The following is a 71,879-nucleotide window of genomic DNA, read 5'->3' on the forward strand; positions in this document are numbered from 1 at the left end:
ATACCATCGTCATCCTTGAACCATATAACAAACATGTTTAAAACGACCATGCCTCCATTAACTATCTTTATAAGATATCCATTGAGTTGGGTGTTCCTCTCTGTAAACCATGATTTGTAGATATTTAAGATTTTCAAGTTACATATGTGCTTTGGTATGAATCAAATTTGTCCTTTCACTATATCACACTTAAAAATCTAATTCACCAATTAAGGTGTACTCCATCTAGCATGGTTCTTTCCTCTTTTTGTGTGAAATAGGTAGATATATTGTCGTTAGATATGAACTTCTTCTTCTTCTTCTTCTTATTATTATTATTATATTTTGCAGTTTATGTTCTTTTATCTAACACCACTTTTAACTATAAACCGTTCAGTAATTAAGCTAATGCACAAAAACGATCATCTGCAGGTTTTGGTATCCGGTACAAAAACGTCTGCAACATGCCAAGAATGAAAGCGTTTTGAAGGCACGGGACAGGTTCAATTCCAATACTATTATTTTCTTCTTCCGTCTTTTTATGAATTTGGTTTTTATTTGGTACATCAGGATTATGTTACTATTATTTATGTTTATCTTGATTAAGTGTATTATTTATACTTATCTTGATTAAATGTGTTGAATCCTGGCTTCAGGAATAGACCAATTGTTATAGTTGTATTGAACCACATGTTCTTGGAACTTAAAAGATGCTCTTTTTTGAAGTCCCTTTTTAGTATATGAATTATCAGGTTGTAAACCAATATAGAAAAACATTATGATTAATTCTAATGCCAGTTTAGCGAATACATTGTTTCGTTTGTGACTTTGACCAACAAAAATCTACACGTTCATACTAAGAAGTTGACTCTCATTTGAACATGTCATAACATTTTTAAAACATCTTTACGTACTTATTATATTTATTTTTACTTATTGTTTATCATTATTCTTCTTTGTGTTTGCATATTTAAATTACTTTTTTTTTAACGGTAAATTTCTATTAAAAAAACTAAACCACCCCTTCTACCGAGAAGCTAGCAGGGATGCATGAACAAACAAACACAAAGCCGTTAGCCCAATCTATTCTTACACTTCTAGCCCTATTTTTGATCCATACAAAACTGAACACTTTTTATGCATATTTAAACTTGATGGGGAAAGTTAACATACAAATAAAATTAGCGTGCTAATTGTAATAATCAAATAGCTCATATTATATATTCAAGTAGAGTGATTATATAATTACATCATAAAGTAATTATGTAATTACTCTATGATGTAATTATACAATTACTCTACTTGTATATATAATTACTCTACTTAATTCTTACAATTCGTATGTTAATTTCATTTGTATTTGATCCAAATCCAAACTTGATTATATATATAACTATAAACCTTATAAACAAACCGACCATCTGCCAACAACTACCTCCACAACCCGGACGCAGCACCATAATAAAAAACATTAAATGAACTTAAAATTACACCAATTCAACCATTATAAGACATAACAATTTATTTCATAAATATTTTTATTAATTTAAATGTAATTTTTTCAACCTGTGTGTCACACAGGTATATAAACTAGTATTCTTATATATCTTATAAATAAAATGTTTTACATATTTAGCGCATAAATTTATTGAAAAAAAATTTCAACATTTTATTTTGAGAAATAATAACTTATATAATGTCTAACGTATTCAACTTATAAAAAGTTTATATTGTTAACTAGTCTCTAAATTATAAAACTGAATTGAAGGGTCAAAGAAAATATTTGTTAAGATCGCATATTGAAAGGTAAAAAAAAAACATATTTGTTAAGATTGCATATTGAAATTGAAGGGTGAAAATGAGCAAAAGTCAAAATAAAGTGTCAAATAAGGCAACCAAAAATAGTTGACTCCAAATTCGGTAATGATGATCTTAATTCTTATGTGTGGGGTATAAAAGTAACGCTTATCTGTGTATGTTGTTGTTGACACGTAGTTGTGACTTCACACGTGTCAGCTTATTATGTATGAAAGGTAGTTTAACCACCACCAGTAGTGTTGCCGATCAATTAAATAATAGAGTATATTCATTTCTATAAAAGTAGATGTTAGTTATATATTTATTCATGTGTTTATTGTGGGGAAGAATATTTCAAAGGCAAATATTGGTGGTCTTGATGTGAGCAACTTCGAGGCTGCAATAGTCACAACTTTTGGGCCAAAGTTATAATACGCATATTTAGTGGGTGTTTGGTAGCCTCTTAATAGCCATTAAAATGTTACCATTTAATGGTTTATATAACCCTCTTAATGGTTAACAAGTTACCTTAAGTATGAATGATTTAAAGGTTGCAGTAAACACTACTTTTGAAGGAATATTTCTTATACTTTTGTTTTGTCAAGGTGAAACTTCGTGTCAGGTCGAATCCCTCTTAAGGATCACTTCTTGTCTCTTTTTGTGCTCGAATCAAATAAAACGTGTTTGATTAATCATCAATACCATAAACAAGAAAAACAAACAAATTGGAACTGGAACCAGCATAGGATTACACTAAGAAGATATTAAGGTATGTGAATTACGTCAATATTTATCTTTCCTTAATCGAATGGTACTCTCATATCGAAGTAGCATTTGGGTATGGATGGGATGGATGTGACTCGGGCATCTTCTTGACGTAACTAGCGAGGCTCGCGATTGATAGTATACTTGACCTTCAAGTGGGATATCCGTATCGTCGGTCTAAATGGGTTCCTTCGAAAGTTAGCTTCTTCGGATGAAGGATGACTTTGAGCAGATTACCAAGTTTGATGGAGCTCCAAAAAAGGAGGTGAATGCTAATGCAAATAAATAATAACTAATATTGAATAATTCTATATATTACAGTTAAGAAGAAAAAAATTAAATAATTAAATATATAAATTGCTATTTATTAAAGCAGAAATTGAATTAACAATTCATTAAAAAAGCACACACAAATTTGTCCAGAATTCAAAAAAGAAAAAAAAAAATCTTTCCAACTTCTACCAACTCTAAACCAAGAAACTACCCAAATCTCATTCTGAATCACTTTCAATGCTTCCCATTGCCTTCAATCCTCTAGGTCTCTGAAACAAAAAACAATGTACAACTTTTAATGCATATAGTACAAGTAATAAAGCACCATCGTATCAAATTTGACCAAAATCGCAAAAAATCTAAAAGCACATGCACACTACTTTTTAACACATATGCTCTGCAAGTTAGTCTACTTAATTTGACAAAAATATTCCACTTTGAGCTAGGTATAACTTTTAATATACAGAGTACAAGTCATTACAGCAAGAGTTGACTAAATGGGTTGACCTACCTTCTTAGAAGTCTTCTTCTCTCTAACTTCATATCTTTCTTGGCATAGATCAGATAACCATGCACCTGGACTTACCAACTGCATTCAAAAACATCAATTATGAATGAATGAATGAATGGATAAAAAATATTGAAGAAGATCAAGAAAAGTGAAAAGGGTAGTATGGTGATTTTACAAGCAAGGTTCTTTGAATCATCTTGGCTCTTTTTTTAGGCCTTTGAGGCAGTTTACACCCTTTCATGGCCATAAAGTCTTCTTCTTTCTCTTTGCTTGATAGTGTAGTGTACAGTCTGGGCCAAACAGTCTTATTACTCTCTTTCTTTGACTCCATTGTTAACACTTTCTTGCTGCTGCTACTCTCGTCGAACCCGACACCGGTTGACCCGCGTGTCGTGTAATATCGGTCTTCCTTTTGGGGTGATGATAATGCTGATATTGTCTTCCTGTTGGTAGCCATAAAACTATTCAGAAAGCAAGAACACAACCCACAAAACCAATATATCTCTAACTTTCTTGTTTTTTTTTAATGAAATTTGACAAAAAATTACTCAAAAACATCAAAGCCATCAAATTGCTGATTAAATTCGCATACAAAAGATTGATTCTTTTATCAAATCCCATGTTCTTTTTTTGCTTTATAATCATTATCATAACCAAAAAGAATGAAAAATCAAAAAATTATATATATGCTAAGCATCTCTCCAAATTTTTCAAAATTTACTCAAAACAAAAAAGCCATTAGATTCTTGATTAAATTTGCATACAAAGATTGGTTCTTTTTATCAAAACCAATGTTCTTTTTTGCTTTTTAATCATTAAAATATCCAAAAAAAAAATGAAAAGAAAAACAAATAAAATGACAGATTGACATCTCTGCTAAATGTTTAATCTAAAAAGAGGCAAAGGGCTATAGATCTAGGATTTTCATCAAGAAAATACAAGATTAACAGAAAATTGAACTAAATATGTGAGTTTTCTATAGATTTAAGAACATAAATATAATAACTTGAAACTTTTACTTGCTGAGACTTTGAGGAGATGAAGAAGGATGATGCTGCTGCTGCTGCTGCTGATGATGATGATGATGATGATGATGATGATGATGATGATGAGAATCTTGCTCATTTACAACCCTTCGATCGACACGTTGAGATGTAATCTTTTTCTGCACAACAATTCCATTTCCATCTGATTCTTTCACTTTTACACATCTCAGTCTCTTTCTATTTCCCCACTGTAACTTATCCATTATTGATTTAAGCCCCAAAGCTTCAATCTCTACCACTGAAAACCAAATGAAACCCCAAATTTAACCAATAACCCTAAAAACCATCAAGACCCAAAACCAAAAATTGATACTAAACTGTAAATAATAATACCCACATAAAGATATATGCTAAAAACAGCATCAGACGCTTCAAATCAACCTGCAGTTCATAATCATTCAAGAACATGAAAAAAACTATCTTTAAAAGAAAGTGAAACACCCAACAATAATATTACACAAGAACATAAATTAATAAAATATATATACAAATGAAGAATACCCACATGAAGATCTGTGCAGAAAGCAGCACCTAATATTTCAAATAACCTGCATTTCAAAAACATTCAAGAACAACAAAGTTACAATCTTTATCTTTAATAATCAAGATACATAACAGTTTTTAAAGGTTTATTTTTTATAAGAACTTGGAACAAAAATTACAATCAGATGTAGAATACCCACTTGATAATCTATGCAAGAAAAGCTTTGTGAATAGAGCAGAGAAACTGGTGAAGATGATGGGTGTTTGTTGCAAGAGGATAAGTTTAGATTAGGGTTTCAAGGATATGAATTATCCAGATGGGTTTTTTGCTCTGTTCTTGTTTGTATGAGTTGTGTACTTGTGTTGAAAGAAGAAGAAGAAGAAGAAGAAGAAGAGGGGTTTGTGATATTGTAGCATATCTAGGCTTTTTGGTTCATAACTATTTTTAGGGCTAGGCAGGAAGTTTGTTTATGTTTGTCTGTTTAATAAATAAACCGGACATTGACAAAAAACTTTTGTTCGGTAAGCTTGACGGAGGAACATGAACAAAGGCCATGTCCGTTCAATAGTGTTCGTGAACGTCAGGTAGCGGCCGTTCGATTACGGCTGGTAATGTCCGCCCGGTAAAGTCCATCTGGTTCGGTTTGTGTATGCCCGTCTGTTCGTCGTTAATGGCACTATTAGTGTATGCTGTCCGTTAGTGTCCATTAAAGTTCATATGTTCGTTTGTCTATTAATGTCTATTAGTGTCCATTAATGCTCATTTATTTGTTTGTCCATTAGAGTCCATTAGTGCCCATTTATCCATTAGTGTTCGTTAACGTCTGTTTACAATATTAACGGATGGACACGGACATGAACTTTTGTTCGGTAGAGTGTTCGTGAACCATTTGTTTGTCCGTCAAAAGCTTAACGGGTGGACACGGATAGGGTCTCATCTGTGCCAGTCCGGTCCGTGTACACCCCTAACTGTTTATTTTAAAGCCAAATTATATAAAAGAAAACAAGTTAGATGCTAAAGGTTACAAAAGGAACAGAAAATACAAAGTACAGACTGTTGGATGATTAATTGATTATGGTCCTTATTCGAACTAAGTTACTAACCCGGTGTTAGAGCATCCAATTTAGGCTAGTAAATGAAGGGACTGAAACCGAAGTGTCAATGTTCGTGTTCGTTCGTTTAACTTTAACAAAAAATAAATTATGGGTCGGCGTATTATACGTTGGTGTTTTTTGTTCTCTAGATTATGCTGTTTTAATTTAGGCTTGTTTGCAGTGTTTAGTTTACGAATTTTCGCTTAGAATGGCTAATGATGGTATGTTGTATAAGTATTCATGTAATGCACATGAAACCGGAGTTGGATCATGATCGAGTCTCGGGGTAGTCGTGAACAGTAAACTAAACTTTTGAGAAGGTACTGGTATTTTTTAAATGTGTCGACTACAGTTTTGTCCTTATTTTGCCAAACTTTTTGGCTTTAAAGTTAATACTTTGATGATCCTTGTAGATGTTCTAATGTTCACAGAAGATATGTACAAGTCTAAACATGCTTGTTTTAAATGGAAAATTTTAGGATCTATTTTGGCATTTGAGTTTAAAACTGAGCCTTTAAAATGTGGGTGTTACACATATAAAGTTTAAACATTATCAAAACTAGGATAGTACCCGTGTTACACACGGATGGAACATATATAAAACGTAATATGTATGTAAAATCATATAAATTTAATGAAACGCAAATATCGTATTTATATATAAATAATAATTTTACATGAATTAAAAGATATCATAACTTATTTTAATTCAAATACAAAAACATATGAAAACTAACAAAGATAAATGAGATAAATGAAAAGTTAAAACATTTTATAATTTATAGCATGAGTCTCTAAATAAAAAAAAAGTCTCAAAATCTTAAAATATAACAATAAAAAACATGTTATTGTCTTTATTTATTAATCAACAAATGGTAATCATAACTATTCTTTTTAAAACCTTCTCCAATTTAGGAGTTACAAGTTTAACACCATATACCATTTTTTCTATCAACTTCATCTTTAACAACACCAATAAACACATTTATCATCTCTTCCACATTTGATGTTTTACGATTAATTGCTGATATGCTAAATTTATCATCAACATGAAACACATCCACAAGTTTCCTCTTCAGTTTATCATCAAATAATGTAATTGATGACTTTTCTTCAAATTATTTTCATACTTAAATTCAAATTATGATTAGCATTTATTGACTAATAAATGAATGATATGCTTTTGTTATGTTTTAATATTTGGAGAATTTAATTTTTTATATTTATTTTTTTTATTTGGAGACTAATATCCTTTGTTTGATTATTGCACTCAAGGTCATTGACCCGTGGACGCCATGGATCGAAATATAAACAATGTTAATTAAACACACAGGGATCGAGGGGAGTAAGATTATTGTTAGTAAATATAAAGTATGGACAATTTATATAATATGATTTTACGAATAACTATTCAAATGATGATATATATAATTAAAAACTATTAACTATTCAAATGATGATATACCAAAATTTCATTAAAAAATAATATCCAATTAAAATGCATATATCGGAATTGTGATATCTAATGAGATACTAAAAAGTAAAAACTCAAAACAGAAGGAATTACTAATTTAAATAAAAATGCATTGTCAAACCGAGATATTAGTAATATTAAAAAAAAAACTTTTGTGATCATTTTGTTAATTATAATTAGTTGTTACAAAATTTAACCTATGCCTTCTTATAATAAAGTCAAAGTAAATACTAAGTTATGAATTCAAAACTTTAAATGTTAAGTTTGACCAATGTTTGAGTTACATATTGGTTTAAATGTTAATTAGCATTATGATTAAAATTAATGGATTAATTAAGTGGAAATTATAAGCATGGAAAGTGAATGACATGGAATATTAGGTGGACACCCTAGAAGAAGGAAGAGTAGACAAATTGTTTTGTTTTAATATGTTAGTTAGATTAGATTAGATGCATCTTCGGGCTTCGGCTTGATCTGATTGAGCTACTTGTTAGTTGTTAGTTGGTACCCAAAACTGGCCTGTTTTAATGGGCCAGATTGTGTCATAAACCATTTTAAAGGCCCACCGGTTATTACTTTATCCTTTCTAGGTAGTTAGGTAATAGGCAGGGTGTACAAAACCGGTTTTAAACCCAAACCGAACCGGTTTATAAACAGAACCGATTTGGTCAACGGCTGGTCAAAACCGGTTTGACTCAAACCGGCTCGGTTTATAAACCGGTTTAGACACAAGATATGCCGACCTGGTCACGTCGGTTCGGTTTATAAACCGGTTTAATCGGTTTTAGCCGGTTTTAAACCGGTTTTTCTCAAACCGGTTCGGTTTTAAAACCGGTTTGGTAGATCTTAAGGGGAACCGGTCCTGAAACTGACGGTTTGGGTCGGGTTGAGAACCGGTTTGGATGAAACCGGTTAAACCCAAACCGGTTCGGTTCGCTTTGCCTAAAACCGGTCCCAAACCGGTTTTTTTGTACACCTCTAGTAATAGGTAGTATCACCAAAAAACCAACAAACCTTTTAAAAGACCTGACTAACTAAAATTGGTAAGTTAACTTACGTAGAGGTGTACAAAAGCGGTTTTAAATCTAAACCGAACCGGTTTGGTCAACGGCTGGTCAAACCAGTTTGACTCAAACCGGCTCGGTTTATAAAATGGTTTAGACGCAATATATGCCTGCCTGGTCAGGTCGGTTCGGTCCGGTTTATAAACCGGTTTTAAACCGATTTTCGTCAAACCGGTTCGGTTTTAAAACCGGTTTGGTATATCTTATGGGGAACGACTCTGAAATTGACGGTTTGGATCAGTTTGGGAACCGGTTTGGGTGAAACCGGTTTTAAACCGAAACCAGTTTAGTTCGGTTTGCCTAAAACCGGTCCCAAACTGGTTTTTTTACACCTCTAAACTTATGACGAAAATATAATAGTTATAAGTAAATACTTTTTTAATAGCAAATGTTTACACTTTTGTGAGAATTTAAACCCACGCCATTTTGTGAAAGGTGTAAACGGTCATATGAGATCTTAAAGGAGTGACATATGAATTTTGTCTCCAAAATGTAAAAGATAAAATAGTACAATTGTAACAGCATTACATTTTCGTTATATATTTTATAATATAGTAATGTATACTTATTAAATTTCTAATGAATTTAACATTACATTTTTATTATATAATCCAGTCTAACTCATCAAACTAAAATTCTATGACCAAGTGACAGACATCCAATACTTAATAATATAAGTTATTCATTACAATCCATGACTTATTTGTACTATGCATAAATCAGTTAAGATTTATCTACGTTACAATATCAAAAAATCATAAGGTATAATAAATGATTCGTGAAAATAATAATAATAAGGTGTGAAGATAAAAACCACCTAACGACAGCTGTGTGCTAACACACGACACCACATCCTTAAAAGGAATTTGCACATTACGGGCAGTGGACAGCTGCCCGTTGTTACTCACACGTACACACATTAATATTTGTCTATAAAATCCTACTCTTGTCATTCATAGTTGTGTAACCCTTTGCATAGCATTGCATTAAGCATGGGCGCAATGAAGATGATTAATCTTTTTTACGTAATGGTGGTGGTTATGATGGTTGCTGTCTCCGCTGCCGATCCTCCTACTCCGGCCCCAATGTCAGACGCAACCAATGTCTTCGTCTCCACCGCGGTTGCATCTCTAGCAGCGTTTGCTTTCGCTTTGGTTATTTAGTGTTTGATTAAAGTTCTAATTGATTCATGGTGGTGTTTATATATGTACTTACATAAGGTAGAATTATTATTATTATTATTTTCATGACTGTGGGGGTGTGATTATTCTTATTCTTGTATATGTTATATGCATGATTTGATTTGATTTAATTTTTGTAACGTGGGTTTTGTAGATAATGTACATGGTTTGATTAAATTCCTTTGTTTGCACTTTGCAACAATGTTATCATTCTCTGTTTGTTTGCATTATATTTTATGTCATTGTAATACTTCTTTGTATAATATTAACCATTTAAAAAATGTGTTAATCGTCTCAAAAGATAATTCTAGATACTAGAAATGCAAAGTTAAACTCTAAGATTCTAATAAAACATGTGTAAGTGTGTAACGCCCGAATAAGTTTAAAATGCTATTGTATTAGACATATTTCACATTTTCATAAAACATGTAAATCATGTATTCTCATAAAGCATACGTCATGACGAGTAAGTTTTTAAGCAGAGAGGTGATGTGTATATTAGTAAATTTACTTTACACAAAATCATATCTGCATGCATCTGTAGTAGAAGAGGTGGACCAAACATTTACCGTCTGCAAGAAGAAGACTTTTTGTTTTTTAACGTCTGTAGACTACTAAAACAAACATAATGAAACAAGATCTTCTTAATGATGTGTACACGTATTTTCTGGATGATGCATACATGCAAACAGACTTCTATCAAAATCAAACGTATTACTTGGTGATTTTATTCAAACTCATATCGGAATCTTACGATTCTTGTAGGATTTTGCCTTTTTTTCTTTTAGTTGACTTTATGTATCTATTAGTGTTAGTAGCTTTCAATACTAGCAAACCTGTAGTATTATGCAAAATGGGTTATTTATATTTATAGTTTATAGTTTTACATAACGTTGTTAGCTCGAATCCGGATGATATAGCCAACAACCTTGACTATTATATTCTTTTTAAGGAAAAAAAAAGGTAATAAAGCTGAATGTAACTTTAATTATCTTCTTTTGTTTACTTCTACCAGTTCAATAAACAATTTGTGTTTTGGTCGGTTTGTAAAATAAAACGGGCTGTATTTATATTAATATGTCGACCCACTAACCCTTTTGACTTATTTAACCTAATTAACATGTTTACAACTTAATTACCAGCTATTTATCAACTTGTTTGACACGTATAGATAAATGAGTTAAACATGTCGTGTTCAGATTGCACAATTTTAAGTGACACAATAATATTATAAACACTTGTGTGTAGTGATATAATGAGAGGGGCAAAATGAGTGCATCATATGGTTACGCCATTTTATTATGTACTGTCAGGGCAATATGTATATATATACAAACCTTGTAAATTTTTATTTAAAATTATTATGTATTAAACTAAGCTGTCATATATATATAGTGTTAAAAATTATGGGTTGTTTGAAAGGGGACCTCAAATTAATAATGATATGGAACTTTGTCTCTAAGCTATCTACAGCCTCATGGATGTACACATACTACCACACTCTTTTTTTTCCCCCTAAAGTATAACATTTTACAGCTAATTCCCGAAGTTAAAATTAAAAGAATAATATCCATTTTATTTAATTCAAATCAGAAACTATATAATTGTTAAGATATTCAATATTTTCATGGTAATGTAGACCAAGTTTGTTAAACTGATTTTGACAAAATTCAATTTTAAAATATATTATATAAAATATAAACAGTTGACCCAAGAAGACTGATCAGTCTAGAAATATATTCAAATGCTTACAACCTAATCAGTGTTTGCTTGTTACTAGTTCATACATAATATACAGAAAACACATCAATTTTACAACCATTCCTACCTCCACTAAACCAAAATCCCATACTAAGAAAATAATCGATACGCAATACGCATGTTACAACGATGAAGTCCACGCACGAGCACTTCTAATAAGCTTTAATTTACCAAACGCCCTTTTGAAATCGACCAATTGAAGAACACGAGCCAAAAGCTGTCTTGATTCACCAAATATTGCAAGGTTTAGATGAGGGATGTATGCAAGCCAGAGTGCGGTAACCTTAGATACCATGTTTGGATACAGGTATATAGCTGCCTTTAAAAAGAGGAAGAACAAGGAGAAGATGAGATAGGGTTCGTTTGGATACATGTATATATTGTGTAACTCGGTTGTTCCTGATTTGTTTTCTGGAAAGCTGATAGAATCTTCGGTTAAGTCCATTACTGGCTTGAGCCCTGCAAAAACATCGAGAGGATATTATTGATATAATTACTAAATCAAATGTTACATTTGATTTACTACAAACAAAATTCTATAAAAATATGTACCTGTAGTTAGCTTATAAAAGTGCACAAGCGAGTAAAGATTTTTCGGGCCATGAAACCGTTTTCTGGTTGTTCTGTTGGCTATCAAAATTGAGGGAACTTCATGAATTCCATATCTTGAAAAAACGCTGCAATTTATTATCAAACAATCAAGATTAAATGAAATCCAGCAATTGTGAATAACAGATTATTAAATGAATAACTTACATTGGTGGAACTGAAGATTGTTCAACCCTCACATGCTTAATTTGTGGGTACATTGAACTGAGGGCATCAAACTTGGGTTGCACGGTTTTAGAAAATGGACACCAAGAAGCGTAGAATAATATTGCTACGTATGCGTTTGTTTGATTGGAGCTCAAAATATTGTCTAGAGACTCCCCGTTCATCTGCAGAGAGAATATACATTGAAGCTTTAATAATGTTTATAAAATGCTTAAGTTCCACAACTTCAGGATATATAAATACAAAAGCTATAATGACCATGAAAAATATCATCAATGACAAAAAAATTAGAAAAGTTTCTACCTTAACGTTCGCTTGTTCCCTTTTTTTTGAAAGTTGTCTTTGGTTAAGACTTAGGATTTGTCTTTCTCTCCAACTAATGAACTTATCATATAGAGATAATTTTGGTACATATTAAACCTATTATAAGATTGATTCCCTGACCCTCACATACAAGTATTGGCTTGTCTAGGTCTTTGGCAATTATGATGTTTTGATTATAAGGTGTATGAAGAAATCAAAAACACTAAACACCTACTGTGAGTGTATGGCCATTTAATCATATCAAACCATTATCATTACTATTGTCAATTGTTTGGTCACGCCATGAAAAGTGAGATGTTTCAACCGATTCAAGAAAATCAAAGAATATCAATCAATCAATCAATCATACCCAGTAAAATCCCACCGACAGCAGAGCTATAGGTAGGGTCTGGGGAGGGTGGGATGTAGGCACACCGTACCTCTATCCAAAGGAATAAAGAGGTGGCTTCCAGAGAGACCCTCGGCTCTAAGAAAATCAAAGAATAAAAACGACAATTGACAAATGTCAGCATCTATCCTTCTATATCTTTAGCAGGTATCTTCTTTTATTAAGAATAGTAAGGAACAATTTCACCGCATACTTTGTTTGAAGAAAATAAGCAGCATCTAATGGACGAGGTACAAGAAGGTAGGCCAGAATAACCAAACCAAATAAAGCGGATGATATGGTTTAACATTTATGTAAAAGCCGAATTCTCGGTTCCGTTTTGGTTATAAATGTAAAACCAAGAAAACCAAACTGAAATAATGGATTTTTATATTTAATTTTGAATATTAAATGCGTTATAAGCATTAAATAAACAGTGTAACCCAAATATTTTAGCCCAGCCATATAACAATTAGTTAATCATTAATTAACAAAAAGATTTAGCCCAAAATCATTAATAGGGCAAAAACAATTTCAGCCCAAAAATTTCAAGCCTGAATGGCAAACCCAAAAAAAACCATAAACAGAACAGTTTTCAAAGACTCAAAAACCGAATTTTCAGTTTTTGGTTCATTTTTCCCAAAACCGACCATGCACGCCCTTAGTAAAGGAGCATAAACGAGCCAGTCCAACAAAATCAATGCCAAAACATGAGAGACCATCAACTAAAGCCTCTTATCTAGAGAAATGGCCTACAAGTTCTATTCAAGTAGAGTTGTTCAAAAAACCAGCGGCTCGTAGCTTGCTCGATAAAAGCTCGAATAAAACCAGCTAAAAAACTTGATTTGAAACGACCTGAGCCGAGCTGGCTCATTTTGTAACCGATCCGAGCTCGGCTCGGGTCATGGCTCTGTTCGTTGACTCGATCTTAGGCTCGTTTAGCTTCGAGCTCAAGCCTAGCCCAGCTGCCTCGTTTAATTTCGAGCTCGAGCTCGAATCCACCCTGGCTCGACTCGAGCTTGACTCATGAACAGCCCTATATTCAAGTGAGGGGAATGATGAAGGACCTAAAACATGAGTGGCCAACCATAAGTGGATAGCAGGAATGCGGATATCTGTTAGAAAACGGTCATAACTCCCAACCAGAAGTCGATATTTCTGTACGTTCCCTATAAATCTATAATATCTAGCTTTTGCTTTTCTTTATTTCTTTAAAATGAACATCATATAAAACAAGGGATGTCGAGGAAAATGCACCCATATACTGTTAGTTATCTTAGGTTTTAGTTATATATTCGAAATCTGATTTTCAATCCAAAAGCGTCCTGTAGCAGTATGAGTGATGATAATACTTAAGTTTAAACAAATTGTGCATATTTTTACACTCGCAACCATCTTCTACAAAATAGTATCATAACTCGTTAGTATCTCAGTGACATACTATGCTGAATCAAATCAGCCTATCACACTAATGATGGTAGTTGACGCTAATGCACTATGGCGAACACCTCTATGCCCGGTTTGACATAACCGCCCCAATAACTAAACAATCATCGATCGTGTGGGAAACCACAAGACAAGACCTGGCATAAATACCAACAACAATCATAATTCATGTATATTGTGCGACTTGATAGCTCCCGTTGAAAAACAGAGGCCATGATAGGTTCCATCGACCTCCTCTCATCACTCTAAGGCCAGCATGATGGTGTTGACCCGAAAAAACTGATTCTAAGTTCAATAGGTGTTCTCCTATAGAATGTGAATCCTATATATACTCCACTCCCTAGTATTCTCAAAGGTGATTATAGATGTTTCACTTATGCCTAGTATGTCAGTTTCGGTTAAATCAAAGCATTAATAGAGATAAAACCAGCTTGATTCTGAATAAACATATGCATAATAGTCAAACCACATCATAATTAATCAATTAAAAACAGAAATTTGTGGAGGATTAAGCGTGAACGCACCTTAATTGGCCACGTATACATAATCGTGGTAGGGCATTGAAGCTGTAAATCATGAAGAAACGGCTTTATTAGAGGACATGATAACGATGAGGAGGCGTAGGATAAGAGCGGGAGCATGATAAGCATCATCAACAACAACAAGACAGAAGAATAATATTTAATCGATAACACCATTTCCAATCAAGTAATATTGGAAAATTAGGGCTTGGGAGACAGCTTTGATCGGAGCACGAAGATAATGATAATTTGTTAACCGGCGAATAATAAGTTTGCCCGAGAGTTCAATCCGGATAAGGGTCCGCCTCCGAGATTAAGCCCAATCCACTGATATGATGGTCGCCTACATAGCATAGGGTAGCTAAGTAGCTAACTACATTTTTTAAGTTTGAGCCGATTAAAACCAGCCACGTGCTTCAAATTCATCGGCTCATATAATTTTTGAACTAAACTCGTCGTTTTTGACCTTTTGAAATATGTGGAAGATAACATTTATACCAGATCCGTCTTGTGAAAACTTGTCTCCCTCAACACCCACCAACCTCTCCATCCTTCCTTTCAAGCTCCTCCAGCGACACCATTTTGTCCAACCACCTACAACTTTTGGTGTCTTCATCACCATCAATCCAACCCCAACAAATATTGTCGGCACTCCATCTCCGGCGCCATCATCGTCTCGACGCTACCACAAACCTTATGCGTTTAATAGACCTCCGCATTTAAACTATCGTTTGTGGAATAGAGATGAGCGTTTTCGTTACTGGTACCAGACTGGTACCAAGTTTTGAGTTATCGGTATTGAATTTTGCACGAAATACCGGTACTGAACCGAACATTTCGGTATCGGTACCAAATACTTCAGATTTTGTGATCAGGATCGGTACCATCTCGAGCTCTTCCTTGGCGGGCACACACTATTCAACATTTAATTTACAACAACCACCACCAATAACGAAGATACAAGTAGGGTTTGAAAATGTGAGATGTAAACAAACTTTACCTTTATCCCAAATAATAAAGATGTTTATATGGAGACCCATGGCTCAAAAAACCATATGTATGAGATATTTGGATATAATATCCGATAAATTTATATAACTTAAAAATTTTGGATAACTATAAAGAAATCTGGATGTAATATCCGATAAATTATTGCAATTGCGTGGCTTAACCACATAATCTATTTGAGGTTTTACTAAGCGTAAAATCGAAAAACCAAAACTGCTCGATCTTCTAAAATCAAAAGGCTAATGTTTTTGTTTGAGCTCTGAAGAAACACTAACCGGACCCCGGACAGATTACTGGTAACCTGGGGGTTGGAGAGATGTTTCCCACGAGGGGTTAGACCCTTGGAAGATGGTTCTTCTGATAACCTGCAAAACAGACACCGTGAGCTCGTCACTGAGAAGGGGGGGGTTCCTCCTTGTGACCACCCTCCGGCGTGAGAATCAGACTAGATTGCTCTTTAAATATAAAAGTATATTAAGAGATTGCTAGAGCAGATATCAGGTATAATATGATGATAATGTGTTAAGATATGATAAGATGAGATGATCATACCATTTGTGGTATTTATAGCCGAAGGTAGGTTTCCAAGGGGTTTAGCCGGCCCAACACGCTACCAACTGTAACCTATGCACGTGCCCTGCCTGTGAGTGGTGGATAGGTAGCGGCTGACACAGAGCAGGCGTGTCGTGCACTCTTCCTCTTCTGCCAACTACAGGCTAGGCACGTGGTATGGCAGGAGTTGGTGGGTAGGCGGCGGCTATTGGTCACAGTGCTGTGGCGTGCTGTCTGCCATGCTGCTGTCAGTGAGCTGTCGCATCTCTGATCAGATCTTTTGCCCATACCTCGTCAGGTACAGTAAAAGATCTTTCAGTATACGGACTGGCTTATTTGGGCGGGAGTATTCCCCCTCCCGCCTCTGTGCGGGATTGCTCCCGGCTTGGCTCATTCCTTCAGGTGACACTGAATGATCGAGAGCTAAGTGCCTTGTGCGTGTAGCCATGCTGCGCGGGTGGCCTTCCCTAATGGCTTGTATCCGAGGCTGCGGGGACAGGCGGAGTCCTTCACCATTGGGAGGCATTTCCTGCGGGACCAGCTTGCGTACTGCGCGTAAGGACGTCACGTCTCTGAGCATGGTTGGTCCTGCGGATCCAGTTGGTCTCTGCGCAGACGTCCCTGTTTAAGGTGAGTCTTGCGGGTCCAACTGGGCTCTGCTGGGACCTACCTCTTCAAGTCCCCCCAGTCCAATGTTCTTCTCATGAGTGTTTAATAAAGTGAGGTGAACTTTTGGACTTGAGCAAAGGGTTTTGAAAAGGGTTTTGTAAGGTTTTCCATGGGGATTCTTTCCGCGGAAGTCCTTGTCACTTGCAGAAATGCCCGAGTTTCCTGCTTGGTCTTAGGGTATGATGCGGGTAGGTCTGTAACCTCCTCGCAAGTCAGGAGCATTGAGTCCCAGTTGTATGTATTTTCCATGAGGTTTTGGTAGTTTTGAACATAGTGATCAATTATGTTAAGACCACCAATTCCATCCTGGAGCTTCAAACAACGTAGTTCTCGATGTTCCCGCTATGCGGGGATGTTATTTCCGTTTCCGCAAGCATTGCCCAGAAGATCCTTCTTGGTTTCAATTCCCAGCGGAGCGCTAGGTATGTGAAGGGTTTTGCCTTAACACTGTACCTGCGCTCGTCTTACGGTTACTTTACTTCCAAGGTATTCCTGGCGTCAATTCCCTGCGGGTGCTAGGTATGTGAAGGGTTTTGCCTTTACACTGTACCCGCACCCGTCTTATAGTTACTTGGTTGCCGAGGTAGTTGGCTTCTTCAATTCCCTGCGGGTGCTAGGTATGTGAAGGGTTTTGCCTTAACACTGTACCCGCATCCGTCTTACGGTTACTTGTTCACCAAGGTTCTTGGCTTCAATTCCCTGCGGGTGCTAGGTATGTGAAGGGTTTTGCCTTTACACTGTACCCGCAGCCGGCTTACGGTTACTTGTTTGCCAAGGTTTATTTGGCTTCAATTCCCTGCGGGTGCTAGGTATGTGAAGGGTTTTGCCTTTACACTGTACCCGCATCCGTCTTACAGTTACTTGCTTGCCAAGGGGTAAGGGGTATTTTCCCGCTTACTTTTTAATATTTTCGAATTTTGAATTTTGAAATTCGAAGAGTTGGTGAAAAGATAAACCTCTGAAACGTCGTGCGACGGTTTCTTCTGACTGTGTCAGGACGTGCAGGAAGTTATGGTGACGTGACAGAACATGGTCATTCCAGTCGCTTTTTCAGGCGCGTGGGCGCGATTTTTCGGGCGCGTGGCCGCGAAATTACTGGCATACGTCCTTTCAACAGCTGTTGCCAGCTTGCTTTTTGCCACGTGTCATAGTTTCATTGCACATTCGATTTCTCTCTCCTCCGCATTAAATTCACCGCATTAATTGCGATTACTATATAAAGGGGGAGAGGGTTATTTGCAATTCACACTTTCCACTTTCATCTCTTCTTCTCCAGTAATTTCCGGCGAATTTCTCTTTTTCAGTAAAGCATTACTCTGAAATCTCTTCTTTCTTCCACCATGTCTTCTCACGATGCTGATGATCAGAAGACTGCTGGCGAATGCCAGTGTTCTCTTCCTGTCGAGCTGTACCAGTATATCGTCAGGAAGTTCATGCTCGAGTCTCTCGAGCCTGAGTTTCCTGAACCCCACCATACTGTGTACGATGCCCCTAGTGGCAAGATCGGGGTTTATGCTGCATTCTTTGTCTACGGGAACCTTAGGTTCCCGTTGACAAAGTTTGTGTATCGTGTCCTTGAGAGGCACGGCGTTCATTTGACCGAGCTGCACCCCATGGCCATTGCCAAGGTCCGGCACTTTGAGTGGGTGTGCCGGATACTGGGCCTTGAGCCCCTCGTTGACCGTCTGATGACCTTCTACACTTGGAGGTGCATCCAGGGGTGGTACACTCTTACAACCCGTATCAAGGGTTTAAAGATTTGTGCCACCGAGCGGAGTCTTCGCTCATGGAGGAGAGAGTTCTTCTTCATATCCGCTCGCGCCATCCCCATCGCCATGAAGTTCAAGAATGGCCAGGCGCTTCCGAACCTTCCCGCCCTCAACTACGAGGAGGCGGAATGGTTCTCGAAGATATCCCGGGTCCAGTCCCCGGTTTTCCGTTTTCCGGAGTCGGCGATGGTGATGCTGGGGATGAGCCGGGTGTGGAAGGCGGCGAATGCGGATAAGGTTCCGATCGTCCTTGAATATGGTTCGAACTCTGTCCCTTATGGTACGTCTTGTTTCATTTTGCTGACTTCGATTTTTTCTAACTTTCTTGTTGATTTCAGAGGGGAACGACCTACAGTCGCTCCTGAATCCGCGGGAGGAAGATGGTCCCGCACGGATGGGTACTCGTGCTCTGGACGAGAACGATTTGCCCATCCTAGAGCAAACTGCGAGTCGGTTCGTGGAGGTTTACCCGCCGGGTCAAGAGATCCTGAGCCACCGACGGCCTGGTAAGCCTATCTTCTACCCTGAACCTCTCAATGCTGTGCCTGCTGCTGGAGTTGACATTTCTTCTTCTGAGGAATCCGCAGAAGGTCCTCCACTGGTGCGGAAGAAAAAGGCTGCCGTCGGGAAAGGCAAGGAGAAGGTGGCCTCTACGGCCGACCCGGTAGTCCTATCTGACTCGGAGTCAGATAGTGCAGAGGTGGCGGGGAAGCCCGGTGGTGAGGAGACCACTGCTCCGGAGGCTGTAGCTGTTACTTCCGGGGAGGCAGCGACGACGACGGTTACCGGTGTCAAGAGGCCGGCTCCATCGGGTTCGCCCCCGCTCGTCCGTACGTTCAAGCTCAAGAAACCCCGTAAGTACCCCCATAATTCTTGTCTAGATTTGTTGTTTCAAATAAATTTTTCTAACACTTTTGTTTGTGCAGGTGTGGATGTTGACGCATTCCAGGGTGGAGTTGGAGCAAGTATTCCCCCGCCAATGAGGGAAGGCTCGGTCAGCCTTCCCGAGGCGTCGACCCAGGCGTCTGCGCCTGCTTCCGCTGGTTCCAGCCTTCCTGAGGCTGTTCCAGCTGAGGTGTCTCCGCCGGCCGTGAGTGCAATTTTTACAGCATCTTTCACGGAGCCGGCGGTTACTGTTGCTGAGGAGGCGACGCCAACAATGGCTACCACAGCGGCTGCCACTATACCTGCGCCACCGGCACCGACGGCCGGACCATCAGGTACGCGCCGGGCTTCCCGCCGATCTATGCCACCTTCCCGTCTGCCTGACCTGTTGGATGGATTTCCTTTAGGTTCAGGTGATGGGTTTGGCGGCTATCGGCCTGTTATTGACCCTACAGGTACGTAGGGTTCTTTTTCCTTTGTATATTTTTGTCATCTTTTCCTAACTGTCTTTGTTTCTTTTGCAGTGTCGGATTCCAATGAAGTGTATGTTCCAAGATGGAACATACGCCGAGGAACAACCCTTCGCACCCCTGTGGAGTGCGTGGATTGGGCTCGCCACGCTGCTCCTCATGGTGCGTTGGGGGAAGCCATGGCTAGCTACCAGGAGGGTAGGCTAACCAATGAGCTTCGGGTTCTCCAAGCCCGGATGCAGCCCCGCGTCGAGCTGCTTTGTCGTGAAAACGACAAGTTAAAAGCAGCTCGCGCCAAAGAAATATCTGAGACGCGGGCTCTGCGGGAGGAGAACCAGCAGTTGGCCGCTGCCGCCGCCGAGAAGGAGAGAGCATTCAAGGCCCTCGAGGTTGAAGTCCAGGCGCGACTCGAGGCCCGCTCCAAGGCTGCCCAAGCTGTGAATGAACAGCTTCGGCTGGCTAAGGAGACTGCGCGAAACTCAACTGAGAGGGCTGCCAAGGCTGAAGCTGTTGCTGAGCCGCTTCGCGAAGAGAATGAGCAGCTTAAATGCAAATTAAAGGCTCTTCAGCATGCTCATGACGCCTTGGCAATGGAAGATGCCAAGAAGCTGCAGGAGATCCTTGACCAGAGGGGGGTGCTTGACCGCACTGAAAGGAAACTCAAAAGCGTCGAAGAGGCTGCCGCCAAGGAAGTTCAACTTGCCAACCTTGATAAAAGCGGAGCCGAACGTGCTTACAAAGAAAGTCAAGCTACCCTCCAATGGCTGCTTCGAGAAGCGTTGCCTCAGGTATCTTTATCTTTTTCTTTACGCTTTCCGCTCGTAATTAGAAAATGTTCTAACTTTTGTAGGTTGTGCGTCGGGTCCTTTCAGAGACCTCTTATGACGATGCGATGAGCGCAGCCCTCAACGCTTCTCATGAGGATGGGGAGAAGACTGGCTTCCTGCTTGGTCTAGGGTTTGCTGAGAGAGGCTTTCCGCCCTCCAACTTCCCTTTATTCAATGTTAATACTGAAGCTGCTTATGACCAAGCTGTGAACCAGTACGCTGTCTTCCCGCATCCAGTGGTGGAGAAGGTGAATGAAGCTGCTGCTGCTGATGATGGGCTAAACATCCTTAAGGCTTTCCTTGGGCAGCCGCGCTCTGACGATGCTGGTCCAAGCGGAGGTGGCCCTGAAGCCTGATCCTGCAGATCCCTTCCCACTGCTAGGATAGACTTAGCTTTGTATAGATTTCTTTTAGGCGGGTAATTACCCGGCCATTCTTGTAATATATTCTTGAAATATTAATCTTTTTGCGTATAAGATTGTTATTTCCTTCTTTGGGTTCCTTGCTTTATAAACTTATGACTTGCATACTTAGTTTAAATTAGCAATTTTCCAAGTGTTTAGAATAAGAACCTTTGAACGTGGTTGATAGTGGGTTAAAGTTTCGCTTCCTCCTTCGTGATTGTGCGGGTAGAACCGTCACTTGCACTTGGTAGGATGGCTAAACTTTAACTTTTATCTAACCTGCGTGCTGGTTTTTCTTACTTTTTGAGGATAAGTTAACCTTTGAACGTGGTTGATAATAGGTGTGAAGTTTTGCTTCCTCTTTCGTGATTGTGCGGGTAGAACCGTCACTTGCACTTAGTAGGATGGCAGAACTTTACCCTTATCTGACCTGCGTGTAGGTTTTCTTTGCCTTTTGAGGATAAGTTAACCTTTGAACGTGGTTGATAATAGGTGTGAAGTTTTGCTTCCTCTTTCGTGATTGTGCGGGTAGAACCGTCACTTGCACTTAGTAGGATGGCAAAACTTTACCCTTATCTGACCTGCGTGTAGGTTTTTCTCATCTTTTGAGGATAAGTTAACCTTTGAACGTGGTTGATAATAGGTGTGAAGTTTTGCTTCCTCTTTCGTGATTGTGCGGGTAAAACCGTCACTTGCACTTAGGATGGCAGAACTTTACCCATATCTGACCTGCGTATAGGTTTACCTTTTCCTCTTTTAAGAATTTTGAACCGTCCCACGCGCGGTTGTTGGTGCAGTTCCCTCGAATGATTCATGCGGGTAGACCAGCACTTTCATATGGTAACTTTTTTTTCCCCTTCAACTGACCTGCGTGAAGGTTTATCATGCTTTTTGGGTTCGTGCGGGTAGGACCGCCTTCCCATGCAATGACGTTTTTTGTAATTATGCGGTGAAAACCGGCATATTAGTGTGTACAAAAGTATAAATGTAAATCATCAGCTTCGACGTTTGAAAGAGAATCATTTCCATTAGAAGTGGCTCTTGGCCTTTTCTGTACAAATTGGAATTGATTACATGCAAACTGTGTAATTGAACTCCCTTCCATGTTGGGACAGGAGTGCCATCGAGCCGACACGCACCTGTTTCGGGATCTCGTTCTTTACGCAGCATGTAGTCTCCATATTGAAGCTGATTTTTTATTCGTGTTTACCCCAGCCGTGGTTCCACACGCACCTGCCTGCCTGCTTAGCTTTTATTTCGCCACGAGGTGCGCGAGCGTCCCATCTCTGACGAATGTTTCGACCATGTCTTTTACGTCTATGCATTATTCAGTGTTGTGGCCTTTTGTTCTGTGATAGTCACAGTACTTGCTCCGATCAGCATCGTGACGATGTCGGATTACTGGAGGCTTTGGCCATGGGAGCTCTTCAGTAGCAAATATGTCAGTGACGCTTTTGGTAAGTGGCGTCCATCTGGAGTTCCGGTGCGGCTTTACATTATCCCTTTCACCCAATCGGTGCTGTAAGCCGGATGAGGTGTCAAAGTTTACCCTTGACTGCCAAATGCCTTGCTTCCGTTTTTTGTTCAATCGGGCGGTGAGGACGTTGTCCTCTCTCGTCCTCTGGGTGTAAAGGTTTGTGCTCTGCGGAAGGTCTCTACCCAGTTGCTTCTCCGTTTCCGCATAGCGTTTGGCTGCTGTCATGATGCCATCCCATGTGGATGACATTCCATCTTTACCCGTTAGGGTGCGGATAAGCTCTGGGTCCTGCACGCCCTGGATGAAGGCTGCGCGAACAAGATCCTCGCTGATATTGCCCAAACTTAACTTCTTTGAGTTGAAGCGAGTGATGAAGTTTGGCAGAGATTCATCTTCTTCCCGTGTGCATTTGAGGATTGTCCATTGCTCCTCGGTATACTTTCGCTGCTGGCTGAAGTGTTGGCTAAACTTCTGCTGGAAGTCTGCCCAGTCGTAAATGTGGTTAACCGGTAAACGATCAAACCAAGCCCTAGCAGCCCCCACCAGCGTCATTTGGAACATGTAACACCACGTGGGTTCCGTCCAATTGCTAACGGTTGCCCCCGCTATGAACCTGTTCAAATGATCGTCTGGATCAGATAGGCCGTCATATGTGCCTATGTTAGGCATTTGTTTGGCACTCTTCGGGGCAATTGCTTCAGCAATGTCCCTTGCAAATTTGGACGTTCCTGCGTTTGTAACGTTTGGTCTGAACGTTTTAGAGAAGTCTCGTGGACTTCCATCTATGCTTTTTGGTTTGAAGGCTTGTCCAAAATGCCTTTTCGGTTGGGTTTCCGTTTCTTTACGCTTCCCTTTTGCCTTATGACGAGGGTTCGCGTCGGAGTCGGATTCCTCCGAGTCATCCTCCCAGTATTCGAATTCGTCGGCCTGTTGCACGGAACGCAAGCGTTCGTTCAACTCAGCCTGGAATTCCTTTTGTCGTGCCTCCGCCCATGCCTTGACTTCGTCGAGAGTCTGGCGGGGGAGTCTTCGTTTTTCAAACTGGGTATCGGTGGATCCCAGTAGGCGGTCATTTACTGCACTTGCCCCTGCTTTAGTAAGTGGGGTAGTGTTCGTAAAATTTACTTCACTTGCTCCGGCTTCGGTAGCCGGAGTAGTGTTTGTAAAAACTGTGTTGCCGGTATTCCCCCCAATAGCTGGGGTTGTGGTTACCGGAATTTCTCTAACCATCTTTTGTAGAAAGTTTTGAAAAAACTGGAGAAAATTGTAGTTCTAGCTTTATGCACGGATGGCGCCAATGAAGAAACACTAACCGGACCCCGGACAGATTACTGGTAACCTGGGGGTTGGAGAGATGTTTCCCACGAGGGGTTAGACCCTTGGAAGATGGTTCTTCTGATAACCTGCAAAACAGACACCGTGAGCTCGTCACTGAGAAGGGGGGGGGGGGTTCCTCCTTGTGACCACCCTCCGGCGTGAGAATCAGACTAGATTGCTCTTTAAATATAAAAGTATATTAAGAGATTGCTAGAGCAGATATCAGGTATAATATGATGATAATGTGTTAAGATATGATAAGATGAGATGATCATACCATTTGTGGTATTTATAGCCGAAGGTAGGTTTCCAAGGGGTTTAGCCGGCCCAACACGCTACCAACTGTAACCTATGCACGTGCCCTGCCTGTGAGTGGTGGATAGGTAGCGGCTGACACAGAGCAGGCGTGTCGTGCACTCTTCCTCTTCTGCCAACTACAGGCTAGGCACGTGGTATGGCAGGAGTTGGTGGGTAGGCGGCGGCTATTGGTCACAGTGCTGTGGCGTGCTGTCTGCCATGCTGCTGTCAGTGAGCTGTCGCATCTCTGATCAGATCTTTTGCCCATACCTCGTCAGGTACAGTAAAAGATCCTTCAGTATACGGACTGGCTTATTTGGGCGGGAGTATTCCCCCTCCCAAACTCAACTGATACGCAAATCTACAATAATAATGTAGTCTTTTCTCGAATATCATGTTGACAACATAACCTTAAAGCAACTAGGAGCCTTAGAAAAAGACTAGATTTGTATTTTTCTGTAAAAGCAGGGACGAAATGGTAAAGTTTGACAGCCGGCTGGGACGGATAGGCTGGCACTGGCGGGAGTGGTTGGAATCTAAAATATCTAATCGACTCACTCACTCACTAACCCTATTTCATTTCATTTCATTTCATTTCGTTGCCTGCTTCATCACTCCACCGACAGATCGTAACTGCCTCACACATCTCATCACAGAGCAATGAGGGAGATCATTAGCATTCACATCGGTCAAGCCGGTATTCAAGTCGGCAACTCATGCTGGGAACTCTACTGTCTCGAACACGGCATTCAGCCCGATGGCATGATGCCTAGGTTTGTCTAATTCTTCTCTATACTTTTCACGCTTTGATTTAGCTTTTGGATGAGATTGATACCTGCCTAGGTTACTCGAACGCATTTACGGTTACTGTTATGTGAGTTTTGTGTTGTTTTAGTGATGTGTGGCTTATAATCTGATTTCGTTTGTCGATTTCGGCGTTTGTGTGTGTGCGACTTGATATATCTGAATTTGTGGTAATGTGTTCGTTAGGGCGTGTTTTTTAGGGTTTTTGCGCTACTGGAATCAGAAAATGTGACGATTAGAGGCGTTTGAAGTGATTTAGACTAGAGATCTAAAGGTTTATGTGGATTTGGATGATAATTGAACCGTGATTTTGGATTTTGTGTGTGTTTCTGTCTACGAATTGGCTAGTAGACAGATCGGTTTGGGATCTGTGATCGAATTGTGGTTGACTTCCTTGTTGACTTGTTTGACTGACTGATTGTAATGTAATTAAGCATTATGTTTTCACTGATTAGTGAGATTTGTGCGTGTTGTGTCTCCGGAGTGATACTAATTGGCTAGTAAACGGATCGGTTAGGGATCTGTTTGAATCATGGTTGACTTCTTTGATTGATTGATTGATTATAATGCAGTTAAGTCTTCTGTCTTCTTGACTTTGCTGATTGATTAGATTTTTGTGTGTTTGCCATGGTGAACTTTACCAATTGGCTAATAGACAGATCGGTTCAGGATCTGTATTTGAATCGTGGCTGACTTTTTTATTGACATCTTTGATTGACTGAGTTAAGCATTCTGCATTCTTCTCTTCACTGATTAGTGTAGACAGATCAGTTAAGGACCTATATTTGAATTGCGATTGCCTTTCTCGTTGACTTATTTGTTTAAGTGATTGTAATGCGGTTAAGGATACTGTCTTATTGTCTTCACTGATAAATGAGATTTGTTAACAGTTTTAACCCTTGATTTACTCTGAATCTTGTATAGATTTTAGCCGTGCATAATTCTCTAGCACCTTCAGTTAATTTCATGTATGCACTATAATGCAGGTGTCATTTTAGACTAATGGTTTCTTTGTTTTCTTTTTTGTCAGTGACACGTCACCTGGCGTTGCAGATGATGCATTTAATACATTCTTTAGTGAAACCGGGTCTGGAAAGCATGTTCCAAGAGCAATATTTGTTGATCTTGAACCAACTGTCATTGATGAAGTTAGGACTGGGACTTACCGTCAACTCTTCCACCCTGAGCAGCTTATTTCTGGAAAGGAAGATGCTGCTAATAACTTTGCAAGAGGGCATTACACAGGTTTTCTTCCAATCCTCTGTTATTAATCTTTTTATAGTAAAATTTAATGGGAAATCTTTGTGTTATTTCAGTGGGAAAGGAGATTGTTGATCTGTGTCTTGATCGAGTAAGAAAGTTAGCTGATAACTGCACTGGACTTCAAGGGTTTTTGGCATTCAATGCTGTTGGTGGAGGTACTGGTTCTGGTCTTGGGTCTTTGTTGTTGGAACGATTGTCTGTTGACTATGGAAAGAAGTCAAAGCTCGGGTTCACCATTTATCCTTCTCCTCAGGTACCTACATATGCATATTGACTTAGATGTATCTCTCATCATATGAGACAACTTACCGTTACAAAGAGAAACGTATAACAGACAGTGGGTGAAGTAAATTTTGTTGAAAAGGACTTAAGTTATACAAAGTTACTTGCAGATATGGAACCTAATTTGAACTGCAAATCAGTTTATCTAATGTTCTAGGTGACAAAATGGGAGGGTCGGGCAGATTGGATAATGGATCAAAACAGGTTGGATCAAGACAACCTGCAAATTCTTTGTTATTCGTTTCTTAAAGTTTTATAAATACTAAAAGTGTTATATAATTGCAAAAACTATGTTAGTGCAAAATTAAAGAAGTCCAGTTCATATATATTTAACTTTACTCACCACACGATTGAACACGAAGACTAACGAACTGGATTTTCTTTGTGCTCTTTTGTTAAGGAAATGAACATGTTTGTGTTTGTTTATGTTCATTCGTTAATAGTATAAACGAACGGTTCATGTACGTAAACGAACGGACTAACCAAACATAGAGGAATGAACATAACTGAACTAAAATCAAGTAACAGTAAATGCGAACTACAATGTGTTGGACCTAAAAAGTTATTAAATTAGATTAAATTGTAATGAGGCTAAAAAGTTTGAATATACTAACTAATAAAAATGAACAAATGCAAACTAACGAACATAAATGAACCTAAACTAACAAGCATAAATGGGTGAACGTTCACAAACATAAATGAACGAATGAGACATCTGCTCAGGATTGAAATTCTTGCCTATGTGATTGTGTCTGACTTAATGTTCTTGCAACTATTATTTTTATAAGATTATCAACTCTCTGTTTTTATGTAGGTTTCAACTGCAGTTGTGGAACCCTACAACAGTGTTCTTTCAACACACGCTCTACTTGAACATACTGATGTGGCGGTTCTCTTAGATAACGAAGCCATTTATGACATCTGCAGGCGATCACTAGACATTGAAAGACCAACTTACACCAACTTGAACCGATTAATTTCTCAAGTCATATCATCTTTAACCACTTCCCTTCGTTTTGATGGAGCCATTAATGTTGATATAACCGAGTTCCAAACCAACCTTGTGCCATACCCTCGTATCCATTTCATGCTTTCCTCATATGCACCTGTGATCTCAGTTGAAAAGGCTTACCATGAACAGCTCTCGGTTCCTGAAATCACAAACTCGGTGTTTGAACCTGCCAGCATGATGGCTAAGTGTGATCCTAGACATGGAAAGTATATGGCGTGTTGTTTGATGTTCCGTGGAGATGTTGTTCCTAAAGATGTTAATGCTGCTGTTGCTACGATCAAAACCAAACGCACTGTGCAGTTTGTCGATTGGTAAGGAACCGTGATAGTTAGGGGTGTATTGGCTTGCTAAAAGTTTGAATCTAGCCCAGCTTAAACGAGCTGGAGCTTAAATTTTTGAATGAATCTCTTTTTGTATGAAAGATTTAGTGAATTTTGGATCTGATGTTCATATGTTGGTTCAATAACAGGTGCCCGACTGGTTTCAAGTGCGGGATCAACTATCAAGCACCATCGGTTGTACCAGGTGGAGATCTTGCAAAGGTTCAGAGAGCAGTTTGCATGATCAGCAACAACACGGCAGTAGCAGAGGTGTTTTCACGCATTGACCATAAGTTTGACCTGATGTATTCGAAGAGGGCGTTTGTTCATTGGTATGTGGGTGAAGGAATGGAGGAAGGTGAGTTCTCAGAAGCCCGTGAAGATCTTGCAGCTCTGGAGAAAGATTATGAGGAAGTTGGTGCTGAAGGAGTGGAGGATGATGGTGAGGATGAAGAGTATTGAAATGGTAACTTGTTTTAAGACAATTGATTTTGGTTTTCTTTTCGTTTCTTGTGTGTTAGGTGTGGATTATTGATTTTCTTTTGTGATGTGTGAAGACCGCTTATCAGTTTATTAAGTAGTGTGATTGAGGTCTTTCATCTGAAGATGGGTATTCTACATTTGAAGTTGACACCACATAGGTACAAATGTTTGGTTTGACAAAGTAGTTTAAATGATTATTTGAATTTGTGAAGTACTCCAGCTAGATAATGAATAGGTTGGCTTCTAGTTTAGCTCGTCAAGTTTTCTATGAAGTGCTGAAAATCTAGATAAAACCCAGACTTGAGTAGCAACATGAAGGAGAGTAGGACTTCTCCGGTTGGAATTGTGTGGTGTTGAATCTCTTCTTCTCAAGTCAATGGCAAGCTTAGAACATCACCAAATGCCGTGTGTTCATCGTCAAATCAGTATATGTATATGAGAGATCAACGAGTATGGATATGCTTGCAAATAGCAGAAGTATATAAATTGTGTTTAGGAATAGAAGTAGTCTAGAAACCGTAGGGGGGTTATAATACATGGAAGTTCATTGGAGAATATCCAATAAATAAATACTGCAAATATATAAGTGAGTACGGACTAGGGATATATCATCGTTAAATAAGAACCTTCTCTGGTTCAGCGTCACTTCAGAGTTGTACTGTTAAATCTCTTTTTCACAAGCCGAAAGCAAGTTGAGAACATCACGAAACGACATGTTAGAAGGCCTACAGGGTCGGTCAAGTCAGTTACATGTACGAGATTGGAGAAAAATAAGTTTGAGTATGCATGTTTCATAGCGTAAGTATATAAGGTGTGTGTAGAGTCATAGAGATAGAAGACAATCTAGAGACTAGAGAGTGTTGGGAGTGAGATGAAGCAGCAGACAGTCAGAAAAGCTCGCGGATCCCTTTTTAAGATAAAAATAATAAAATAACTTTTAAGATAAAAATAATAAAATAAGAAAGAAAGAAAAAGAATACATAACTTGAGCCAAACTTTTTTCTTTTTTCCTTTTTTTTTTCTAAGTGTAAACTTTTTATAAACAACCAAACCAACACCCACAAGCTACCTCTACATCCCAAAGAGAAGTCACCAAAAAAGAGCGCAACAAGAACAAACTACATGAACCAGAAACCTTTTGACCTATGTTTGAACCAATACAGGCCAAAAGACTTGATGTCCTCAATTATCTTTTCAATTTTCATATCTTTCCTTCAAAAATGGTGTCATTTCTTGGCTTCCATATTCACCAACAAACAATGACAATACCCAAGAAGCACCTCGTCGTGAGCCCCCATATTAATGACTTTATGAAGCTCCAACATATCTCTAACTGAAAAACCAAAGATAAGGAAACATTACACTAACGACTAATGTGTTCCCAAACCACCGCTACAACCACACGTCTGTTATAAATATGATCAACCGACTCAATGCTCATATCACATAAAATTCACTTTTTATTCGAGACCGAGATATTCCTTTTTTCAAGCACGCCATGCATAGGAATTCCATGCATTCCTATTCTTTATTAATGAATATTGCACTTCGTCGAGACCCACTTCCTTGTCTCCCAGCCACACCCAATGTACTAAATTAATAATAATAACAATTTATAAAAATCTGAGCGAAACTCTAATGTACCAGCTTCATCTACTAAATTAAATAATAATAATAATAATAATAATAATAATAATAATAATAATAATAATATAATCCAGGTGGGTTATCTGGCGACGTGGCAAAGTTGGATTCATTTCACAACTCTGTGGCTCCAAAGCTATTTGTAAAGGCTCAACTATCAAACAACACACAGACGAGACAGAGCTCCATCAATGGCGACTACCACCACTTGTTCCACACTCGGATTCCACAAGCTGCTTCCATCTTCAACATCGCACCTTCCACGGAAACCATGGCTTCCGATGATTACTTCAAAACCCAAAACAACGATATCAATTGCATCCTGCTTAGTCGATAGCTCTCCAATTGAAATTGAATCAACAACCCCTAAACTTAGCGTTCAAACACGGTAATAATTAATAAATTATTATATTCGTTACATGCCACTAAATTATATTATTAGGTGAAGAAAACTAGCAAATCTAATTGTTTACTTTTTCTAGCCATTGTTCATGTTTTTAAAACTTTGTAATAATTCATGTTTTTATGTACCAGTAAACATTGCATCTCTATCACTTTCTTTTATTTTTAACTTTTTAATATTAACTTTTTTTTGTAAAGGCATTCTTGTATTTAGGCAACCGCACTCTCCAAATTTGGAGAGCCCCGATGCCCCAGTCTGGTCAGACAGACTATGTTGTCTTAACCGGCCCACTCTGGCTTCAGAGTTTGGCGTGGGCGTTCCCCCAAAACCATAACTCCGACTGCCACTTGACAGTCGTTGTGCCACCACAAGAGCAGAACTCTGGCATAACACACGGTGGGACGAAAACCTGGGTGGGCTCAGGATTCGAATTGACAACCTTTGCACAAGGCCCGGCTGAAATCTAGCATTGCCAATATCCACCCAAACGGGACACAAGTGGGATTCGAACTTGAGTCTCCACTGGAGACACCCAAGCCTCCTACCACTAGGCCACAAGTGGGGGATTTTAATATTGACTAATGTGTAGGCTAGATATATAAAAGAAATTTGTTCATATATAATATTGTTTGAATTTCAGTAAGAACGAATAAACATTGCATTTCTATAATTTTCTTTTACTTAAATACTTCTAATATATGCATATGTATCTATGGTGAATTGGTGATGTTGAATACGAATCTGATTGCATAATCTGGTTATCCGGTTTCTATCTAAACGCATACAACCTTCTGCATTCATAATTCATACCCTAAAATAAGTGCATTTTGTTTGTATTGCAGTATGTGGAATTGGAAAGGCTATTCGACTCGGTATCAATACGCTGGAAACAGTGGCCCTGCATTGGTTCTGGTTCATGGATTCGGAGCAAACAGGTCCACCATCAATTCATACTTTCACTAATATAGGTATTTTGCCATTTTTGGTGATGTTTTATGAACCCTTGTTTGGGTTATTAGCTGATAAGGTGGCCTTTTGACAGTGACCATTGGAGGAAAAACATCCCGGTTCTTGCAGAATCACATCGGGTATTTGCGATTGACCTTATCGGTTATGGTTACTCTGATAAACCGAATCCCCGTGAGCATGGAGACACTCGGTTTTACACATTTGAGACATGGGGTGCTCAACTCAACGACTTTTGTACAGAAGTGGTCAAAGATGAAGTATTCTTTATTTGCAATTCAATTGGAGGTAATCGATCCCATAATTTGCTAGTTCAATCTGGAGGGGAATACTGATATTATGGGTTTTTTCTGCAGGGCTTGTTGGTCTTCAGGCCGCAGTGGCGGATCCAAGCATCTGTAAGGGGATCATGGTGTTAAATATCTCCCTTCGGATGCTGCATATAACAAAACAACCGTGGTTTGGAAGACCCTTGATTAGATCTTTCCAGAACTTATTGAGGTGAGTTTTCGGATCAAAACCTCGTTTGGTATTTTTATAAATTCACTCAACTTTTATTAGGTGTTTTATTCCTGTATAATTTCTTATAAATGTTAAAAGAAGTATAAAATTAAGCGAGGCAAGTGAAATATATATATAAATCTTGGTTACTATTTACTGATTATTATTTTTTGTTTGTTCTAAATTTAACAATTATGAAACTTGTTTATTATTTAATGAACTTTTTTCTTCAATATAACCTTCTACTTTAAGTTAATTGAAAAAAAATATCACTGATTTGTAAACAAGATTCATATATGTTTCATTTGTCTCAATTAATTTTGAAAGTATGTAAGCATTTATAATAAGATGCATAGGATTGAAACATCAAATAAAATTTGAATGACTTTAAAAACACTTGAGAAACGTGATTTCTATTGGGTGAAATTTTCCATTTGGTTTTCTTTACCGGATTGTTTCAAGTTATGTTATGGGCGTTTATTTCAGAAATACCCCAGTGGGAAAATTCTTCTTTCAAACGGTTGCCACACAAGAGTCGGTTAGGAACATCCTTTGTCAGGTATAATGTACTTACGTATTATTACTTTGGATAGATTGCCTTTACCAGAGGTCTCATGTTTGAATCCAACTTTCACTCGTTTCCTGCTTTAACCCATTGAAGGCCACCTGCCTGACTGCCTAGCATAAATTATGCTTAACCTGGTCGGCTGGCTCCACTGGTTAGCAGCGTTAGGTTTTTTCTAACGGGTGATGATTATATGCAGTGTTACCATGATACTTCACAAGTGACTGACGAACTAGTTGACACGATCCTTCGTCCCGGGCTTGAGCCCGGTGCAGCCGACGTGTTTCTTGAGTTTATTTGTTATTCTGAGGGCCCACTTCCAGAAGAACTACTGCCTCAAGTAAAGTGTCCTGTGGTGGTAGTGTGGGGTGATAAAGATCCTTGGGAACCCATTGAACTTGGAAGAGCTTATGGTGAATTTGAGCCAGTTGAAGATTTTATAACCCTCCCGGGTGTCGGTCACTGCCCTCAAGATGAAGCACCCCATCTGGTCAACCCGTTAATTGAGTCTTTTGTCGCCCGCCACGCGACAGTGAAAAGTTAGTTATTATGTAAGTATGCTACATTTTTACCATTGACAGCCAAAGGAAATTACCGTTTTATATAAAAAGTTTAAAATAATAAATATGATTGATGAATATAATATGCATATATAAGTTAGTTGTTATGAATTAGCTCTTAACACAGTCAACTAAGAAACTGATCAAACAACTTTCTAATCAAAGAACATGGCTTGTTACAACTTGGTTTTGTTCTGTTAGATTGGTTTGTTTGTATAATTGTATTCGGTTTTTTGCTATTTTACTTAGCATCATTCAAACTAACTACTTGATAACAGAAAAAAATTGACAATCTAAATCTTCAAAATCCACAAGTTGTTTTGTCAAATGAACCAATATTTCGTTTAATTCTTGATTTTGAGGGTGTGATCTATCTCTTATTATAAACTCATAAACGCGCCCATTAATCTCAACTGAACTACAACCGGGAGTCTTGTCCACTCCTCTTACCCTCATCAACTTCCTCACCTCCCTTGACTTGTCAAACATCTTTGCTTCCCAATACATACTAGCCAACAACACATAGACCCCACCATCACTCGGGTCCAGCTCAAGTAGTTTAAAACCTGCCTGCTCGCCCATCTCAATGTTTTTATGAATTCTACATGCAAAAAACAATGCTCCCCACACACCCTCATCCGGATTAATTGGCATACTGTTTATCAGCCCCTCGGCTTCTTGCAATAGCCCGGCTCGACCAAGAAGGTCAACCATGCACGAGTAATGTTTACATTTGGGAGCAATGTTGAATTTTGATGTCATTTGGGCGAAAATTTCACGACCTTCGTGCAGCAAACCACCATGGCAACAAGCTGATAAAACACCTAGAAACGTGACCTCGTCTGGGGTCAAACCAACACGGATCATCTCTTTGAAATGTGATAGAGCATCATGAGTGTAACCATGATTAGCTAGACCAACAATTATGGTGGTCCATGTTAATGAGTTTCTGCTAGGCATTTCATTGAACAGTTGCCGTGCCTTTGCTATATTACCACATTTTGCATACATGTCAACTAATGCAGTACCTAACGCAACAGTTGTACAAAGATTGTGTTTTTTTATGTAATGATGCAGCCAGATTCCAAGATCTAGAGCCCCGAGTTGTGAGCAGGCCGACAAGCAGTAAACCATGGTCACTTCATCCGGGTTAATGCTCGTTAATTGCATTTCATGGAACAATGACAACGCTTGTTCAAAACGTTTCGTTTGTATGTACCCACCGATCATGGCATTCCAAGAAACCACATTTCTGTCGGGCATTCCATCAAACAGCTTCCGTGCAGCATCCATATCACCATGTTTACCATAACCGGCAATCATGGTGGTCCAAGACACAACTGTTTTCTTGGTCATTTTATTGAACAAACTCTCTGCAGCCTCCATATATCCACACTTCACATACATGTCCATTAACGCATTACCGAGTGGTACCGTCATCGTTACTTGATTTTGTTCAATATATTGATGAAATTCCATCCCAAGTTTCAAGTTTTCCAGTTGACCACAACAGGATATTATTCCTATCATGGTAACCTCATCCGGCTTAACACCCTCGTCAATCATCTCTCGGTACAATCTCAATGCCTCACGCGGCTTCCCAGTTTTAACATATCCATTAATAATCGAATTCCAAGACACCAAATCTCTCATACAACTTTCATCAAACACCTTTTGTGCATCATCTAGTTCTCCACACGACACCAACATATGAATAAGAGCATTATGCACGTACACATCAGAGTCGAAACCTAAACGAATTACATGCCCAGTAAGCCCCAAACCCATCCAAATCAAAGACAATTTGGCGCAACATTTAAGCAATAACGGATACGTGTAATTATCCGGTTTGCTCCTTCTCAACATTTGCATATACAACAAAAGACCTTCCGGTTTTTGACTCTCGGAATAACCCCTAATTATCACATTCCATGAAAACACATTCGGGTTCGGTAAACTGTTAAATATTGTTTTACAGTAATCAAGATTTCTTGATTGTGAGATTGCGGTGAAGGCAAGTAATCGACTTGCAGCCAAGGCGTCGGAGATTAATCCGGTTATGATCATTTGCGAATGGATTTGTTTCATTTGGTCAATGGATTTGCATTTTTCTAATGTGGATAAGAGCGGGGTTGAGAGGATGAATGAATGAGTTATGTTCCAATTGGCGAGTGATCGAGTATGGAATAACGATAAAGTTAGTATATGATTCGGGTGTGGTTTACGCCTGGAGGTCAAGTTGGAAATCATCATTGCAAAACCATCAAATGGTTCCAAGAAAATAAGAAATCAGTCACTTGGGCATTTCGTCGAACACCTTATAGGCATGAGCAAAAGCGAGCAAAGATGCAAATAATTACAGCATAAAACATGGGGAAATGTGGGAAATCAGAGAAGAGAAGAGGGAATGCTAACGTTATGAAGAAATTGGCGGGTAAAGATTGAGAAATTGGATTGATAATTTGATTTAGTAGGGCTTTATAGTAGACTCACAGTTGATATCGGGTCAACATGGTGGGTTTGTAAGCTGACCCATTTAGAAGTGTTTGTGCTAAACTATTCAAGATTGATAAGGATAAAAACACACTCAAAAGATAAAATGATAAAAATGGATAAAGACAGAAAAATGATACATGTGAAATACAAAACGATGCATGATAAAAGAAAAAAAAAATCAGTCGAAGTGGCAACGAGACAAAGATTTCAAGTTCCTTGCAAATGATCTATCGCATCTAGATTCAGCCATGCGAACTTTTTTAAAGTAAAAAAAATAAAGATAATGGCCAAATATGCAAACGAGGACGAATATTAGCTATATTTTGGTTACATTAACATTGTTTTTTATATTTTTAATTTTAATTTTAGTATTATTATATTATTATTTAGTTTATATTATTGTGTTTGTTAAATAAATAAATAAAAGCTTTAAAGCTTTTCAGGACTTTGAATCACAGAGTAGCAACATAGTTCGGGATTTTAAAGCCCTTAATACCCGCATGATGATAACATGACACTATGAAGTGGCTTTAAACCCCCACCATAATGAATATCTTTACGTGGAGTTGGCGACTGTGTTGCCGACCAACAACTTTTATCGAAACATGAATAAAAAATAGATAAAAATTGAAGAACACGCATGTCACGTGAGCAGATAAAAATCCCCAAATATTTATTCGCTTTTGAGCCCTAATTCTTCCAATTTCAGGTACAGTTTGATTCTCTTAATTAAATCCACCTTCTTCTTCTTCTTCTTCTCTTCATGGTTTTTGTTAGCAATTTGATTCACCTGGATGATGCTTCTTCATAACCAAAAACACCGTCTCTCGTTGTTCGATTTCCCTTTGATTTGTACGATTTAGCTATCAGATTAACAGAACACTAGTTGCAGCTTTGATGCATACTTTTAGCTGTTTCTAAACCACATATTCTGGCTGGATCTAAGAAAAAAGAACTCGACTTTTATGCAGAAAGAGTAATATAGGTATGGGTTATGGAGCACTCAGGTTTTGATGCGAATATTGTTTATTTCTATGTCTCCCAAATGGATCATGGTACATGTGTATATATAAACTCAATGACTAACTCTATCTTACACAACCCCAACCTTCTATTCACCGTGGTTCTTTAGATAGGAATTGTTTCATTGATAGGATTGTAATTTCAGGCTGAATGCTTACTAATTTTTACCATGTTTTATTTTTTGGGATTTTTATTCTTGTTTATTAATACTAGTTTTTTTTCTTTTGTTTTGCTAAACTAACCGGACAGAGCTAAACCATGGGTGGAAGAAGCTATTCTCCATCACCGCCTAGGGGTGGTCGGTACGGAAGAAGGGGAAGGAGCCCCAGTCCCCGGGGTCGCTATGGTGGTAGTAGTCGCGGAAGAGATCTTCCAACAAGTCTTTTGGTTCGTAATCTTCGTCTTGATTGCCGGTATGTACTTAGTTACTTTTGTGCATTATATTGATATAGAAATCAGGTGTTATATTTTTAGCATTATATATTTCCTGTTAGTTTGTTACATGTGCTTGTACTTGCAAGTGGTCTTAATTGTTGATAACATTCTGATGTGTTTCAGGCCCGAGGACCTCCGAAGGCCGTTTGGAGAATTTGGTCCTTTAAAGGACATCTACTTGCCAAGGGATTATTATAGCGGGTAAAGCGTTAATTTAATGACCAGCTTGGCAGATGGTTTGTACTTTGTAGTTTGTAGTAGTAAATTCATAATTATGGAATTAAAAGTCACATCATTCATGATATAAACCAGCATTACATTGTATTCAGTTAATCTTACATCTCAAATTGAGCTGTCCATTAAGGTTGTTGTCATTTAACAGTGAATTGAAGTAAAAGTTTTGAAGGCATGAATCAAGTATTAAGTTGATAAATGAACTAAGTACCAATCAAGTAGTAAAGAGTTCTATTCAAGATGGTTTTGTTTGGTAGTGAAGATGTGAAGGAAATTGAGTTTGGTTACATTTAGAAGATTTCAAGATACCAAGTCTTGAAGAATTTCAAGTCATATTAATACTGATATTTGCAAGGTCAGCAGTTCTGCTTATGACCATGACCTTCCGTAACGCTGGAAACCAATCATCTATCAAGACTGCTTAAATCAGTTTGAAATCAATTACCTTGTTAAAACTGGTTAATGTAGGTCATTTGCATTTGTTTTTACTGTTGGTTTAGTTTTTATTTAAACTTTATGTGCAGGGAGCCACGAGGGTTTGGTTTTGTTCAGTTTGTTGATCCTGCTGATGCAGCAGAAGCAAAATACCAGATGGATGGTCAGGTTTTTCAAGGACGAGAGCTGACAGTTGTTTTTGCTGAGGAGAATAGGAAGAAACCGGCTGATATGAGATCACGAGAGCGTAGGTTTGTATGTTAACTATTTTTTTTTCTATCAAACCATTTGACTCGTTTAGAGTAAACCTCAATAGGCATGTAAATGAATCGAATGAGCACACACATTGCATGTTTGTGTTTGCTTGTTTTACTTAAATCGAACAAACGTTCGAACACGAACAATTCAATGAACAGGGTTTTCTTGTTTGTGTTTCTCCTTTAAGAAATGATCATGTTCAGGTTTGTTTATGTTCGTTCTTCAACAATATAAACAGATGGTGCATGAATTTAAACAAACATAGCTGAACATAGATGAACGGACATAACTTGGCGAAAACCAACTAAAAGTAAATGTTAAGAATCTGTTGGGCCTAAAAATTTATTAAAACTAAACTAATTTGTAATGGACCTAAAATATTTAAATGAGTATTGTAAAGAACGTAAACAAACATAAATGAACTTAAATGGACGAACATAAGCAAACGTTAACGAACACAAATGAACGAACGAGGCATGTGTGCATGTTCATTTGTTTAACTAAATGAACAAAGTTCTGTTCATGTTTGCCAGTTTATTAATAAACGAACTTGAACTAGCTTCTCAACAACGGTTCTCTGAACGGTCGGTTCATTTACAGGCCTAAATCTCAATTTATACTGACCCATTCATGAGTGAACGGGTCAAAATTGCTTACTAGTTCATATATTGGAAAATTGCCAAGAAACATAATCGAAGTTTCTCAAATTATACAATGTGGGGAACCTAAAAGTCTTATAAAAAGGAGTGAAATTTAGTTTTTGAAATATTATGAGAGTTTAGTTTTCATAGCAAGTGAAATTGCCAGGAAAGTTAACCAAAAATCCCAAATTCATCATAAACTAAACTTTTACTGGTAAAACTGAAAAATTTGGGATCTTTAGTTACTTATCTTTACAGTTTCTGCTTAGATATTGGGTTGTATTGTCAATTAATTTTTTTTGTGATCAATAATATCTCAGAGGCGGAGGTGGAAGCAGATATAGTGACCGCAGACGATCACCGCCACATCGCCACTCTCCACCTCCTCGGTATGCCAGATCACGGTCCCGCAGTCGTGAGTACTCACCTCCTCCCAAAAGAAGGCATCATTCTAGGTATGTGCTTGTTTCTCTTTTCTCACTTTCTTGTGGTTGTGAAAAATTATGTTGAATTAGTTATAATCTTTAATTATCATTTATTTAGGTCGGTTTCACCTCGAGGAAAAAGGTACAGTAGAGAAAGGTCGTATTCAGAGTCACCATTGAGGTCTAGGAGTCCTAGTCAAAGTCCCATTAGAGACCGGTCTCCTCCACCCTATAATGGATCAAGGAGCCCGAGTCAAAGCCCTGAAAGAGTGACATCAGCGGGCCGAAGCCCGAGCCGAAGCAGAAGCCCTGATCCTCGTGACTATGCGAGAGGCAAACCGAAAAGGGGTGATTCTGTTAGCCCATGAGTTGGCACCCTGAGTGATGTGGCTGTGGAAACCAAACCGCTGTTGTGTTTTTAGAATTTCTTCATGTTTTTTATTTGTTCTGGTGTTGGTTGTTTAGGACTGTCGTTCGTGGTACTTTTTAGTCAAGTATTATGGTGATTCTACTGCTATTGTTTTCGATCTTAAACTGGCTTATGTTTGTTGGAGTGTTTAATTTATGTGTAGAGACAAAAAGCTTAAATTAATGGGCTTACTTGAAAATTCCTTTCAAATATTCAACTTTTCTTTTTTATATTCACTATCTCCAATGTGATTGTCAATGATGTTCTGCTTATAAGACATATATGGGAGATGAGGTAAAAACGTTAATCGGCGAACATATGTCTAGGTTGTCGGTTGATTGGGGTCGATTGATGTGTTCTAGGCTGTCGGTTGATCGGGGTCGATTGGAGTTCGGCTTGGTTGGTTAGTCTGGGTTAGATCGCTTTGATGAAAATGAATGAAACGTATAAAGTTTAAACTAACGTATACCAAAAGCAATGAAAATAGTATTGTGTAAGGCTGTAAACGAACCAAGATCTTGTTTGTGTTCGTGCGTTAAGCTTTTGTCGAACGAATGTGCGGTTCATGGTTAAGTAATTATGTTCGTTTGTGTCTGTTCGTTAATATTGTAACCATGCAAATGCAAGCAAACGCTAATGAACACTACCAGACACAAATGGACGTAGCTAGACACTAACGGACTATAGTAAAACTTAACACACACACACCAGAAAGCAACTTACGTGATATGAGATTTGGCAATGGAAGGCAGGGACCAAAGCAGGAGGCCGAAGAATGAAGGAAGAAGCCGTCTGCGAGTTGATGAAGGCAAAGGGAGGCGTGATACCTTGTAAGCTAACTACGAATGGTTGAAATGGATTTGGGTTTTGTTCTTTTAACCTTAACCAGACGAACATAAACGAAACTAATCAGGAAAACGTAAGCGGACATATTACCGAATGTTCACGAACACTACTAAACAGACGCTTCCTCTGTTCATGTTCATTGGTTAAGCTTCCCGAACGATTTTTTTTCCATATTTGCTTGTTTATTAAACGGGTGAACATAAACGAATTTCTCGTCAAATGATTCAGTTATAGCCCTAGTATTATGAAACATATGATTTTTATAAAAGAGAAATATAAAAAAAAATAAATTAATTAATAAAGTTAATATTTAATGATGTCGTTTTCACCTTTGAAATTTTAACCAAGGTCCAATAAATCAGTATGTAACGTTTATTAATTTCACGAGGCATGTCTTCAGACTTTTTTTTTGGACCACAAAGGACAATATGGTAACATCATCTTAAGAGTTAAGTCTAACCTAAATGTTACTTTCACCACTAGCATAAAACAAGAATGCTCACCACCAATTTCCCCAACTTTTGATTCGTATTCTGCAAATCATATCGTGAAGAGGTATGTACCCGCATCAACAACGAGCGAGGCGGGTCAACCCACAAGATATAGACAAGAGTCTGGAAATCAAAGACATTACGAAGGCACAAAGCCAAAACCTATGCGCATGGCGCATATCACATATGCTCAGGCATCATATGCCCAGGCACCACAGATGCTCAGGCATCACATATGCGCGTGGCGCATCCCTATGCGCATGGCGCATATCACATATGCTCAGGCATCACATATGCTCACGCATATCACATATGCGCGTGGCGCATCCGCGCGTGGCGCATATCACATGCTCGTGCATATCACATCTGCGCATGAAACATCTGCGCGTGAGAATAAAGAGAAGACCTCGCGCATCCTCAGGATAGGCGCATATCACATGCACATAATCAACCTCGTCCTTATCCAAATCAGGATTAGGGCAACCTTGATTGTGCACGTCAGACAACCTTCCAGAAGGTATCTTTTTAAGGAATAAGAATATGCTGATGTTGACAGCTGCCAAATGAAGGGTGGACAACTCAGCATGACACATGTGCTACCACGTGATTACAACCAATGAGAAAGCACCAGGTGTCCCAGAGGACACGTGGCGCAGAGCAATTGGAGGAGGCCAACAAGGCTGAGCCCAATCAGTGGAAGCCCTAGCACTATAAATACATCATAACTTACACAGTTAGGGGGACAGATTGATTCACATTGAAGCATATTCAATTACATTCACTCACAGACAGCCCTAGTCAGTTACTTTCTCAATCACAGAAATCTACAGAGTATTCAGCTATCAAGCAATACTCTCCAGATTTCCTTACTCTCAAACATTATCTTCTCCTACAGATACTTATTCTCACACCGGAGGGTTACCCCAAAGAGGACCCCTCTGTCCCTTTCTGAGGGGTAAGTTAACGGTGCTGTTCATTTTGTAGGTGGAAGAACCCAGATCCAGAAAAACCATCGGTGAAGAATCATAACCACACCCGAGGAAAGTAGATCGTCTACCAGTGAGTCGATCTACGTCTCTTCATATCGCTTGTTTTGAAATATGTTTTTATACATCTTGGGGGTGAGATCTTGGATATGGAATTACATCTACGTATGATATATTTTTCGATCGTGTTTTCGCTGTTTAATTCGAAAGGTGTTAATTTTTTTTAAGAAATGTTTTTTAGAGATTTAGATGGTGGAAGCATTTATACTAGCTGTTCATGGGTCGAGTCCGAGTCGAGCCAGGGTGGTTTTGAGCTTGGGCTCGAAATTAAACGAGGCAACTTAGCTAGGCTCTAGCTCGATTTTGAAGTTAAACGAGCTTAAGATCGAGCCAACAAGCCGAGCCATGACTCGAGCCAAGCCTGGGTCGATTTTGGCTCGGTAACAAAAATATTCAAATCAGCTCAAGATGTTTCAAATCAAATTTTTATAGCTAGTTTTATTCAAGCAAGCCACAAGCCCAAGCTTCGAGCCTCGAGCTTTTTAAACAATATTAATTTATAGTAGGCTCTATGCCACCATCTCAGTCGTCACTTTTAGTTAAAAATCCCAAATTGTTAAATTAATCTCTTATTTTCAAAACCTTTCAAATCTTATTTCTTGGAACAAGAGGATACACATTAAGTCCCTAAATAAAGGGAACTCGTATAAATTTTTCTAAAATTGATTTTTTCTTAAATTAAAATGGGATGATGATAGGAACCAAATTGAAATGCTCTGAGTTGTATTATTGATATTTGTTTTTTTTAAGACTTTCTATATTTGATATCTCAATCTTAATCATTAAAGAAAGAAGGTATATTAACTGTGCAAATATATTTACATAACTCAAATCCAAAGATAAGCTAAGAAGAATACGATTCATTGATCCGGTTTTAGTGAATGCTTAAGATAACTTCATTGCTGAGTTTTTTAACATCAACTTTTACCCTTTTATTTAATTCAAATAACTTAATATAAACTTTAAAAGATTTTATACTATACAATTACGAATTTCTTAGTATTTACTTCGGGAACAACAATTCTATATGTTTCTTAAATATGACGTTTACATTTATAATTAATAAAAAAAGAAAAAAAAACTTTAGTAGCAACTAGTATTCTATAACACCACAATTAAATTATTACAAGTCTATTCACTAGTGTATACATGTGAATAAAATGGTTCACAAAATATTTAGTAGTTCTTATATCAACCCTCTCATCTTGGATATATTTGGCAAAACTAGTTAGTAATTATTGACTAAAAGTTGGTGGCTGATAGCTGTTAGTTGTAGTTTTTTAGATTTATTTATATGTTTTACAGAATAGCGGGAGCTTAATAAAACTAATTGGATGCCCGCACGGTGCGGCGGGGTAGGCGTGCAACCTGACATCAACCACATAATCAGTATCGGTACATGCTTCGCCTGATGACGGTGCACACATAACCCGAATATAGACGTGTAATTCGTGCAATGGCAGTACGTGTGTAATAGGTGGCGAAAATCAAGAAGCAAAAGCTAAAATATACAGTAATTTCAAATAGATAAATTTTTAAACCAACATGTTCTAATTCGAAACACATTCCGACCCAACACTGTTATAATCTGAAACCTGTTCTGACATGACCCATTTCGACTCACAACAGTACCGACACTAACCGAACTAAATTAACCCTTTTTGTATCGACTCGTTTCGACCCTAATTTAGTCTTACACATGACCCGATCTCGTCTGATTCGACTTGTTGCAGATCCTAACATGTAATCACGTAAGATGTTAATTTTTTAAAGTTAAAGAAGTATAATAATAATACCATACTCAAATTAAAGAGAATAAAATGATCGTTTTTATGATGTATTTTTTGTTAAAAAGAAATATCAATGTGTGAAAAAGTTATGCCTCTTAAAAAGTCGTGGGGGACTGGGGGTATTAGGTTTTGAATAATGGTTAAATGTGTAACCTATTATATAAATTCACAAAATCTGATAGAAGTTCAAGTACCAAACTTGTAAAATTTAATAAAAATTTGTAGCTTTTTTTTCAAACGCTACTAGCAGTAACGTTCAAATATGAAGTTTTTTTTCTCTTAACCTAAAAGTTTTAAAATATTTCAACCAAACAAAGCTTTTTATTAAGTATAAGTTTTTTCTTAAAAACTTGAATTTAGAAGCTTCTAACACTCCCTACCAAACATAGCCCCATGTGTATATAAGGAGGTGTTCACTACATAACTAATTTTTCTTATGAACCATGAAAACCGTATAAATACATATGTAATGTGAGAAGGATTGAATAAGAAAGGGTTTTCAACTTAGAAAAAAGCCGGAAGGACAATCGAATGTTAATCAAAATAAGTTCTAAGGCCCTGGGGTATACCTTAATGTCCAGAGCGTTAATGTTAATTTAGCAAAAGTTAACAAGTGGGATGCCACTCCCTTCATACGTTAAAGGTAAGATGGACAAAAGTTTTTATGGCTTTAAAATCCTCTACATTCATACAATATTTGAGAATTGTTTTTAAATTAAATTAAGGGAAGTGGATTAAGCGAGTTTAAATCATTTTCTATAGATTTTTTTTAAATGAAATAAAAATGGGTAAAATGTGTGATGTGTACCCATGCCCTAAGTGCCTAAGTGTTAACAATGAGACGTCAAAAAATTCTTTATTAAATATTAATAATAATAACACAAAATTGAATTCCAGTTGCTATGATTGACTTTAGTAAAACATGATGGGTTATCAATCTTTATAGTATCTTAATTTATGTTTAGAGACAAAAAGCTTATTTAATTTAAGCTTAAATAGTAGGCTTACTTGAAAGTTCTTTTCAAGTATTGAAGTTTTTGTTTTCTACATTTTCACTCTCTCTTTAATCTGATTGTCAATATCTCAAATGATGTTCTACTTACAGACACATATGGGAGATGAGAAAAAAACGCAAACCGGCAAACACATGCCTAGTTAGTCGGTTGATCGGAGTTCGGCTTAGTTGGTCTGTTTGGGTTAGAACGCTTTGATAAAAATGAATGAAACTTACATATACCAAAAGCAATGAACTTGGTAATTATTTTTTAAAGCAACACAAAAAGGTAAGAATAAAAATAGTATTTTGGAACTTATATTTTTAATAAAAATAAATAAATAAAGTTTCTAAATATTTAATGATGTAGCTGCCACTTTTGAAATTTTAACCAATGTCCCATAAATCAGTTAGTATGTAATGTTTGTTGATTTCACGAGGCATGTCTTCTGACTTTTTTGGACCACTGTGGACAATATGGTAATATCCTCTCACCTACTGAAGAGGTAGGTCCCAGCAGAGCCCAGTTGGTCCCGCAGGACTCACCTTGAACAGGGACGTCTGCGCAAAGGCCATCTGCTCCCGCAGGACCCACCATGCTCAGAGAATCTTACGCGCAGTACGCAAGCTGTACACGCAGGGAAAGCCTCCCAATGGTGAAGTACCCCGCCTGTTCCCGCAGTTGCGGATACAAGCCATCAGGGAAGGCTACCCGCAGACAGCAGGGCTACACGCACAAGACACTAGCTAATTCAGTAGTCACATGAAGGAGTGAGCAAGGCGGGAACAATCCCGCCTAAATGAGCCAGTCTGTATGATTCTGAAAGATCTTTTGTACTATACCTACCAAGGTATGGATAGGACAGACGATCTGACCAGAACAGCCCATGAGCCAATCACTGGGTGACAGCTCACCGACAACAGTGCGAGGAGGAGCACCCTCTAGTACTGTTTGTCACTATTAGCCGCTGCCTACTCACCAACCCTTACTGTGGGGCATGCGCAGCCTACAGTTGGTGGAATAGTGTTACTGTTGGCCGTAACCTATTCACCAACCAGCATGGCCTGCGTACAATCCACAGTAGGTGGGACGTGCATAATCTACAGTTGGTGGAATAGTGCAGCCGACTTTGTTACTGTTGGCCGTAACCTACCCACCAACCAGTATGGCCTGTGCATAGTCCACTGTTGGTTGAACAGGAATACTATTCAGCCGGCTGTACCTTCTAGGAAACCTACCTTCGGCTATAAATACTCCAACATCTTGGAATGGTAAGATCATCTGCTATCCAGTTATCTAGCAATCTCTTAATATACACTTATATTCAGAGCAACCTAGTCTGATTCTCACGCCGGAGGGTGGTCACAAGGAGGAACCCCCCCTTCTCAGTGACGAGCTTACGGTGTTTGTTTTGCAGGTCTCCTGAAGAACAGCCTTCTCAGCTAGATCTCATTCGTGGGAAACATTACTTAACCCCCAGATTATCTATAATCCGTGTTTCTTCACCTACCTAAGTGTTACTTTCACCCCTAGTATAAAACAAGAATACTTATCACCAATTTCCCCAATTTTTGATTCGTATTCTGCAAATCATATAGTTTGATTCGCAATTTGTTTTTCTTGATACATCTTGGGGACGAGATCTTGGATATGGAATTACATCTACGAATACTAGATTGTTCGATCGTGTTTTCGCTGTTTAGTTCGGAAGGTACAAATTTTTCTAAAATTTAAGCAATGAGATTTGAGCCGAATATTCTGAAGTGAAACGAAATATATTTTTGTATTTTCTTTAAATTGTAGAAATGAGATGATGTTAGGAACCAAATTTAAATGCTCTAAGCTGTTTTGTTAATATTTATTATTTATGGTTTTTTTTTTAAATTTATGTAGTAATTTGTATTAGAGTTATGTTTTTTGTAGCGTTTGGTAGAAGGGAATGAGTGGTGGAATGGAATAAGTCATTCCAAAGAAATGGAAAAAATCATGTTTGGTTGTCATGTGGTAATGGAATGAACCATTCCATAATGAATAAAATTTCTTTCAAATATAGGATTTTCATTCTTTAAGAAGTATATGTGTTTTTTTTTCATTCCTTCAAGGAATGGAATCAACAACAACACCAATAATAATAATAAAAAAATATTATGATTATTATTATATTATAACTATTATTACATTATCAGATTATTATATTATTGTTATTAATTTTATTATTTTATTATTATTTATTATATTATAATACAACAAATTGTTATGTTAGAGTTATTATTGTATTATCAATATTATTAAAATTATTTGACGAGTCAACGTTTCATAGCACGCATGTGTGATTTAACATTTTTATGATTATTTTATTCGCTTTAGTGGTCTCGTTGAAGCGCACAAGTCTTAAAAATGAGTTAATACGAATATTCATATTATTAGTTATTATTACTAGCAATACCAGTAGCAATATTATTAGTTATTATTACTAGCAATACCAGTAGCAACAATAGTAGTAACAATGCCAATAATAATAATAATAATAATAATAAAGGGATGATGATTCCATTCTTATATGGTAACCAAACATGGTAATGGTCCTTTTCATTTCTTTGCCCATTTCATTCTCATGTTTATTTCATTCTCTCATCCATTTCATTCCGTCATATCAAACATACCCCTAATGTTATAAAGGTTTAGAGGCGGTGTCCCGTCCAAGTTCAATTTGTCTTGAAGTGCATGTTGTCTTAAATCAAATTTAATGTCTATATTGTATTTTTATCAGATTGTGATTTGTATTTAGGATTATGTTTTATGTTGTAAATATTTGTTTGTGGTGAATAAAATGTAATATAATGTTTACTATGTACGTGGCATGTAATCGATTTGAACATTGATACACTTCAACATGTATAATTCGAACATGATATATGCAAATAAATGCATTCTTATTTTTTGTTTACAAATTAATTCTAAAATCCTATAATTAAAACATAATTTTACTGTTCAAGAAGTTAAAAAAATTGTATGGTATCGTGATAGTGAAAACTCGTGAAGCCTTTGATGGATTCTCTTTTGCTTTGTAGAATAGATATTGGGATCTCATAGTGAGTAATATTATGGCTTTTGTAACAGATTTTTCACGTAATTCAAGAATTCCAAAGGCTTATGATTCCTCATTCACTACGCTAATTCCTAACGTAGATAGCCCGTTGTTGGGTAATAATTTCAGCGCAATTAGCTTGATTGGCTTATGGTATAAGATTAATGCTAAGATATTGGCTAATCGTATTACTAAGGTGGTAGACTCGATAGTTAGTATCGAACAATATGCTTTTGTTGTCGGAGATTCTTAATGGATCTTTAACCATGAATGCCATTGTTGATTAGTACAAATTTAAAAGGGAAGAAATTATTAATTATGAAAATTGATTTTGAGATTGCATATGATCCCATTAGTTGGGAGTATCTTGAATTAATGATGTTTTTCATGAGGTTTGTCCGTTTGGCTTATATCTTGTATGCATTCTACCAAGCCTTGTATACAATAACTCAAATCCAAAGAAGTATAAGAAGAATATGATCCATTGGTCCGTTTAATTGAATGCATAAGATTAAGATGACTTCATTGTTGATATTTTTTAATATCAACTTTTGCCATTTTCTTTAATTCAAATGGCTTAATATAAACACAAAAGGTTATATTATAAAATTACAAATTTTATAATATTTACTTCGAGTATAATAATGCTATATGTTTCTTAAATATGACTTTTACAAAGGTCGATGTACAATTAACAAATTATACAGCAAAAATCGTTCGAATTTTCAAGAGTAATTAAGTACATATACTAGTAGAAACCAACACGTAATGTTTTAATTTAAATAAAAAAAAAATTTAAAAAATTTGTGGGGCCTTTTGATCCAACCTATGAATATGTTGCTTGTACCGTTTATGGATCCGTTGCGCCATGATCTTTTGCGCAAAAATGTTCAAAATTTGTTGCACCAAAGGATCTATAACTTGATGACTACGCAAGAGCCTAACCGAAGAGTAATGCTTCTTTTATCCCGAGTCAACACTCGAGGGATATGAGTGCGGAAACAGTTGTGCTTTTAGAATGTCCCCATGATTTCACTATGCTCATGCCCCAGTTGTGAACGACAATACGACATGCTTTTGTTGGGTGCTTAATTCTTGAAACAAAAAGGAACCCAAATGGTTAATAAAATCTTAAAATAGTGGAATTAATCATTTCATTTCGCTTATGATTTTAGATTACTTTGGCATGCACCTTTTATAGTCTCTTTATATACTTTATTTATTTTAAAAAGATGATATACATTGAAAATTAACCCAATTAAATATTCATGTACAGTTAATTGCAATGGTATGTGTTAGATAGTTATAATGTTACGCCTAAATAAACACAATGATAACTATTTATGACAGTTTAGGTAGAGATGACAATGAGTTGACTATGGGCCATACCCAGTGTCTTACTCGTTAGGTAATTACTCAATACCCACAAGATATGTGTGCATCCTAGGGATCAGATCGGTACCAAAAATACCGATCCCGAAATTTACAAATTCTTGGTAACGGTACCAGTACCGAAATATTTGGTTCGGTACCGGGACGGTACAGGCATTGAAGGTAAAAATTTGAAAAATACCAGTACCGATACCGTACCCATCCCGAAACTCAAAACTTTGGTATCGATTCGGTACTAACAATATCATATCGGTACCGATTTCAGTACCGGTACCGATTTGTTCATCCCTAGTGCATACACACATGTAATGGGTATCCCCTTTTATGTTATAAAATGTTAAAATTACTTATTGAGATGTAGGATAATCATTAACCAAAATTTCTGATCCTAAGTGCAGCTTAAAGACTGACTTAAAATATAAAATATTCAACTAGAGTTGTGACATTTATATCATTTTAAGCATTTCAAGTTTTTAACAACTTTTTAACATACTATTTATGATATTAGTATAATAATATACTCGGTTTAGATATGGATAAAGATGTTTGGATAGGTACCCTTTTTAACGTCTAATTTGGATCACTTACGCGTCATTGGCCCACCCTATCATCTTTATATCCGAGTACCGGAGACCACCCTCAGGAGAAAACACGCTATAGATGTGAAAACTCCCTGACCCAACCTGAAACCCCATATTTTTTTGTCGCATGTAGGACTTGAACACAAGACTTTCCTCTTTTCAAATAAAAGTCTTTGAGTGTCTCACCTCAACCACTTAAGCTAGGAATCATTGGCTTAACTGAGTTCCACCTAATACCATATCGGCATATCTACCGCAAAATTATCTAATTCTTTTGAAAGTGGTCTCGTATCAAAATACCTTCTCATTACCCGTTTCAAATATTTTAGGTTGTTCCAAAAATTGTTTTGTGTGACTAAAAGTTAAATAAATAAATAAATAATCGTTCTAAAAAAGAGTTGCGTTGCATGCCTTGTTTCCTTATTAACGGGAAAGGAAATGTGAAGTACAAGCAACACTAGTGTTTGTTATTAATAGAGAAACGAACAAGTAACTTTTGTTTTTCTTTACTACTCGTCTGTAATGCTGAAGGGCCACCAACTCATCTAGTCATTTGAAAACCCAATATATGTGTGAAAACTCAACCTACAACTCCCTACTTTTTTTCACATATTGAACTTGAACGTAAGACCTCATTTTTTTATGAAGTTTTTGAATATCTCACCTCAACCACTTGGGCTGAAGGTCATTGGTGTTTTGGTAAAAAAACTTACAAGGTAGTGTGCTTTTCAGAATATCACAAAGAGTGTTCAACATTAATTACCTACGAAGACAAGTCAAAATAGAAGAGTAAAATTCGGGTATAACTATTAGCATTCGGAATACTGAACTTACTCGAGATCCAGGATCATAAAATTGAGCACTAACAATTAGTAGAAACGCACAACTAACTAATTATGAATTTTTGTTATTTATTTGAGATAATATTACTTTTTTTATCATTTTTTATTTAAATACCAGCTTTAGCTTTAGAACCCATGAAATACACATGATGTTTATTTATTGATATCATAAGTCATGTCTCCATGGATCCACTTGTGTTAGTATGGTAATTTCCCATCCTCCCTAAATGTTAACCATTCGCCCCCTCTGCAACAAATATCCATATTCTATGAGTCTTGAGAGGGGCCAGATTGCTTCGCGATACTGTTGTACGTAGCCTTATAACCCTATACTTTGTACAAAAAGGTTTTCTTAAATTAAACTGTATAAATCATCTAGAAGTCGATTTTACAACATATCATGCAATGAAGGGAGAAGAAGCATGATTGTTTTTAAAATTAATTTTTTGAATATTTGAATTGGATGATGTTAGAGCTCACATGGAGTGCTTGGAAGGTCCACCTCAGACAGCTGTGATTGTTTACAATAAACAATCATTTTCCAAACTAATCCCTCAACCGCGAATGATCTCCAATGTAACTGGTTGATGTAAAGCTGTTGAATTTTTTTTTAATTAATGTGAGAATTACTGTAAGATCTTCGTGTATATCTTGTGAAACTCTTTTTAATTATATCTATAATAAGAAGTAAGTTACAATTAATATATATATAAGTGAGATATATTGTTGGACTCTTCATGAGCCCTAATGTTTATGTATAAATAGAGGCTTTGTGTATTGGTTAAACATAAGAAAAAGAAGAGAAGTCTTGAACAGAAGGATGATCATCAAAAGAAACCTTAGTGTATTTCTTTTTCCAAAAAATATTGTAAACGAGTAATATATAAACTTCATTTTCATATTTTCAAGTTCTAACACACTAAACTATCCGGTGTCACATCGGGCGCGTGGTTTTCCCCGGCAATACATTACATGAAGTACCTGATGAAGGCACCATATCTTATCAATTTTGAATATAAAAGTTTGTATATTATATTCATTTATTCAATTTTGTAAACACTATTGTACTCGTATATTTCCAAGAGTATCTAACGGGTTTACGATCAGAATTTCGTGTATAGTTTGGGTTATTCGTGTTAAAGTGTGTCCAGGTGTATCTCAATCACAAACCGGATGGATCATAAATAAGATATTTCATTTCACATATTACCAAGAAACCATTACAACATCCAAAAATAACTCTAAATACAAATCATTTCAAATTATATATATGCCTGTAATTTTTTTTAATAGTCAACGGATCTTTCGAAAGTACGTTACTGGCTAAATTCACCATATCGGCATATCTACCACAAAATAATCTAATTCTTTTAAAAATAGTCTAACATCCAAATACTTTCTCATTACCCGTTTGAAATGTTATTTGTGTGATTAAAAGGAAAAAAGAAAAAAAAAACGAAGGTAATCGTTCGAAAAAAGAGTTGTCTTGTGCCTTGTTTGCTTATTAATGGGAAAGGAAATTAAGAGTACAGACATCACATGTGTCGGTTGTTAATGAGAAACGTACAACTAACTTTTTTTTACGGTGATTTGAATATTGACGGGTCAGTAACTTACTCGATTATCTTCATTCCACTTTCGGGATAAAACCCAGCATATGTGAAAGCACATCCTGGTCCCCTCTAATTTTTGTCATATATACCCAAACTCTCCCTAGTTGTTTAATGAAGTATTAGAACGTTAGGGGAAGGTTCATGTGCATTTTAGTCTTAATATGAGAACGTAAGAAATAATACCAATTTATAAAAAAAATAAGAACGTAAGACACAATATCAACTACAATATTAATCTACATAAACAATTATTTGTAATAACAAAGAAAAAAACCTAAAAAGTACAACAAAAGAATCAATATTAAGAACAAAATAATAACAGCAAATACCAACATACACTTATATCAGCAAAAAAAAATCTAATAATAACAACAAAATATAAATAAGCAAATACTTATAACGTCTCATAGTCGAAAATTAGCAAATACGAACAAAAAATAACAGAAAACACTTATAAAAATAAACCTAATAATAACAGCAAATTAGTTCTCACTATTTTCATGTTAAGAATAAAATGTATTTGATCATGTTTCTAGAACGTTATATCTTAACCACCTAGACCGGAGATCATTAGTGTAAACGTACAACTAATTCATTATGCAATGTTTTTTTTTATTTGAGATAATATATATACTTTCTTTTTATCTTGAAATGTGAATATGGTTATTTATTGATATCATGAGTCATGTCTGTAGACTATTAATGGATCCACTGATGTCAATATGGTAATTTGGTAATTGCCCATCCTCCCTAAATGTTATAAAGGAACCCGTTCACCTCTTCGCAACATATACCCCTTTTTTGTGAATCTTTTTTCTCTAACTGATTTGATGCTTGACGCAATTTCACAGAGTCTGGAGAGGGGTCTGTCGCTTCGCGATACTGATGTAGAAGGTTGTTTCTCTCGTATTGAACCCATGGATTTACCTCCCAAGATATTATAATTCCGGTCGTGATTTCCCTGTTTAAATTAAAAGGGACAATTGTATTCTTTCCTCCCTCTAGCTTATTAAATGCGTGTATGCAATTGAATATTTGGTTGGATAAATATGTATTTAATAAGCTAGTTAAAATGATATAATTTATACGGATTTTTATATATTTCCCCTTCCTAAACAAGAGAAATTACATATTTTCTCAAAATACAAGTTTTTAATACACAATGTACAATGCTCTTTAAGCATGGTTTGTGGAAATATATAATTTCAAAGTTTATGAAGGGGAAATATGTAAATGCCCTTATAAATAAGTTGATTTTACAACACATCATGCAATGAAGGCAACGCAAAATAAGCATGATTGTTGTTAGAATTAAATTTTAAAGATTTATACATTTTTAGATTTAATTTAAAGCTAACATGGAGGGCTTGGAACGTCCGCCTCAGGAGGTTGTGAATGGTTCCAGTAAATAATCGTTACCTTAGGTGTTGTGAAAATCATATTTATTGTCTACATTTTTATTTATTTCTTTTCATTATATAACTATTTGTATCTATAGTTATTTTTGGACGTTTTAATAGTTTGTTTGTAGTAAGTGAAATATCTTGTTTATGATCACTGGTTAAGGGATTACTTTACATAATAAAATGACCATTGTTCATTTACAAATTATATATATATATATATATATATATATATATATATATATGTTTATAATTAATTATTACCTCTTCGAACGGCAACTTTGATTATAAACGGTAACCTAGCAAGACACTAGAACCAAAACAACAACAAACAACAAGATTAGAAGCAAAAAGTTATACCAATCGGTCTAATTTAAAACTTTAAAAATGACATATTTTTTATCTAAAGAAACTCAAACGAAATTATTAATAGGATCAATTGAATATTTCTCCTTATTAGTTTTGTATTTATTGTTTTTGTGTCCAACGTAATTTTCTTGGATTCCATTTTGTTCTTACTATTCATTTTTTTAATTGTAAATTTTAGTTTGTTACTTTACAACAGAAAAAATCATTAAAACAGAAAAAATCATTAAAATTTGTGAAAGTTAAAATCAAGAATAAATCAAATCAAGCATGTTTTGATATTCTTTCCCACAAAAGTTCAAAACAATTGTCCACTAAAGCCCAAGTTTTAGATTAAATGAGACCCTAAAATATATTCTAGTTTATCCCTGGTAGTCAATAATTGATCAACAGGGGTCTGTTCGCTTGAGTTCATCGATGTCTGACTGTATCAATCATGAATTGTCGATGTTCCAAACTGTTTGACTGATTGCATATTTTGTTGTAAGCGTGTCACAAGCAAATGAGGAATGGGAGGAGTTTAAGAAGGTATGTTCATATATTTTATTATTTAATATCTAGCTATAATTAAAAACTTATACAATTTTTCTACTTTGGGTTTAGGGAAATCCAAAGGCCGCGTCATTAAAAACAACCCTGCCTTTTCCAGATCTTTGTGCACAGCTATTTGATGGCAATACGGCCACTGTGAATCACAAGTGGACCTCGACCCAAACATCAGTGGTTGGTTCCACCTCTTCTTGTTGTCAATGGGTCCAACAACTTATGATTATGGACACCGTTTTTCCTGACACTGAAGATGATAATGCTAGCACTATTCCCGACCTTATTCATTATCCTACTCATGAGCCTACCACCGAGCCTAATCCAATAAACAGGCCAAAACCTCAAAATCATCATCTAGGGCTGACAATTGAGTACCTGTTAGATACACGATAAGATCTGTTAAGCAAAAAAGTGCGGTATGTGATTTTTTATTTTTCTTAAATAATTGAAATTAGTAGGCTAGACTCCAACGTATTCTTTTATTGGTGCATGAAACTTAAAACTGTCTTGTAGTCATGACATATAAAGTAGTTAAATGAGTCGTATTCATGTTTGATACTTGTGTTCAACGTGTCGCTTCATACCTGTTAAGACACGAATTGCCAGCCCTGACATCATCTATCGTTGTTGATGATTTAGCAGTTTTTATGCAAAAGGCCTTACAATATTTGGTTTAAGACAAAGATGGGCTAACTATTTGTGAATGTAAGAAGAAGTTAAGCTTGGTTGGGTTAGAAGAAACGAACACTCTATTTTTAGCTGCTTTTCATATATTTAGAGTGTTGGAATTAAGAGAGGTGTGTATGGAATTGCCAAATACTCCCGAAGTGTTAAAAGGGTGGATCAAGATGACAGGTACAAGTTTTGGAGTATTAAAGGAATGAAGAACTTGGTTTTTATGGGGTTTATATTTGTTTTTTTTTGCCATGGTGACATTGTATGCTTTTGGTTTATGCTGAATGATTGTTTGGTTTATGTTGACATTGTATGCATCGATGACATTGTATGCTTTTGGTTATTTGGTTTATGCTGAATGATTGTTTGGTTTATGTTGACATTGTATGCATCGATGACATTGTATGATTTTATTTAAATTTCAGCTTATTTAAAAAATTTTGTTTTATTTTAGCAGTCTACAAACGTTAAAAAACAAGCAGTCTTTTTTTGCAGACTGTAGAGGTTTGGTCCACCTCTTCTGCTACAGATAATTGCACAGAATGTAGATTTTTTACCTCTGAAAAAACAAACAGTACCTAAGTCTGTTGGACATGTATTTGTTTTTAAGATGGTTATTGAGATTATTTTTTAGAGTTTTAGGAAATTATGAAAATAGCTAAAGTTTATGGGCTACTTTGCTCTCAACTAACAATGATCCTAATAACCCTTTCTATGTCAACCAACAAAGACCCGTAATGCATCCACCCATGCAACCGTTTACCAATGATATGTTCTTTCCACCGCCAATGCTGTTTATGCCTTTGCATGTACCCAAAACCCAAACACACGAAACCCAAGTACCCGAAACCCGAGTATCTGAACCACAAGTTCGTCGTAAACGAAATCATACAAAGAAGCCTGCTGACGATCAAACAGTTACCGAAAAGGCCGAAAGACAAAGGTGGGAAGCGGATGAGGAATTGGTGTTAGCGCGTGCGTGGATCAACTCATCTGAATACTCAATTCAAGGTAATCATAAAATTTTTTATTTATATTTCTTGTTTTATTTTTTTGTTGACTAATACTAAGCTTTTATACGTATCGAAGGTGACGGTAAACATACCTCTGAATTTTGGAAAGAAATGTGTACTAAGTTATTTGCTATAATGGGTCGAGGTTTCTACCGCGAGGAGGATTCCATCTCCAACAAATGGAAGGCAATGCGCACAAAAATGACGAACTTCTCCGACATTTACACCCTCGTTACAAACAATAGAAAAAGTAGCATGAGCGATGTCACCGTGATTGAGTGTTGCTTAAAACAATACAAGGCCCTGCATAAAGCATATTTCAATATGTTGGAAATTTGGAGACAATGCAAAAGCTCGCCAAAGTGGTATCCGGTCCCGACATCTTCACCGCAACCGTCCAAACGGTCAAAGACAACGTTTACGTCGGCTGATCAATCGCTATCTCAAGTTGCGTCAGAAGCTCGTTGTCAATTTAATCTAAACGAGTATGATCCCGATTTTGTTTTTGATGAACCGGATGATTTACCACGCCCGGTAGGAAGATATAAAGCCAAGGCAGCGGCTAGAGGTGGAGGATCTTCTTCTAGAACGACTTCCTTGATGAGCTCGCATGTGAGCTCGCATTTTGACAACTTGGAACTTAAACTAACCGAGATTGCCAATGCTAAAAAACACTCAAAAGATGAACTCACGAGAATGCATGAAGAAAGAAAAGTGATGCATGCGGAATAAAAGGCAATTGCATGAAAAAGAAAAAAGTTCACTTAGAGCGGCAACGCGAAAAGGATTTCAAGCTCCTCAAAGAATCTATCACATCTAGATCTGGTCACGCGGGCGCCTTTGGAGTGCAAAAAGCTAGGATAATGGCCAAATATGCAAACGAGGACGACGAATATTAGTTATATATTGGTTATGTTTTTTGTTTTTGTGTTTTTTATTTGTATGTTTTTTATTTTTATTTTTTTGTTTATATGCTTTTTATTTTTATTAAAATTTTAATTTTAGTATTACTATAATAATTTAATTTTTATTAAATAGGTTGGGGCTTTGATACCCCCAGTGCCCACGTGACGCTGACTCAGCACTATGGAGGGGCTTCGATGCCCCCCACCATAGAGATAGCCTAAAAACATGCGTCCATTCTACATTCTCACCCTACTTTCAATCACTTTTACAGTGACAGTGGCGATCACAACCAAATTTTCACGCCCGTCTGCACCAAAGCGAAGCACTTGGCATCAAGTGACATTTGTGGTAAAATTATTACCATGAAAAACCTCTAAAACGGCCACATGCGGTTGAACTTAACGCAACAACGACGGGGACATACATTCGGTTGAACTCAACCATTGCTTTGTTTCTCTAATAACCGTAGTAAAATTGTAATAACCGATAACGTCCGCCACCACCATCCTAAAAATATATAGTTAAATTCTTAATTTCCGGCCGACCACATCGAACTTTTGCCATCCCTTGATAATCAACACAAATAATAACACTGCAACATGCTGGTAACATTGCTAGTATAGTAATATTTATCATTTTTCATTATGCACCTTCTCTAATATAATTTGACATGAAGTTTCAAGTTTTGTTTCAATAGGAATAAGCTTTTATAGAAGAGACATATTTATCATATACATACACAAGTGTACGTTTAATAAGAGAACTTTACATATACGCAACTTACATCATAAAACAATATGAATATATGTTATAGAATGAACCTTCGATCCAAACCCTGCAAATCATCAACAGTATTAATAAGATTTGAAGCATCATCAACTACTTAAGCTATGGAATCTTCATCCATGATTCTTGAAAACTTGCTCTCACACATACAATCAATCAAGGTTTAGATTCGTAATTATAATCACGATCACAGAAATGGATTAATCTATTAAAGCAACTAGTTAGAAGGTTGTAACTATTAGGAATAGGACTCTGGAGACTTTCAGTGATACGATCCAAATGCCGCATGAACGGATAAGCAACAAACCCGCATCTTGTGGATTAATCATTGAAGATAATAATGTTTATAGAGGTTTTCTTAACTCAAATGAGTTTTTACTTTTTATCTTTGCAATTTTGAATATATGTTAATTGTTTGCAAGTTTATTCTTTATCTCTTGCTTTTCCTATAAACCTTCTTTAGTTTTATTTAATCAATGAATTATCTGGGTCTTTTCTCTCTTATCACTTTTGATTTCTTGAAGATTATCAGTGCTCGAATAAACGAATTGATAGCTTTTATTCAAAACACCCGATATTCTTCACAAAATCAAAAGCTAAAAGATAGAATAGACCAAAATAATTCTTTGATTTAAAAATAACTAAAAAGGCATCGAAAATGTTTGGAGGAAAAATAGAGAGAACAAATAAAACATAAAAAAAAAAGAGAGAACTAAAAAACCATTCCCACTTTGATGAAGTGTTAAGGTGATAAAAGTGTGAAATAGGAGGTCATGAGTACCCTTTAGATAGGTCGCTATGGGCGCGTTTGGGGGCGGACGTCTTATTAACGTTCCCTTTATTTTTTCAGGGGTCTGACAATACATTCGCAACCAAATTATCTTCAAAATCAAACATAATTAGTTAATTACCATCCGATTTAGATCGATTGAGTGTACGATTCGTGTCCACAAGCTTTGCTCCTACACTCCGGCACCTCCGAGAACATATCCGCCGGCAAAATCTTCGATAAAACTCCAACATGAAACTCGAGCATACCGGAGTCAGTATCCAGATCCATACCGGTAACACTTAGCCACAGGAACAACTGCTTCGCCTGAATACCGGTGACGTCAGAGACCGATCCGTAAGTCAACTTGCCTTGGATGTCCTTACTGTAGTAAACGGTTTGATCGTCGAATTTAACGTAGCACGGACGAGTTAGGTGGACGGTGAATGCACCGTCGGTAGGTGAGAGTGTGTAGGATTCGACGGCGTTAGGTAGGATGCCGATCGGTAATCCGAATTCTGTTAAGATATCGTGGATGTCGGTGGCGGCGGCGGTGACGGAGAGTGAGATTAAAGTGATGAGTAGTGATTGGTTGAAAGACGCCATTGGTGAAGTTGCAGAGGTCAGACTCAGGGTCAACCTGGACTCTCCAATAAAGAAGGGTTTGAGAAATACAATATTCTTTTGATTTATATAAACAATTTTTTTATTTTTATTTTTTAAATTTGAATGGGACAAAGTCTTTTTCTCTTGATAAAAGGAAGAGCTGCCTAATTTCGTGGTTTTGGTTTAAGCGTTTAAGGATAAATGGATAAAATTGATGATGATATTAATTATAGACAAAACATCAAAACTAGTCCTTTATGTTTGCATGTTTTTTCAGTGGTTATTCTTTCGCAAACTTAATGACATAGAGCATCCTTTATGCTCAAAAACTCTATCACCTTATGTCCTTTGGCACTAACCTAGTTAGTTTTTCTCTTTAAATATACTCATGGGCAGATTGGTCTTTTTACCATGTTTATTTAAAATACATTTTTATTAAACCACACACTCTCTCTCTCTCTCTTTATACATTCTCTCTTTATACCTTCAAGAAACCATTACCGGCACCAACACCAGCCACTAGCAGCTGACCACCAGGTCTCCACTCTCCGGTTGTCAGCCGCCACCGTCGTCGCCGTCCCACCCGCCACATCTGACCAGACTAAAGGCATCAGTCATCGGATGGCGCTGCCCCTCCTTCCCCTTCTCGGTCTCTTAAACTCTCATTCCTCTTCTCTCTCTCCCTCTCTCTAACAGTCTAGCCACCATCACCACCCACCCTGACCAAACAACCACAAGTCCCCACCACCTGCTGCCGGCGCCACCACCACCACCACCACCTTTCGTCGGCACCACCACCTGACCTAGCCACCACCAACGATGAACGCAAAACTTTCTGGATTCGATTTCATTCGCATAAACAGATTCAGATTTCATATCCAGATCCGATTTTAGTATCAAAACAAAAATCGATTCCAATCATCTTAAGCACACCGGAAACAAAATTACTGATCTAGATTTAGCTTCGATATCCGATTCATCCCATAAATCGATTATATTGGTGTTTAAAGCATTGATTCTCGCTGCAATTATAGTGCGTATCAGTACATATATAATATCAATCAGAATGTAATTTAAGGTTTTTATTGATGGAATATTTTGGGTATTATTGGTCAGATCTAGGTTTGAAACCAAATAAAAACGGTGGTAATGATTGACGGAAAAGTTCGCTCACAGGAAGGTGTGAGTGTCGGAGCCGGTGGTGGCGAGAACGGCAGGAGTGGCTGAGTTGGTGGTGGATCTCCATGACGTGGTGTTTGTGAATCTGATTTGGGGGAAGGTGTGAGTGTCGGAGTCGTCACCGTCGCTACATCCTATCTTCAAGATCAAAGATAGTTGCAGGCGTTGGGCCGATGGTTGTGGTGTTTGGCGGGAGGTGGTGGTGGCACCGGAATTTTGAGAGGTGGGAGAGAGTGAGAGAGAGAGAGAGAGGGGGGGGGGTGGGTGGGTGTTAATGGTTTTTTATATTTCTTTATTAAATATGGTAAAAAGACAAGTTTATCCTCATGTGCGATGCACATGACCAGATTTAACGAAAAAAGTTAACCGGGTTAAGGCCAAAGGACATAACGTGATAGGTTTTTAAATGGAAAGGGTGTTTTATGCCATTAAGTTTGCAAAAGAACGTCTACTGAAAAAACGTGCAAATATAAAGGACTAGTTTTGATGTTTTGCCTTATAATTAATAATTTTTTTATGAAGTGAGATTTTATAAAACTCATAATAATAATAATAATAATAATAATAATAATAATAATGTCAAAAGCTTAAAGCTCCCATGTATGATATATGTCTAATTCACAAGTCTAATTTCAAATGAATATTTCAAAAATATAACTATTATATTAAAGCAAAACATGTTTTTACACGGCTTTTAACTATGTCATCAACATGGGATGCCAACTAATCAATTTTCATTTATATATATTTCACCTAATTAACTAATTTTTTAATTAACATTCCTTCAGTTTAATAAATTTTTATGTTAAATGATATAACCGTTAATGCATTTATTACTATTTAATATTAATAATTGCCTCAATAAAGCAATTATAACTTTCTTAAAATCTACCCATCTATCTATACTATTAAAACAAAATCATTCTTCCACATGCCATTCAATTAAAGCAGTCAACTATGATGCCAATTAATACTATTACCATTTGTAGAATTACTAATATAAGTTACAAATATAACTTTAAATGAGGTTTTTAGATATTTATGAATTATAAAATTTTATTTATCATTATTTATATCTTATTAATCCATAAAGTATGCTATTATGTATATCATTAAATTTATCTTTTGTGTTGTATTTTTAGCCACCCGTGTATTACACGGGCTATATCCTAGTATTCATTACGAGGCCTCAGATTCAACCGGTGAAATTGTGCTAGATGTAAATTTGTTCAACAAACGAGTCAAGTCATGGCATCAACTAGGGCTTAAAACTTAAAAGCACAACAATGTAAATGAGTTGGGTTGTTGATCCATGCAGGAAACTAATTTATAGGACAAAAAATTTTATTCCTTAATGAAAACCTTTTCAACTTATGAATTACAACAAAAAAGGGAAATAGGAATGTTACACATTAGATTAGGGTGGCAGATTAATGACATATTAGATTCGGCACAAAACCATGTAACTTGATGGTTTCCTGGATCATGAAAACGCGAGTGTTCCACAAAGTAGACTTTAGCCCAATCAAGTCAATAGCCCAACTTGATTAGCCCTTGGAAGCTTTGGGCTTAGAGAGAGAGGTTAACGATTCGGCCCAACTGCCTATATCAATTATCAAGCCTTCAAAGGTCATTCCTTTCATATTATTTAATTTGTGGTTATACAAGGAAGTGTTTGTTGAGGTAATACTTCAAGCTTTCTCTCAGGCAGTGGTGTTTGGCCCTTCTTATATGGTTTTGTCACTAAGATTAAAGGCCACCAAGATATGACGGTTAAGGGTACGTTGTGATTTATGAGAACATAACAAATATCCACAAGCGCCAACGGTTGTACATTTTGCGGTAAGATTACCAAATTGGCTAATCATTGCTTGTGAGATGCCCGTTTGCGTGTTCAGTTTGTTTCAAGTCTTCAAGATTTGGACCCAGACTAAGAGTCTAAGCTCCCACCTAGCTTTTGTCAACAACAAACTGGCTTCTCCAACATTGTCACGGAAGATAGTGCGAAATTATCCGCTTTAGAAGTGATCATTTTTGGAGTAAATTTAATTTCATAAATGGGTGTTGCTCCTAGTTTCTTGGTAGGTGTTTTCTGCCTTTTTTATATATAAAATATTGGCTGTTCCAAAACATTGTATATGCTTCTCATGTGAAAACAAAACATGATGATGTACTTGTGGTCTGGTGGACTTGTGAGTTGTGATGCTCCTTTTTTTCAAACGTAAACTTGACGTACACTTGACGCTGCAAAGTAGAAAGCGTGGCCCTTGGGCTATCATGTCTTTCTTTTTATAATATTTAGTTCCATTACACATGGCCTTTATATACAAGTCTTGTAAACCATTTTATCTTCTAGAATTTAACCTGTCTTTCTTATGAAATAATTACGTCCACTTAGTTTTTTAATAATATCTTTATGTTTCTAGTAATAGTATGATATCTAAGACAAATAACACATCTTAAAGTTGTGCTCTGTCCACGAGAGAGATATGATGCTATAAAAAATGACTCGTGTTAGATTTCACAAACCCATTTTGATGTATTCGGTTGTAACTTGTAAGTGATATGAGAATTTCATAGTTAAATGCGTTTTAGTGGAAGCGATAAGCAATTCTTGATTGATGATCTTCTCGGATGCTTGCACCCGTGCAAACAAAAAACAAATCATTGAACCTTTCGTGGGTAAATCGAATAATATTGTTTGGTATAAGAGATCAATAACAGTTGAAATCAATGTTATTTAAAAGAAAAAAAATGATAGAAGTATATTTTATAATTTCTTGAGTTTTCCACTAATGCCTCAAAATTTAAAATGAATGGTACTTCAATTGTTATGTCACGTTAATAATTCCGTAAAAGTCATTATATATTTGTGAAATTAAAGTGCTATTAAAAATAATATTATCTTTATTTTCTTTTGAACGCAAGAAAGGAATATTTTTTTCCAATATAGCTTTCGAATTCTAATTCTACTAAGGTAAATGCGTGGACCATCCCACCGACAAAACCTTTTTAACTATTCATATGGTGTTTATTTCACATAAATCTTCTCCTTCTAGACACCTGGTAGAAACTTTATTTTTATTTTGTTTTATACTTTTACTAGGTTTTATCCCTCGTATTACGGGGGTTGTTGTACATTATTCGTTTTTAATATTTATATATGTATATTTTGATTTTAATTTTATTTATTGTAAGAAAGTTAATAATTAATATACTTGAGGTTTGATGATAAAATGGTTTCACAAATAAATGATATGTTATAATCCGGTTTAAAAGTTATCTGGGTTTGGTGATACCCATTACCCGTTTATTTTCTTTATTATAAAATTGTTTCTTAATTATAAATAATATATATTTTTTTAAATAAAATAGGATATTAATTTTTAGTATATCCCTATTTTATAGGATTTTCATATCAAATATTTGATTAGATTAATTTGTAATATAATGAGATGTTATAACCCGTTTAAGAGCTATCTGGGTTTAATGAGACCTTTACCCGTGAATTCGGGTTAAATGGATCAGAAGCATTCATTTACAAATAAAGCAATATGATAGCTTGAGAGAATGGTTGTTTTACATTTTTCGTTTTTTAATATTTATTTTTTGGATTTTAATTTTTTTATTGTAAGAAAGTTAATAATATTTTAAGGTTTCATGATGAAAAGGTTTCATGAATAAATGATATGTTATAACCCGTTTAAAAGCTATCTGGATTTGGTGACCATAACCAGCTTAAGTTTTTTAATATAAAATTGTTTATAAATTATAAATAATATCTTTTTCTTTTTAAATTGGATATTAAATTTTAGTATATCCCTATTTTATAGGATTTTCATATCAAATAATTGGTAAGATTAATTTTTAATTTAATGAGATGTTATAACCCGTTTAAGAGCTATCTGGTTTTGGTAAGACCCATACCCATGAATTTGGGTTAAATCAATAAGAGGTATCCATTTAAAAATTAAGCAAAGGGGGAGCGACCACATCGCGACACGTAGGATTTTTGGGTTTTCATTTATATATATTATAGATTCATTATGTTTATTAAGATGGCATGAACCTTATTTAAGGGCATGATTTAACCATTAGAATCAATTGTTGGTACTCAAGAATTACGTTTATTCTCTGCTAACCGATGAGATACAGTGAACCGCATAATGCATTGGACAAGTGATCTTCAAAAGATTATGGTAGGAAGTAATGGAAACAAGATTCAAACCTAAAAGACTCTTCTTATAAAGAGAAAGCAATGATTATCGTTGCACCTGCACCACCTCTAAGGGTGCTACAATAGTGAAATATAGATGCAATACAAGTAACTTAGAGAATGCACAACAAAAGGGCAAAAAAGTCTAAGAGCGTGTCTAGCAAGCTATCAAGTCATATTCACTTATTTTTCGAAAACACTCATTTTACTTCCAATAATAAAGACACAATGCGTCAAAAAGAACTTGATCACATCGTCATCATCACATATATTTATTTTTAATAATTAAACAACTTATGTTAACAATCTATTTGATAATACCCAACTCGTCCCCAACATACCAATGGCAATAAGATCTCATTTGAGTTCGTTCATCAAAATATAAAAAAGGACAAAAATGACCATGCCCAAAAAAAGGACCCAACAAGAACAAATGGTGTCAAAGACCACATCATCCACGCAAGTGCTCCACAAATGATTATTGGGATGCTTTTATTGTCATAGTGTCATCTTGTCGCCATATATTTTGAAGTCGTAGACTTATGTGATTACCGTTAACTGCCCTAATAGGGTTCAAACAATAGGCCCCTTTGAATATATTCGACTCTTGTTACTTTTCCATTTTTATACCACTTAAACCAAAAGTATTTGAGATGTAAACAATCCAAGTATGAGTTTACATAAACTCAAGTTAGGCTTGTTATATTTAGAAGTTCTCGAAGCATGGGTTTGGCATGTTTATTATTTAATAACAATCTACCTATTTTATTTATATGTGTTTATGATTGCTTTATATTTATAACTCAAATACGTATATGTAGCATAAATTGTATATATCATCTTGTTATTTTTATCAAAAAATTGTATATAACAATTAAAGGAAAGCTAACATACAAATAAAAACTTGCATTAAACATGCGAATTAAATAGTGTAATTATATATACAAATAGTGTAATTACACTACATACAAAACAAAACAATTATTGTTTTGTTGTTTTGTTGTATATATAGTGTAAATGTGTAATTACACTATTTGTATATATAAAATTACACTATTTGATTGACACGTTTAGCACGTTAATTAATTTAATTTGTATTTGATCCAAACTTATAAGTAATTATATGTAAATACATATATAATACTAAATAAAAGATTATGTTAATCACTAGCCTAGTAAAACTTGATAAGTAAAGTTTGGGGTCAAACCCTCTTAACCATGAGTTGATTCAGTTTTTAGTGAACCAATATCCACCATTTCACAAATTGCTCGACCCGTTTACACCTAAAAAAACATTTAATTAATTCTAACTATGCAATGACTTTTAAAAGGCACTTTTAAATCCCAAAACAATAAACAACAAACTTTAATAAAGTTAATTGATTAGTTAATTAAACAGTTGGTAGACATGACATTATAAATTAGATGCCCCCGTCACACCACTCTTTGTCATTTACTCATTTATCATATCCTTCATTTTCCACCGAACAAAATATTCCACAATGACCAAAATCTTCCTCTGCCTACTCCTCCTCTTCACATTCTCACAAACGTTTCCGACCACCGAAGCCGATCCCACGTTTCTCCAATCGGTTAAAAAGAACCCGATGAAGCTCCAAACCGAAAAACTAAGCCACTTTCGGTTCTACTGGCACGACATAATAAGCGGTCCTAACCCGACCGTTGTAAACATTGTCCAACCACCCGTAAACAACAAAACCAAAACCACACCCACGGGGTTCGGTATGATCAACATGATCGACGACCCATTGACCGAAAAACCTGAAGTGGGATCAAAGTTACTAGGAAGAGCACAAGGGTTTTACGGAATGGCGTCACAAGAGGAGCCCGGTTTATTAATGGCTATGAATTTTGTGTTTACGACCGGGAAGTATAACGGGAGTACGATATCGATATTGGGACGGAACCCGGTGTTTCATAAGGTTAGGGAGATGCCCGTGATCGGTGGAAGTGGGCTCTTTCGGTTTGCTAGAGGGTATGTTCAGGCAAGTACACATACTTTTGATTTGAAGACAGGGGATGCTTGTGTTGAGTATAATGTTCATGTTTTGCATTATTAGTTATTAAGGTTATTATTAGTTATTCCACTTTTTTATGTGTTTTGAGATTGTGTTGGGTTATAGTGGGTTGCACTTGACTTTAATTAAGTGAGAATAAATTTTGTATGATTATAAATTTATAAGTTTTTTATTTTTCTTCACTATATTATCTTTAGGTGTTATATTTTGGCGTGACTGGTTCAGTTACTTATGTGTGGTTGATGTTTTATTTACTTATGTTTGGGAGTGGAAAACTGGAAATGGTTAACCGATTTTTCAATTAATATCTATTAAACACTTTATAAGTTTAAGTAAAGAATCCAACCTAATGGGGTGATGGTCTATTGACAAATACAAAGATTGTAAACACCTGAGTTTGAGAGGGGGAAGATATTGGGATCAAGTTTCGTAAACGACGATGAGTAAAAGAAATTTGCTATTCCAAAAAAAAGGTAAAGAATCCATCAAAGTGTGTAAATTTTCTAACTAGCATCGCCCTCGTATATAAACTTATAGCACACATATTAGTGTTTAGCTAAGGTAGTGATTGGTATGTAGGAATGACAATAGAAATGGAATGATTTATTACGTGGGAACGAAATAAGTGGTGTTTGGTTGCTCAATAGAATTGAATCATCCATTTCACATGGAATCCCATTCCATCAAAATCATTCATTCTCACCCTCCTTTTTTTCATTATATTCCTCCTTCACTCTACTTTCTCAACAACACTACCACCTAACAACCACCACCACCACTACCATTGGCACCACCACCAACTCCGCTGACACCACCGCCGCCGCCACCATCGCCACCGCTGCCACCATTTTCGTTGCTGGAGCTACCACCGTCGCCATTGTAGGGTTTTTTTTTGGTCAAAAATTATTTTGAGATATGAGTGTTTTTATTATTTATATTTCATTTCTACATTTTTTTTGGATACCAAACAATAAAATTAATAATTGATTTCATTCCTATAGGTTAACCAAACAAGACAAAAGAATGGTAATGATCCATTTCATTCCCTTTTCCATTCCATTCCTTCTCTCATTCCATTCCTCCTTTATTTTATTACCTCCAACCAAACATATCCTAAGTCTCATGTTATTTCTGTTGCATGAAAGGGTTCTACCCAAATACATTTTTACTTGAAAAGAAACAAACGAATGATTTTTTTTTCTCAAGTTTAGAAAGGTAAAAGTAAATACAAGAAAATGGTTGAAATTTATGTTTATTCATCTTTTCCAAATTTCAACAAAATTAGGAATGATTGATACGAGTCAAAAAAAGAGAGCGTTAAGAAGGTAAAATGAATGATTGAGTCAAATAAATGAACAAACAAACCACATGAAAATGGCAAGAAGCTCTACCAAACCCACACATCTGCGTATCAAGTCACATGGTAGAAATACGTACTGTGGGCATCTACATCCAAAAATAGCCTACAAATGTGTGTGGACCACTGGACCGTTAAGCTCCACATACCATCCAGTCATTTACCTCACCTACAATCATAGCATCCATCTATGTATTCTATTAAAACTTATATTATTTGCTTTTTAAAAACTAACTCGGTATCTGATCAAGAGAACATAAAGTGAAAATGTTCTCGAATAATATGAGTACTATGATAATGTCACAATGGCAACAAGACCCGTTTAGCAAAACGTGTTTTCAGTTCAATCAGAATCAGTTTACACCGAGACACAAATTGGCAAATTTTTTGTTAAGACTCATTGTTTTTCATGCCATGTTAGAAACATTATGTTAGGATTCTAAATAATAATATAATATAAATGTAAGTGTTTCTAAGGTTGAAAAAAGTCTTGGTAGTGGACCTGTTATGTCCCCTTTTTCCAAACGTGTACTCGACGTTAGGAAGTCAAAAAACGTGCCACTTGCATTTCTTTATATATATATATTTGATTTCGTTGCTCATGACTTGCATAGAAGTCTTGACCATTTTATATTATACAATTACTTAACTTTTCTTAACAAAAAATTGCTAGCACTTATATATTTTCAACCATTTTATATGGTAATTCTTTTTAAATTGGTATTTTTATTAATATTACCGTTTGATGGTAATGCTACTGTTGGTAACCTTGGTATCATCGACTTGGCGAACCCGATCGGAATATTTTTGCCAATATCAAGACCACGGAAGCGGTATTCCTGCAGTACCCATACGGTCGTGCATGCATGTCTCTCCGTTCACGCTTGTATCTCTTGAACGCTACCAGCATCTCAAAAGCAATCTTTGATAACAAATTTTTTATGTAACTGAGTTAATTAAACCAAACTTGTATTAAAACCAACGTTTATATTTTTAAAATTATATAAACAATAGGATATATTGAAAAAGTTTTGTGATAAATTTTGTTATAAATTTCGTATTTATTGCTTACTCTTTTTTTTAATTTATAAATTTAAAGTATTGCTAAATTAATTTATTTAAATTTAACAAAAGTAAGTGATTAGTTGATAAATAGTTGGTGGTGGCTGCATGATAAATTAGGTTCCATTAATCCAAAATCTTCCTCCGCCTACTCCCACTCCTCGTCACATTTCCACGAACTTTCCTGCCGTCGGAACTAGAAAAAAAAAAGAATAAAAAAACTATTTAATAAACGCATATAAACTCTCTTAACATATTTAGATATTAGTAAACTGATATATAATATAACTAATAATTTCTATGTAAGAGCAAAGGGTATCACGATACGAAACTAGATATGTTTCTAAACAGAGGTTATCCTCGTATAACCCTAACACAATAATGGTATAATGCCAACAAGTGATGGGTATGGAAAATTTTGTTGTTAGGTGTTAAAATATAATAATGTCAATTCAATATCAGACATTCAAACGTAAATATATATGTTATAAATGTTTCTTTTCTCATTGTCATTATTTTTATATATCCTTTTTATGTGTTCATTGCGCTTGGAAAAAAAAAGATGGATGAGCTTGCTGAAATGTTTAGAGTGATACGGGAGATTTTGAGTATGTAAATCTTCAATTTATGATACACACAAGTTACACAACGGACTTCTCGTGGGGTTTATGACTAGCACTAGAATTATCTATATCTCTCATCTTGTTTCTTGAGTCATCTATGTTCTTTGTTTTCGTTCGGTTTAGGGATTCATCAAGTAGATGATTCCTCTCTAGTTATGTGATTTCAACGTATTTGTTTGATGGTGAATCCATTGTGTTAGTTTAGTTCTATATTGTATTTATTTGTTTTTTTAAATTTCATGGGTAAAACTTAGGTGATTTGGGATTAACAGTATGAGATTCAGTATTTGTAATCGGTCAAGTCAAAGTAGTTTGAAAACCATAACGAATTTGAAATAATCTTAAGCACCTTGGTGCTTAAATGATTGGACAACTCATCCCATAGACCTTAGGTCCTTATGTATGATTCAAATAGTGGTTAAGCATTCATTTTTAAACTCATATATCATAAGCTAAGTTTAGTTATAAGCCTATTTGTCTTGTGGTTGTTTCTTTATCAAACTTGATCTTTCAAGAAATTTAAATGTATTCTACTTCATATTTTAAGTTTTTAACCACATAAAAGCCAATATACAATCTAACATGTTATGTTAGGACTAAATTTGGTCAGTGGGCCAGTGACTCAGTCTCGGTGACAGTGAGCAGGCTTCATATGGGCCTAGACATTTTTTTTTGGAAATATCAAATGGGGAAGTGGACTTACGGGGCCTGCCTTTTAAAATCTAAAGGGTTGGACCGCCAGAACTGCAAATGCTTTTGGTGTGTGTTTTCTTTAATGTGTATACTGGGCCAAGCAATTTGTGGTCGTCTTACAGGCCCAAAACAAGGTGAGCTTAAACGCGCACGAATCTAAAATTAAGCTCATTTATAATGCGCTCGAGCTCAAGCTTCATATGCCAACCTAACATGCTCACAAGCTTAAACCAACACATTATTTTTATAAACAATATATATATTTTTTATTTTACATGATAATTATAAAATTTTATTGCCGTAAAACATCAAAAGTTATGATAACATAACTAAATAATATTATATTTTATCTTTGTATAGATTAAATTATTTATGTATATATCACACACTTATCATGAAACAAATGAGCTGAACCGGAGAGTGAAAAGTTATCGAGCCCAACTTGAGCTTATATAAGCTTGATTCAGATCGGCTCAGCGACACCCCTAGTTATGTCGTGCCATGTCAGGTCATATCTGTTAACAAACATGTAGATATATTTTACATAAAGTTATATATATTCAAAAGATACCCACATCCTTTTTTCATAGGCCATTGTTGGTGAGGACTAAATACGTCATTGACAAACAAAAGCAACGGCCAAGATGTCGTATGACATCCCCCATCATCCACGAGCATCCGCACCACATTATGGATGCTCAAATGACCCACCAACTTTATTGCAAAACTATTACATTATGTTAAATATGATTAAAGAAAATGTAGTATTCAATTATAACTAGTTTTTGTCTTTATCATATACGTGTCGTGTGCTTCCTAAAAGAGATGTATGAAAACACAACCCGAAATAAAAATGCTTAAGGTCATGGCTGGCTTTGAAGGAGGGCAAGGTGGTTGACGGTCCCCGGTTCAATCACCTCGGTAGGCCCATTTTTTTTTAATTACACATATACATATATTTTTTTTAAATATGGTTTTTAATATTTAATCCCAATTACTCAACTTATTTAAGTCTAAAATTTTTTTGCACTACCCAAACCATTACATGTAAGCTCATTAAAATTTTGATTTTTTAAACCCAACAAAAAAGCCCTTTTATTTAAGGCCAACATTTTTTAGGCCAAAAATTTATTTTGTGTTCGGCCTAAAAATTTTTAACGATTATTATAGACGACCTGAATGAGTAGTTCTTAGGCTATGTTTTATCATCGTGCCACTGGCGTGAATCGGTTGCCAGATCATCAATGGGCGCCATGAACAA

The 71,879-nt window shown here is 36.4% G+C and overlaps 6 protein-coding genes, 1 long non-coding RNA gene and 1 pseudogene across 9 annotated transcripts; 4 read left to right on the forward strand and 4 right to left on the reverse strand.

The window, feature by feature from the left end:
• Positions 1-2,949: 2,949 nt before the first annotated feature.
• LOC143576474 (uncharacterized) lies at positions 2,950-4,379 on the reverse strand. The gene is made up of 4 exons (XR_013142960.1): positions 4,345-4,379; positions 3,501-3,768; positions 3,326-3,403; positions 2,950-3,083 (listed from the first exon to the last, which is right to left on the reverse strand). It is a non-coding gene; the product is annotated as an uncharacterized LOC143576474 (long non-coding RNA).
• Positions 4,380-11,393: 7,014 nt separating this feature from the next.
• LOC143576485 (5'-adenylylsulfate reductase-like 7) lies at positions 11,394-15,038 on the reverse strand. The gene is made up of 4 exons (XM_077060562.1): positions 14,865-15,038; positions 12,186-12,367; positions 11,982-12,106; positions 11,394-11,888 (listed from the first exon to the last, which is right to left on the reverse strand). The coding sequence occupies exons 1-4, from the start codon at positions 15,036-15,038 to the stop codon at positions 11,551-11,553; spliced, it is 819 nt and encodes a 272-aa protein (XP_076916677.1). The 3' UTR covers positions 11,394-11,550.
• Positions 15,039-25,183: 10,145 nt separating this feature from the next.
• On the forward strand, positions 25,184-28,811 carry LOC143577540 (tubulin alpha-3 chain-like). 2 transcript variants are annotated; one of them, XM_077061354.1, is made up of 6 exons: positions 25,184-25,309; positions 26,371-26,585; positions 26,657-26,856; positions 27,700-28,208; positions 28,367-28,489; positions 28,572-28,811. In XM_077061354.1, exons 1-6 carry the CDS (start codon positions 25,197-25,199, stop codon positions 28,750-28,752), a joined length of 1,341 nt encoding a protein of 446 aa, XP_076917469.1. In that variant the 5' UTR covers positions 25,184-25,196; the 3' UTR covers positions 28,753-28,811. The 2 variants fall into 2 exon arrangements, with proteins under 2 accessions (XP_076917469.1, XP_076917463.1); XM_077061348.1 differs by having other exon boundaries at positions 28,367-28,811.
• Positions 28,812-30,535: 1,724 nt separating this feature from the next.
• Positions 30,536-33,376, forward strand: LOC143578225 (uncharacterized). The gene is made up of 6 exons (XM_077061877.1): positions 30,536-30,732; positions 31,590-31,682; positions 31,790-32,001; positions 32,070-32,214; positions 32,701-32,773; positions 32,979-33,376. The coding sequence occupies exons 1-6, from the start codon at positions 30,536-30,538 to the stop codon at positions 33,321-33,323; spliced, it is 1,065 nt and encodes a 354-aa protein (XP_076917992.1). The 3' UTR covers positions 33,324-33,376.
• A 227-nt stretch (positions 33,377-33,603) lies between these two features.
• On the reverse strand, positions 33,604-35,804 carry LOC143578236 (pentatricopeptide repeat-containing protein At2g22410, mitochondrial pseudogene; annotated as a pseudogene).
• A 1,300-nt stretch (positions 35,805-37,104) lies between these two features.
• On the forward strand, positions 37,105-39,879 carry LOC143576492 (serine/arginine-rich SC35-like splicing factor SCL30A). 2 transcript variants are annotated; one of them, XM_077060571.1, is made up of 5 exons: positions 37,105-37,271; positions 37,417-37,494; positions 38,052-38,221; positions 39,184-39,316; positions 39,405-39,879. In XM_077060571.1, exons 1-5 carry the CDS (start codon positions 37,117-37,119, stop codon positions 39,652-39,654), a joined length of 786 nt encoding a protein of 261 aa, XP_076916686.1. In that variant the 5' UTR covers positions 37,105-37,116; the 3' UTR covers positions 39,655-39,879. The 2 variants fall into 2 exon arrangements, with proteins under 2 accessions (XP_076916686.1, XP_076916692.1); XM_077060577.1 differs by having other exon boundaries at positions 38,052-38,213; positions 39,182-39,316.
• A 19,114-nt stretch (positions 39,880-58,993) lies between these two features.
• On the reverse strand, positions 58,994-59,449 carry LOC143578246 (uncharacterized protein At5g01610-like). The gene has a single exon (XM_077061887.1). The coding sequence runs from the start codon at positions 59,447-59,449 to the stop codon at positions 58,994-58,996; it is 456 nt and encodes a 151-aa protein (XP_076918002.1).
• Positions 59,450-66,290: 6,841 nt separating this feature from the next.
• Positions 66,291-67,002, forward strand: LOC143577591 (dirigent protein 22-like). Its single transcript, XM_077061383.1, has one exon. The coding sequence runs from the start codon at positions 66,347-66,349 to the stop codon at positions 66,923-66,925; it is 579 nt and encodes a 192-aa protein (XP_076917498.1). The 5' UTR covers positions 66,291-66,346; the 3' UTR covers positions 66,926-67,002.
• Positions 67,003-71,879: the final 4,877 nt, after the last annotated feature.

The sequence above is a fragment of the Bidens hawaiensis genome, unplaced genomic scaffold, assembly GCF_021521415.1.
Source record: "Bidens hawaiensis isolate Kalapana, Puna unplaced genomic scaffold, B.hawaiensis_p1.1 tig00001461_1, whole genome shotgun sequence".
NCBI classification, from domain to species: domain Eukaryota; kingdom Viridiplantae; phylum Streptophyta; class Magnoliopsida; order Asterales; family Asteraceae; genus Bidens; species Bidens hawaiensis.

Excerpts from the sequence above, each read along its gene's own strand:
- LOC143576485 (XM_077060562.1), bottom strand. The coding sequence starts at position 15,038 with ATGGTGTTATCGATTAAATATTATTCTTCTGTCTTGTTGTTGTTGATG. Across the intron at positions 12,107-12,185 it reads CAATCTTCAGTTCCACCAAT|CGTTTTTTCAAGATATGGAA; the intron begins GTAAGTTATTCA and ends AATAAATTGCAG. Across the intron at positions 11,889-11,981 it reads CTTTTATAAGCTAACTACAG|GGCTCAAGCCAGTAATGGAC; the intron begins GTACATATTTTT and ends ATGTTTTTGCAG.
- LOC143577540 (XM_077061348.1), top strand. The coding sequence starts at position 25,197 with ATGAGGGAGATCATTAGCATTCACATCGGTCAAGCCGGTATTCAAGTC. Across the intron at positions 25,310-26,370 it reads CCCGATGGCATGATGCCTAG|TGACACGTCACCTGGCGTTG; the intron begins GTTTGTCTAATT and ends CTTTTTTGTCAG. Across the intron at positions 26,857-27,699 it reads CCATTTATCCTTCTCCTCAG|GTTTCAACTGCAGTTGTGGA; the intron begins GTACCTACATAT and ends GTTTTTATGTAG.
- LOC143578225 (XM_077061877.1), top strand. The coding sequence starts at position 30,536 with ATGGCGACTACCACCACTTGTTCCACACTCGGATTCCACAAGCTGCTT. Across the intron at positions 32,215-32,700 it reads TCTTTCCAGAACTTATTGAG|AAATACCCCAGTGGGAAAAT; the intron begins GTGAGTTTTCGG and ends CGTTTATTTCAG. Across the intron at positions 32,774-32,978 it reads TTAGGAACATCCTTTGTCAG|TGTTACCATGATACTTCACA; the intron begins GTATAATGTACT and ends GATTATATGCAG.
- LOC143576492 (XM_077060571.1), top strand. The coding sequence starts at position 37,117 with ATGGGTGGAAGAAGCTATTCTCCATCACCGCCTAGGGGTGGTCGGTAC. Across the intron at positions 37,495-38,051 it reads CCAAGGGATTATTATAGCGG|GGAGCCACGAGGGTTTGGTT; the intron begins GTAAAGCGTTAA and ends CTTTATGTGCAG. Across the intron at positions 39,317-39,404 it reads AAAAGAAGGCATCATTCTAG|GTCGGTTTCACCTCGAGGAA; the intron begins GTATGTGCTTGT and ends TCATTTATTTAG.
- LOC143578246 (XM_077061887.1), bottom strand. The coding sequence starts at position 59,449 with ATGGCGTCTTTCAACCAATCACTACTCATCACTTTAATCTCACTCTCC.
- LOC143577591 (XM_077061383.1), top strand. The coding sequence starts at position 66,347 with ATGACCAAAATCTTCCTCTGCCTACTCCTCCTCTTCACATTCTCACAA.